The sequence below is a fragment of the Panthera tigris genome, chromosome C2 (assembly GCF_018350195.1).
Source record: "Panthera tigris isolate Pti1 chromosome C2, P.tigris_Pti1_mat1.1, whole genome shotgun sequence".
NCBI classification, from domain to species: domain Eukaryota; kingdom Metazoa; phylum Chordata; class Mammalia; order Carnivora; family Felidae; genus Panthera; species Panthera tigris.
The window spans coordinates 116,591,302-116,663,390 of record NC_056668.1 but is presented as its reverse complement, the minus strand read 5'-3'; the positions used below and the strand labels follow the sequence as shown (position 1 = coordinate 116,663,390).

At 38.8% G+C, this 72,089-nt stretch overlaps 1 protein-coding gene across 6 annotated transcripts; it reads right to left on the bottom strand.

The window, feature by feature from the left end:
* Positions 1-19,792: 19,792 nt before the first annotated feature.
* On the bottom strand, positions 19,793-70,724 carry PLSCR4 (phospholipid scramblase 4). Of its 6 annotated transcripts, XM_042956271.1 has the most exons (10): positions 70,619-70,724; positions 53,237-53,292; positions 42,029-42,056; positions 40,833-40,943; positions 31,584-31,819; positions 27,743-27,785; positions 26,606-26,832; positions 24,772-24,933; positions 22,764-22,922; positions 19,793-21,867 (listed from the first exon to the last, which is right to left on the bottom strand). In XM_042956271.1, exons 3-10 carry the CDS (start codon positions 42,033-42,035, stop codon positions 21,823-21,825), a joined length of 990 nt encoding a protein of 329 aa, XP_042812205.1. In that variant the 5' UTR covers positions 42,036-42,056; positions 53,237-53,292; positions 70,619-70,724; the 3' UTR covers positions 19,793-21,822. The 6 variants fall into 6 exon arrangements, with proteins under 6 accessions (XP_042812205.1, XP_042812204.1, XP_042812209.1 ...); XM_042956270.1 differs by lacking the exon at positions 53,237-53,292; XM_042956275.1 differs by lacking the exons at positions 42,029-42,056; positions 53,237-53,292 and adding an exon at positions 35,442-35,565.
* Between the last annotated feature and the right edge of the window lie 1,365 nt (positions 70,725-72,089).

Genomic DNA, 72,089 nt, shown 5'->3' with positions numbered 1-72,089 from the left:
GGTAAACTGTGAAGAAAAGAAATAAGCTACCTTAAGATCTGGGAAGAATGATCTAAAGCCCTGAGAGGAAACCAAGTTTAGTTTATAACATATGGGTAAATGGAAAGTTACTGGAGGATTTTCAGAAGGGTGTAACTTAATTTGGTTAATCTTTGAGAATGGATTTGAGATAAGTGGGTGAATGCGGTGAGCGATTCAACTGAGTCATAGAATTTATGGTACAGACTAACTTTTGTAGTTTGGAGAGTCATTTTTAAAAGACGATTTCCCAAACTGTTTTAGCAACAGAGACCTTAGAAGATTCTCCACAGTGGCCTTGCCCTAAGTCTTAATGAAGAGTAAATATCTTATTAACAATGGACTTATATGAGGGAAATTAAGTTTGTAATGAATTGAATGTGTCTAATAATTAAACATATGAATTATATACAGGTAGATACTATGGTTTCTTATGTTGCTTTTCTTTTTCAGGGGGGTTAAATATGCTGTCTGATTTTTAATTTTTCATGAATACTGTAATAATACACTTGAATCTAGAGCTTGTCTGAATGAACACACATTCAAACTTAGAGGAGCCCAACACAATGCAGTTTCCCTGAACCCTAAAAACAGAAATGTGTAATGTTTTATAAGGGGAACTTAAACTAGCTAATCTATGTAGACATATGGAAACATGGCATCCATACACATTGTTTCCATTTAATTTACTTTACCACTCAGACTCTTGGAACCTTCCCGTAAGTTTGTCTATGACTCACCCTTGGGTCAGATGACTTAATACTTCCATCTAACCGAGGGAAGGGAACATGATTATTTAAGAAATCCACGATCCCCACTCAGGATGCCAGGAGCCTCTAAGGGGGTTAATCTTGTGGCTTGGCACTCTCCATCTTTTCTTTTTCCTTAGAAAAATCAGTGCTTACAGTTGGCCTGCTAACTGGCATTTCTTTTATCCCTTGAGGGTATTTCTGGGTCAGTATGCTTTGATAGTGCCTAAAAGACTATACAAGAGCCCAGCTAAGTTTCTTTGTACAGAGCAAAACAAACCTTGTTCCTACTCTTCCTTCTTCCTTTCACTTCGTAAAAATGCTAACATTTGGAAGAGTCCAGCCCTATCCACGTAATTATCTCACTGGAATTCCCCCAATAACACTTATCAAGACAAGTCAGGCATTATGGTTGTAGGTTTACAGATGCAAAAGTGGAGAAACACAAGAGCTTCATTTCTCACCTAAGGTCACCTAATGAGCAAGGGCAGCAGCTGGACTCAAAGCAAAGTCTGGGCCCCAAAAAGTCTTGTACAGTCTTTCTGATACATCACTTGTCTCTCCAGAAAACATCCAATACTTACCAGATACGTGCTTCCCCACCCTCAACTGAATAGTAGACACTTACAGTATAAGAATTCGTTGTTCTCTTACCATACATTTGTTACCTGTAGTGGTGATTTGTGTGGTTAATAAAGAATTCTAGGCAATAGTTTTCAAGTTGGCACAGATGCTGGTACTTCTATCTTTTTGATAGACCATTTACTGAAGGAGACTCTGTGGTTTATGTTTGAAACTGACACAGAAAGCAGCAGTTAGGAGATCAATTTATCTAAATTCCTAGTTTAATAGTGACATGCTATTCCCTGAACGTTACATATCCACATGAATAAAAGCAGGATGTTACCAAAAGATGGCAGAGTAGTAGAGGGACCCAATGCTTGCCTCATCCCTCAAACCCACAGCTAGATGAATATCACATCATTCTGAACACCCAATAAATTGATCTGAGGATTGAGAAGACAAACTGCACAACGATAGCAAGAAAAGAGGGCACATCATGGAAGGTAGGAGGTGAGGAAATGTGATTTGGGGAGAAAGGAATCACAAGCGTGCGGGAGGGGAGGGGAAACTCGGTCACGGAGAGAAGAGAGAGAGGGAGACAGAGCATTGTGCAGAGGATTGCACACGAAAACCCCTCTCCAAACCATTGACTACAAAACCAGAGGGGCTGATTATCACAAGTTTTTATAAGCAGCAGTGCGCACAGTCTGAAGTTTTAGAAGTCTGCGCCATCACTGGGGTGGAGCTTGGCAGGCATAGCAGTGCTCCTGTGAAGAACGAGTGTACAGGACGCTCTGAGGATCCCCTGGGTCACACTGGGAGAGACAGTTCCCTTTCCAGGAGTGCATTTGGGAGATATAGCACTGGTTCTTGGGACAAAAAAGCTCGTGGGTGCCACTAAGCTGCCTGGTTCATTCGCACAGGGGCAGAGGCATGTGCTGAGGGAACTTACCCAGGACACTGGCTTTTTGCTGCATTTTACTCCAAACTCCAAGCGCTTGTGCATTCATGCAACTGCCCTTCTGGGACAAAGCAGCACCAGCCACAGTGCAACAAGACCCTCCCCCAAAGGATCACCATAGATCTTCTCTGTGCCGGGTCCCTAAAATTTGGAGTTTTGATACCAGATGGTACTCCTGAAATTAAAACACAGGAGCACTGTGCAGCTGGGTGGGCAGATGGTTCAGATAGACAGGGTGAGGGCGGGGAACCGAGGGATCCCTGGAATACACAAGCGGAGATTGGTCGCTTTTCTGTGAGGGCTTCCTGAACAGTGGCAAGTGCAAACTTCCCTCTCTAGGGACAAGAGTGGGCTGACACCATTTTTCCTCCCATCCATCAACATGGAGGGGCTTCAGTGGGCATCGCAGAGCCCAGAGTGGAAATCTGAGCTGCTTACACGAAGCCCCACCCCACTGCATTCTGCAGGTGCTTCTGCACCAAAGCAAGTTGCCTGAGAGCCAGAGCAGTAGTGGGTCACTCCCCCAGAGACCAGTACAAACCTCCCACCCCCGCACACACCAAGTCCACTGACCATAGAGTGCTGCAAAAGTTCAACTCTAGTGTAAATTGGGTCTAGCCTCTTTTAACAAGCAGATAAAACACAGCAAGTTACAACTTGTCTCACACTGGACAAGGTCAAAATACTCCCCACTGCAGTGAAGGAGAAACTCTGAAGAGGACTGACCTGAGGGAAAAAGCGGTCCAACACAACAGCAGAGTGCACACAACATACACCAGAGACACTTACTAAACTGTCAGGCCTGGTCAGCATATGACCTCTTCTTAATATAGCCATTACTCTCAGAAGCAGGCAACATAATAGGCTCTTAACACAAAGAAGAGAGAGACCTAGGCAAAATGCCAAAATGGAGGAATTCATCCCAAAAGAAAGAACAAGAAAAGGTCATGGCCAGGGATCTATTCAAAATAGATACAAGTAATAGGCCTGTACCACAATTTAAAACAGCAAACATAAGGATACTAGCTGGGTTTCAGAGAAGCATAGATGACACCAGGGAGTCCCTTAATGTGGAGATAAAAAACCTAAAAGTAGCCAGGCCATAAAAATATGCTATAACTGAGATGCAAAACCACTTAGATGTAATGACCACAGGGATGGAAGAAGCAGAAGAATAAGTGCTATAGAAGATAAAATATAGAAAATAATGAAGCTGAAAAGAATGGGAAAGAAAAATATTGGATCACAAGGGTAGACTTAGGAACTGAGCAACTCCATAAAGTATAATAGCATTCATATCATAGGAGTCTCACAAAAAGAAGAGAGGGAAAAGGAGGCAGAAGATTTATTTGAGCAAATTATAGCTGAAAGCATCCCTAAACTGGGAAAGGAAACAAATATCCAAATCCAGGAGGCACAGAGAACTCCAATAATCAACAAAAGGAGTCCAACCGAGTCATATTGTAGTAAAACTTGCCAAATACAGAGATAAGGAAAACATCCTGAGAGCAGCAAGGTAAAAGAAATTCCTAACTTACAAGGGAAGACAAATCAGGTGAGCAGCAGACTTATCAACAGAAACTTGGCAGGCCAGAAGGGAGTGGTATGATATATTCAACTTGATGAAGGGAAACATATGCAACCAAGAATACTTTATCTAGTAAGGCTGTCATTCAGAATAGAAAGAGATAAAGAGTTTCCCAGATCAACAAAAATGAAAGGAGTTCTGATTACTAAACTAGCCCTGCAAGAAATACTAAAGGGGACTCTTTGAGTGGGAAAGTAAGGCCAAAAGCAACAAAGAGGAGAAAGGAACAGAGAAAATCTTCAGAAACAACAACTTTACAGGTAATACAATGGCATTAAATTCATATCTTTCAATAATCACTCTGAATGTCAATGGACTAAATGCTCCAATCAAAATAAATAGAGTATCAAGATGGGTAAAAAAGAAGACCCATCTATATGCTGCCTACAAGAGACTTTAAACCTAAAGGCACTTACAGAATGAAAGTGAAGGGATGGGGAAACTTTATCATGCTAATAATGGACATCAAATGAAAGCTGGAGTAGCCATACTTATATCAGACAAACTGGATTTTAAACCAAAGTCTGTAAAAAGAGATGAAGAAGGGCATTATATCAATATAAAGGAGTCTATCAAACAAGATCTAACAACTGCAAATATTTATGGCCCCAACTTGAAATACCCAAATATATAAATCAATAGATAACACACATAAAGAAACTCATTGATAATAATACAATAAATAGTAGGGGACTTTAACACCGCACTTACATAAATGAACAGATAATCTAAACAGAAAATCAACAAAGAAGTAATGACTTCGAATGACACACTGGATCAGATGGACTTAACAGATATATTCAAAACGTTTCATCCTAAAGCAGCAAAATACACATTCTTTTTGAGTGCACACAGAACATTCTCCAGAATAGATCACATACAGGGTCACAAATCAGCCCTCAACAGGTACAAAAAGATTGAGATCATATCATGCATATTTTCAGATTACGATGCTATGAAATTTGAAGTCAACCACAAGAAAAAAATTGAAAAGACCACAAATACATGGAGGTTAAAGAACATCCTACTAAGTAATGAATGGATTAACAAGGAAAGTAATGGATAAATGAAGAAATACATGGAAACAAATGAAAAGGAAAACACAACAGTCCAAAACTTTTGGGATGCAGCAAAAGCAGTCATAAAAAGGAACCATATACAATTACAGGCCTACCTCAAGAAGCAAAAAAAGTCTCAAATACACAACCTAACCTTACACCTAAGGGACCTAGAAAAGGAACAGCAAAAAACCTAAAGTCAGCAGCAGAAGGGAAATAATAAAGATTAGAGGAGAAATAAATGATATAGAAACAAAACAAAACAAACAAAACAAAAAAACCGGCAGAATAGATCAATAAAACCAGGAGCTGAGTTTTCAAAAAAATTAATAAAATTGATAAACCTCTAGCCAGACTTATCAAAAAGAAAAGAGAAAGGACCCAAATAAATAAAATCACGAATGAAAGAGGAGAGATCACAACCAACACCACAGAAATACAAACAATTATAAGAGAATACTATGAAAAGTTATATTCCAACTAACTGAGCAATCTGGAAGAAAGGGATAAATTCCTAGAAACATATAAACTACCAAAACTGAAACAGGTACAAATGAAAAATTTTAACAGACCCATAACCAGCCAAGAAATTGAATCAGAGTCCATGGCCAGATGGCTTCCAAGGGGAATTCTACCAGATATTCAGAGAAGAGTCAATACCTATTCTTTTGAAACAATTCCAAAAATAGATATGGATGGAAAACTTCCAAACTCCTTCTATGAGGCCAGCATTACCTTGATTCCAAAATAAGACTAACACCCCACTAAAAAGGAGAATCACAGGCCAATATCCCTGACGAAAATGGATGCAAAAGTTCTCAACAAATTACTAGCAGATCTGATCCAATAGTACATCAAAAGACTTATTCACCTTAATCAAGTGGGATTTATTCTTGGGCTGCACGGGTGATTCAATTTTGCAACTCAATCGAGATTGACAACATTAATAAAAGAAAGTGTAAGAACCATATGATCCTGTCAATAGATGTAGAAAAAGCATTTGACAAAACACAGCATTCATTCTGGATAAAAATCAAAGTAGGTATAGGAGGAACATAGCACAACATCATAAAGGGATCCATAGCTAATATCATCCTCAATGGGGAAAAACTGGGAGCTTTCCTCCTAAGGTCAGGAACACAACAGGGATGTCCACTCTCACCACTGTTGTTCAGTGCAGTAAGTTCTAGCCTTAGCAATCAGACAACAAAAAGAAATAAAAGCCAACCAAATCAGCAAAGAAGTCAAACTTTCACTATTTGTAGATGACATGATGCTTTATGTAGAAAACCTGGAGGACTCCACCAAAAAAACTGCTAGAACTGATACACAAATTCAGCGAAGTCACAGGATACAAAATCAATGTACAGAAATCTGTTGCATTTATACACATCAATAATGAAGCAGCAGAAAGAGAAATCAAGGAATTGATCCCATTTACAATTTCATCAAAACCCATAAGATACCTGGGAATAAATCTAACCAAAAAGATAAAAGATCTGTACTCTGAAAACTATAGAATACCTATGAAAGAAATTGAAGAAGACACAAAGAAATGGAAAAACATTCCATGCTCATGGATTAGAAGAACAAATATTGTTAAAATGCCTATGCTATCTAAAACAATCTGCACATTTAATGCAACCTCTACCAAAATACCACCAGAATTTTTCACAGAGCTAGGACAAACAATTCTAAAATTTGTATGGAACCAGAAAAGACCCCAGATAGCCAAAGCAATCTTGAAAAAGAAAACCAAAGCAGGAGGCATCACAATCGCAGACTTCAAGCTATACTACAAACCTGTAATCATGAAGACAGTATGGTACTGGCACAAAAACAGACACATAGATCAATGGAACAGCATAGAAAACCCAGAAATGAACCCACAACTAGATGGCCAACCAATCTTCAACAAAGCAGGAAGAATATCCTATGGAAAAAAGACAGTCTCTTCAACAAATGGTGTTGGGAAAACTGGACAGCAACATGTAGAAGAATGAAACTGGACAATTCTCTTGCACCATACCCAAAAATAAATTCAAAATGGGTAAAAGACCTAAATGTGATACAGGAAACAATCAAAATCTTAGAGAAAAACACAGGCAGAAACCTCTCTGACCTCAACTGGAGCCACTTCTTACCAGATACACCGCCAGGGGCAAGGGAAATAAAAGCAAAAACTGAACTGTTGGAACCTCATCAAGATTAAAACCTTCTGCACAGTGAAGGAAACAATCAACAAATCTAAAAGGCAACCTATGGAATGGGAGAAGATATTTGTAAGTGAAATATCTGGTAAAGGTTAGTATCCAAAATCTATAAAGAACTCATCAAACTCCACACCCATAAAACAAATAATCCAGTAAAGAAATGGGCAAAAGATATGAATAGACATTTTTCCAAAAAAGACATCCAGATGGCTAACAGACACATGAAAAGATTATCAATATCATTCATCATCAGGGAAATACATATCAAAACCATGATGAAATATGACCTCACACCTATCCAAACAGCTAAAATTAACAACACAAGAAACAATAGATGTTGGCAAGGATGCGGAGAAAGGGGGACCCTCTTACACTTTGGTGACAATGCAAAGTGGTGCAGCGACTCCAGAAAAGAGTATGGAGATTCCTCAGAAAGTTAAAAATAGTACTGAGCAATTGCACTACTAGGTATTTATCCAAAGGATACAAAAATGCTGATTCAAGGGGGCACATGCACCCCAATATTTATAGCAGCGCTATTAACAATAGCTAAATTATGGAAAGAGCCTAAATGTCCATCTATGGATGAATGGATAAAGAAGATCTGGTGTATATATACAATGGAACATCACTAGGCCATTAAAAGAATGAAATCTTGCCATTCGTGAGGATGTGGATGGAGCTAGAGTGTATTATACTGAGCAAAATAAGTCACTCAGAGAAAGACAAATACCATAGGATTTCACTCATACGTGCAATTTAAGAAACAAAATATGAACATAGGTAAAGGACAAAAAAAAGAGAGGGAGGCCAACCATAAGAGACTCTTAACTATAGTAAACATGCAGCAGGGTACGTTGGTGGGGGCTTGGGCCAAAAGGTGATGGGTAGTCAGGAGGGCACTTGTTGTGATGAGCACTGGATGTTTATGCATATGATAAATCACTAAATAATACTCCTGAAACTAATATTACACTATATGTTAACTACACTAAAATTTAAATAAAAACTTGAAATACTAAAAAAAGAGCAGGATGATACCTTAACAAAAAAGTCTTAAAAGTGCACACACACACACACACACACACACACAAGCCAATACAACTGCACATTTTCTTTGTTTAGAATCTTTTCTGTGTAGTTCAGAAAAAAAAAAGATAAGCAAATCTTAAAGTAAGTTGGTTTAGTTGGCTGAAGGGAGGAAGGATTAAGGGTGGAGAGGGGTGGAGGAGTTATGTGCTTATTGAGTTGGGTAGGGGAAATCAGCAAAGGAATTGAGCCAGTTGTTATAAAATTTAGGAATATTGGGGAAGAGAGATAAATACTACAAACTTTTAGATCCATTTCCTGAGCATTAGCAAGGTGATCTCTCTTCGCTTCTTCCTCAAGTATTCAACCTTTTTAAAACTCCTTTACATACAGAGAAGATCTATATTGCTCAGTGAGTTCTGGAGTACCATTTTGGAGTATTTTGTTTCACAAATGAAAATACAGGAAGCCCAGTTAAATGTGCTTTTCATACAAGCAATGAAAAAAATTTTTTTTCTGTGTGTAAGTGTCAGATATTGCCTGGGACAATCTTTTACTAAAAATGGATGTCCTCAATTTGAATTTAACCAGGCATCCTGTATTTCTTCTAGCAACCATATCCATCTGGCTAAGACATAGATAAAACAAAAAGTTTATTTTCTCGGATTACTTGCAAATTGGAGGAAAGTTTTCCAGAGGTTTTCGGGAAGTAACAGCTGTTCCCAAACTTGGCTGTCCGTTGGAACCATCTGAGGAACTCCAGATTCTGGTGGTGTTGCTCTGAGATTCAGCCAGGACATGGAATTTTTCCAAGCATTCCAGGGGACACTAATGTGCCACAGTGAGGAGCTGGTGACTGATGTCCATGGTTCTCATCCTGCACAACACAAAACAGACCTAAGGATTTTTTTAAAAGTACCCATAGCCAGATCCCACCCCAGAGCAAATAAATCAGTGTGTGTATGGGAGGGGGGGAGGAGCAGGCCCCTTACACTGCAATTTAGGAAAAGCTCCCAATAAATGCTAATGTTCCTTTAAAAGCTGGAAGCCCTAAATTATAGCTTAAACTATGGCATCCTAAGGAGGGCTATCTATAGGAAACTTTTAAAAGTTTATCTTTTGGGGCACCTGGCTGGTTCAGTCAGCTAAGTGTCCATCTTTGGCCTAGATCATGATCTCACCGTTCCCAGGTTCAAGCCCCGCTTCAGGCTCTGTGCTGACAGCTCAGAGCCTAGAGACTGTTTCAGATTCTGTGTCTCCCTCCGTCTCTCTCTCTCTCTCTCTCTCTCTCTCTGCCCCTCCCCCACTCACACTTTGCCTCTCTCTCTCTCAAAAATAAACATTTAAAAAATTTTTTAAAAATAAAATAAAAAACGTTTATCATTAATATTTTAAACTAAGAAATTAATATTTATTATAATCAATTCAAGCCATAGAAAAGTACCTAGGGGCACCTGGGTGGCTCAGTTGGCTAAGTGTCCGACTTCGGCTTAGGTCATGATCTTGTGGTTTGTGAGTTTGAGCCCTGCGTCGGGCTCTGTGCTGACAGCTCAGAGCCTGGAGCCTGTTTCTGTTCTGTGTTTCCCTCTATCTCTGCCCTTCCCCCACGTGTGCTCTGTCTATCAAAAATAAATAAATCTAAACTATGAAATATTTATTGTAATCAATTCAAGCCATAAAAAAGTATCTAAAATAAAGATGAGTCTCCCAATTCTACTTTCCAGGGGTATCCACCCTCAAAATCTTGATCTGTTTTTCTTACGCCAGGCATATAGGGAAGAGGAGAGAATCAATGAGAGGCCATGATATGTGTTAGTTATCTTTTGAAGAAGTTGCCACACTTCATTTTTTTAACTTTTTAAATGTTTATTTTTAAGAGAGAGAAAGAGTGTGAGCAGGGGAGGGGCAGAGAGAGAGGGAGATACAGAATCTGAAGCAGGCTCTAGGCTCCCAGCAGTCAGCACAGAGCCTGATGCGGGGCTTGAACTCATGAACCCCGAGACCATGACCTGAGCCAAAATTGGATGCTCAGCCGACTGAGCCACCCGGGAGCCCCCCAAAGTTGCCACACTTCACTTTTAATGTACCAGAACTTTGTCGTGTCACCACTTCAAGGAAATAGTGTGTTTATTCCAGGCTTCACTGTGAACCAGTGAAATCAGGAGCTATAGAAGGGGAGAGGGAGGGGAGTCTTGAGGAGACAAAACAACCTCTGCCACAATCATTTTCCACTCCTGATATTTGGGAGCATTCCTGGCCATCCTCTGCCCCTTCATGTACTTGCCTCGGGGAGCGGGGATGAGTTACCCAGCTAGCAAGTTTGGAAAAGGAACTGGGCATAAGTGGCTCAATCCATCTTTTTTGTGTCCCTGTGGGGGGGCAGCTTGTCTGCAGAAAGCACACATTCCTCGCTCCTCTGTGGGTAAGTTTATAGGGGCAAGCCTCCACCAGGGGGCCTTCTGGTTTTCCAGCTCTACCTGAGACAGAGAGGGCAATTGTGATTCTACACCTTTTTGTAAACGTATTGCTGCCAGAGAACATCACGTGTCCTTAAAACAGCCTTATCAGAATAAAAGTAATTTGTTTCCTTCCTGTATCCACCTCACAAATGAATTCATTCACAAAGTAATCTCTCAAAACACCAGTAATATAAATATAGTTTCCCTTTGAAAGTTATAGAGCTATCAGTGAACAAAATAGCGTAAGTTTTCCCTGATTTCCATGTCAAGGCAGGTCCTGTGAGCAAATCTCAAACAAGTGGCATGAATATGTCATAAACAGAAAATCACAAAGCCATATAGAATGGGGAGAGATACACAAAGACACGAAACACGGAGGAAAATAGAATTTTTTTTTTTTCTGGTAGAGAAAATAATAGCGAAGCAATTGAAGGGGATAAAATAGACACTGAGCACTACCAGGAATACAGCTGACTGTCATCCCATAAGCCTGATTCTTGAATAAAATATTCCCCATCCAGCTATGTCTTCTGTATGTCACCTGCCAGGCCAATGGGCAGACTAGGTCACATCTAGGCAAGAGTGTGTTCAGTTGCTTATTAGCTTTATTACCTTTCCTGACTTAAGGTAATGGCCTGATTGTCTTTACTCGACTGACATTCCTTTTGAACCAACAATTACATTGTTGGTTTGTAACAAACAACAAAAGGCATATATTTATATATAATGTGTAAAAATATATAAGTATATATAAACTATATATATACACACTATATATATATACACACACTATATATATATACACTATATATATGTAAGTATAGTGTATATATATATAAAGAAACTGAACTCAGGTGTAATTGGTGACTACAGAAGATATTGTATCAGTGGATGAATGGATGACTATAAAAACTTTTATGGGACTCATGAGATAAACATTTTAAATGTTTTTGCTGTTGTAACATACTAATCCAGTTTCTTCTTTCTAGTTAGGAGACCTCTGAGAAATTACTCTGCTTTCCTGAGGTAGACTGTAAGTATGCGCTTAAAATGATTTAAAACATTGGAACACAGAAGGCAGCACCGCCAGACACGGACCACAACTCGGAGTCCGCCGCTCCCCCTGCTGCCAGGGCTCCTGGCGCTGGGCCTGGGGCGCGTCTGCTGGGCGCCGGGAGCAGGTGCAAGGCACCAGCCTCGCTCTCGGGGACGCTCCTGCGATGTGGACCTCGACAAGTGCAGGGACTGCACGTTGTGCCCCCAGCGACTTCACAGTGGCTTCTGCGTGGGCTGCTCCCCAGATCCTCCAGCCTCCTGCCCCTTGCTGCGGCCCATCCTGAGGGGCGCCCTGAGCCGAGCCCTTGTGCTGGGACTGCTTTCTGGCTTCCTGGACTGGAGCCCGTGCTGCAGGGTAGAGAAGTTGACGACTCCCGTCGAGGAGTCTGGAGGGAAGTGCTGTCCTGAAATGACGCTGATCTAGGGACAGCCCACTCACCTGCCAGCAGGAGGCCCCACCCAATCATCATTCATTCATTCATTCATTCATTCATCCATTCATCTGGAGCCAGCCCCTGTTCCCCGAACTCACCACCCCCACAGGTAGCCCCACAGACAGCCAGAGCCAGATGCTACCAAACACAGAGGTGTGGACGGAGAGGGGAGGAGCGAAGCACCTCTCCAGGCCTGGGCCTCGGCCTCAGAGGAGCCTCACAAGGTGTCTGATCGCCCCGACTCTGGCGCCGGGATAGAAAAGGAGACCCGTGCTGGCTCACACCAGACAGGTGACACTAAGGAACCTCAGCATTTACACAGGCCGCCCACTCTAACTCTCCCCTCCTCTCCCGTGGCCCCGGGGACCAGGCTGACCTAAGGGACAGACACAACACCAGGTCCCACCCGCCAGATGTACTCAGCCTGGGAGGTTAGGAACCTGTTCCTAACACAAGGGGGCTGGCGCCAAGACACTGCTCCCCGACCCTCAAACGAGCGGATATTTCTTTATTTTGGGGAGAAAGTGTGAAGGGAAGAGAAAATTTATTAATAAAACAGTCTTTAACTTAAAAAAAAAAAAAGACTAGATTTAGAACATTAGAAAAATTTGAAGCAGCGTGTTTTTTTGTTCTGTTTTTTGTTGCTCACAATTCCAATGTTATGAAAGATGTTGCATCACAATGTTTTAACTCGCTGTTAAATTTTGGGGGTGGTGGAAGGACACTGGAATAACAAATGGAGATGTGTGCTTTCACTTCTGGTTCTACTCCTAATTCCTGATGTGACTGTGGGAACTACATGGGCCTCTCTCTGTTCCCTCATTTCTATAGTAGGATGTGGAGCACATAGTCCTTAGTGCCCCTTCTAACTCTAGCAGCCTTGGATTCTTTCATTAAAACTTCTAGATTAGTACCAATATTCTCTTGGCTGAAGAAAAAAAAAACATGAGCCTAGTTTACTGAGAAGCCCATGGGCCAGTGCTGCCCCCTGCAGTGGACTGACAAGGGGGTGGGGGGCTGCTAGCTAGATCAGCATTTCATCATTCCAATTGCTCTCTCAGTCACTCTCCATGGGCGTATTCTTGCATAATCAAGAGTTTTAAAAACGAATTTGTTTGTTTTTATCAGTTATAATGAAAACAATTAAAACCCACATAAGGTATGTTTAATAGCTATTAGCTAAGATAATTTGAGTAAACGTGTCATTAAAACTACTCAAGGAACGGACTGTTTCCATAATTTTCCAAAATTCATATATCTAAGCCTGGGTTACAGAAGAGCTGGTTCCATTTTAGACGAACCTTTTTGATCTAACAGTATTAGAGACATTCGTGAAGAGAATGTTAAGAGAATCTGGAATGCAATCCTATGATGATAGATAATACACTTCAAATAGAAAATAAAAAAATTAGTTGTAAATTAAGTCTAACAAAGAGTAGTAATATAAAAGTTCAAAATTAAGTTTTGTCTTTGTGATAAAGCATTATCCCATGAGTACTTTATAATAAAATTGTGTGTTGTTAAAAAAGAAAAATAGATCACTGGGGCGCCTGAGTGGCTCAGTTGGTTATGCGACCACCTCTCAACTGAGGCTCAGGCCACGATCTCGGGGTTGGTTAGATGGAGCCCCAAGTAGAGCTCTGCACTGACAGCACAGATTCTCTCTCCCCCTCTCTGCCCCTCCCTTGCTTGTGCATATACACACGCACACTCCACTCTCTCTCAAAAATAAATAAGCTTCAGAAAAAAGGCAAAAAACAAAAAAGAAAAATAGATCAGTTCCATTGCTGCCAATGTTGCAAAGATCATCTTAAAACCCTTTTGCCATAGAATGCCTAGAAAGCCTAAAGTATAACCCAAAGCTATGTCAATGCGAAGTGTAACTCCTAAGAGAGTAAGAGGATTTAGTAGAGGTCAAAATCATGAACAATCTGAAATATCTGACTACTAAACACAGACTGATACTTTCTCTGTAGCCCAGAGAAAAGAGTTACCAGTCTTTATTGGCCAGACACTTAGATTTCATCTATCAAGATGAGACAGGAGATGAGCCATGGGCTTAAAGCGAAGGTGTGGCAGAAAACAGAGACTACCACTAAAATGGGAACTTTCAAAGAGACACAGTACATTGTAAAGGAACTAGAAAAAAATTCACCTACTGGCAAACAGAGATCAGGGAAAGCTTGGCTGTTTTGGCTTGTACACCATAGGTATAGAAAAAATTGTTCCCTAAGAATTTGTAACCAAGATTTATGCTCACTGTTTTGGTTTTCATATTTAAAATAAATACATGAGTTGGGAAGCACTAAACTAACAGAATAACATAAAAGTGGTCTTTGGTTGGACGCACCACCGGCATACAAGCAGAATCAAAAGCACATCTCTAGGAGAGAACCAGACAAAACCCCTCAGAGCCTCATGGGCTTTCCCTCCATCATCCTAAACTTGGGAGAACCATTTTTCTCTATTTCTGTTTCCCCGTATTTCTGAATTAACATATAAAGAAACCACATATCGCACAACAGAGGAAAGAAGCATCGGGGATGGTATATTGCATGTAGCCTCTGGAGTCACCTGCAAATAATCGTTCTACGGACATAAGCTAGCTGGGTCACCTTATGCAAGATACCCAAATCTCCATTTTCTGGTCTGTAAAATGGGGATTATTATAGTACCCTATTTTACAGGGTTTGAATTGAATGAGTTAGTATATAGAAAGTCCGTACAACCAGAATGCTGTCTGGAATATAGGAAGAACTAGAAAGAGATCCGATTATCATCACCATCAGTCATTAGTTGGTTACATTACACCCCCTGTCTCATGATTGGGCTGGTTTTCCTCTGTGTGTGCCCAGATGCATATTCGTCTACCCTGCGATTATATCTTGAGGTGAACCCAGCAACTACACATCTCAACAGTATATGAGTTCATATGACTGGCTCTCTTATTGAGAAGCAGCAGAACTAAGAATTGCAAGAAAATTTAATGGGCCATCATGAAGCTAGCTGATTACAGAATGTTTGTAGAATACACTATTTACTTTGTTTAAATTTTTTTTAAATGTTTATTTTTGAGAAAGAGAGAGACAGAACGGGAGCAGAAGAGGGGCAAGACAGAGGGAGACACAAAATCCAAAGCAGGCTCCAGGCTCCGAGCTGCCAGCACACAGCCTGATGTGGGGCTTGAACCCACGAACCATGATATCATGACCTGAGCTGAAGTCTGATGCTTAACTGACTGAGCCACCCAGGTGCCCCTACTTTTTTAGTTATTACGTGAAGAGGCACCACCACCACCCCAACCTTAGCACTCACCCCACCTCTGTCACCACCACCACCCCAACCCCCCCAGTGAACACTCACCACCCACCCATTCTGGACAACGGGGAAGGAGGAGAGGAGAGAAGGCTGCCTGACCAAATTTCTAGTTGGACCTCAAGACTGGGCAGCTCTACAAGCCCTTGCATTGAATACCACCTGCTGTGCTCTCCCCCTTCCAGGGGCTGTTATGTTTCTCACCTTTTATACATTCAATTTTCCTTCATTACAATTACAACTGGAGAGCATGGAGATTCATTGGCGTCCAATCTCTTTCTATTACCTCTTGACGAAGTTTGTTTCTTCCTCTGAAAAAGGGGTATCGGATGTTTATCTCATGATGCGGTTGTGAGAATCAAGTAATATACATTTTCAGAAAAAATTTATTTTATGCAATAATTCTTTAAACGTGTGCTGCAAATGCACACTTCCGTGCTTTATCCTTGCTGAGGGATAGAGGACTACCTTTGCATTTCTGTCTCCTTGAACGCCTAACAGTGCCATACACACAGAACTATTTTCACTCACTCAACAAATATTTGTTGAGCATCACAGAGGTACCACTCTCTTGGGCTCTGTGTTTACTGTAATAAGAAAAATCAACCCTGGTTTTGTGTGATGAAAATGTGCTAGATTGACCTTTTCGATTGCATTTACCGTGTAGTCAGCTGGCAGACGAGACCGTAAAATGTAAAATCTTACCTCTAGCAGGGCCAGGAAGTGTACTTTGGCAAATGACACAACCTGCCCATCTAAACTATCTGATTAAATGGGACAGAAAGAATTAAATAGCACCTGAGATGTTACCAGTGACATGGCCTCTACTGAATGTGCCAACATCCCATTGAACACAGGTCCATGGTCCTCAAAGATGTGCATGTAGTTTTTAAAAGTCTGTCTCCTCAGTTAGCCTGTGACCCCTGAGGATGGTAATTATGTATTTTTTATCTTTGCATTTCCCTCTGCCTTCAGGAATAACCCAGTGCCTGGATTTAGTAGATGCTCACTAAGGTTAAGTATTAGTGCAATGAAATACTGGAGAGGAGGGTATACATTTTGAATGGTCAACCTTTTTACTGGCTACTATAGTAAATATTCCAAAAATAAATCCACTGGTTGTGTTGTTATTCATTAGGCAGATCCTGAGTGAATGCCTATCACGTGCTATTATTAACCACGCTAAATGTTATCACGTAGCATTCTATGCTGCCTCACTTGACTACACTTGAAATGTATCATTTTGTTTTTCTCTATTCTGGGATTTACAATTTAAGATGCCTAGAGGCAAGGAAATGGGAAACAGACTCTGAAGGTCAACCAAATTATGGGAAAAGATCCATGTTCAATATTGGTTATCACTAGCCGAAGAGTTGAATTTGGTATTAGTTTATTGAATCCAGACCTATGGGTTTTCCGAGTTTGCATCTTTCAATATAAGTTAAATTAAACTTATATGGCAGGTACTGAAAAGTAGCCAATTGTCCCAGCACCAAGATGCCATTCTCTGAAATCACTGTTTATTCTAGACTTGAACTTAATTTAACATCTAGTTGTTTGAAAAATTCAGCTAGTAAATTAGTCTGGTAACCAGTTTTTGTGTAATTTCTGGTAAATCTGATTGTTAAAATTGTTTTAAAATGCATCCTTCACTGACAGTGATAAATTCTAGCAGCTTTCCTGCATGATATATTCCTATTGATATCATACTTAAAATTTAAATATGCCTTGAGTAAGGTATAAGAAATAAGCATTTATAAATAACTTCGTTATATCACAAAGCTAGTTACTACTATAAAACATTACAAAAATGACTTTATTAGAATTAAACCTATACAAGAAAACAAGGACTCTGAATGCAAACCTGACTGATAATTAATAAGAAATTACTTCACAAATCCCTTTGAAGTATTAAAAACCTGTTTTAGTCCATTTTGACTGCTGTAACAAAAATCCCATAGAGTGGGTGGCTCATAAACCACAGAAATTTATTTCTTGCAGTTCTAAAAGTCCAAGCTCAAGGGCCCAGCAGATGCTGTATCTGGTAAGAGTCCACTTCCCAGTTCATGATGGTGGTCTTTTCACTGTGCCCCCACGTGGCCCCACTGTGCCCCCACGAGGGGCAAAGGAGCTCCTTGCCTTTCTTTTATAAAGGTACTAATCCATGGGGCACCTGGGTGGACCTGTTGGTTAGGCTTCTGACTCTTGATTTCAGCTTAGGTCATGATCCCAGGGTCGTGGAATCAAGCCCCTTGTTAGGCTCCATGTTGAATGTGGAGACTGCTTTTGAGATTCTCTCTCTCTCTCCTATTGCCCCCTCCCCTGCTCACACACACTCTCTCAAATAAACTTTTTAAAAAGTATATAAAGGTACTAGTCCATTCATAAGGGTTCCACCCTCCACCCTCACGTTCTAATCATCCCCCAAAGTCTCACCTCCAAATACATCTCATTAGGGGATTAAATTTCAACATATGAATTTTGGGGGACACAAACATTCAGTCTATAGGATTCCATCCAGGTCAGGACAAAATTTCATGTCCTTCTCACATGCAAAATACATTCATTTCATCTAAACAGCCAAAAAGTCTTAACTTGCTCCAGCATCAACTCAAAACTCTGAAAGTCCAAAGTCGCATCTGAATAAGATATGGATGAGACTCAAGTATGACTTATCCTGAGGCAAAGTCGTCTTCTTCTGTGAACCTGCAAAAACAAACAATTATGTGCTTCCAAGATACAATGGTGGGACAGGCATAGGATAGACATTCTCATTCCCAAAGAGAAAAATAGGAAAGAAGAAAGGAGTGACAGGCCCCAGGTAAGTCTGAGACCAAACAGCACAAACAACATTAAACCTTAAGGCTCAAGAATAATCTTTGACTCAGTGCTTTGTCTTCTGGGCCCTTTGGGGTGGCCGTGTTACCCACAGGGCTCGGCAGAATGGCCTTCCCTGCAGAGACTCACTGCCTGGGCCCTGTGGGTCTCCAGGGCTGGGGTGCCAAGCCCAAGGCTCTCCCAGATGGTCCTGTCCCTAGAAATCTAGGTGAAGGTAGCCATGCTCCCTTGGCTTCTACACTATGAGCATAAACAGAAATGGGGCCATATGGGCCCGCACCTTCTGCCTACACCCTCTGGACACGTGGCCACTGAATCTCATGCCATACCGGGGCCCAGCAGAGCCACATCTGGGGTGGCGGAGAAGCATGGTGAGAGAGTGCGGAGAGCAGAGCCCCCCGTGTAAGGTAGTGTCACGTAGTGTGCAGAAAGGTCCCACAGGTGCTGAAGGCCCCTCCTTTGGATCACTCAGCCTCCTCAGCCCTTGTCATCGGGGCCTGTAATGACAGCAGCAGCTCTGTGGATCACTGAATCGCCTTCAGGGTCATTCTTACATTGTCTTGGAGAATAGTTTTCTAGCTTCTGTTCAGAAGGCTCAACCATATTAATTTCTTTATCAGTACCTTGGCCACATCCTCAATGTTCTCATTTTTTGCTATATGGATAGGCTGCAAATCTTCTAAGTCTTTAAGTTCTGCTTCCTTTTGTTTAACAATTCTGCTTTTAGGTCACTTCTCTCTGCTTGCATTTGACTGTAAGAAGTCAGGGGGACCCTAACTGCACCTTCAACACTCTGCTTAGAACTCTCTTCAGCTAAACCTCTAGTTTTATCACTTGCAAATTCTATGTTCCACAAAACACTAGAACATGAACACAATTCTGCCAAGTTCTTTGCCCCTTTGTAATAAACAGGGCCTCTCCTCAAGTTTCCAACAACATGTTCCTCATTTCCATCTGAGACCTCATCAGAATGCTCTTTACCAATTCATGTTTCTACCAACATTCTGTTCAGGATTAGTTAGCTATTCTCTAAGAATACTGAGGCTTTCTCTATGTCTATCTTTTCTTTCCAAGCTCCCAACAGCATCGCCTTTAAAGTTCTGTTAAAATATCTAGGCTTTTTCTAGAATGCATCTCAAAATCCAGCTTCTGCCTATTACCCAGTTCCAATGCTGCTTCCACATTTGTGTGTTATAGCAGCACGCTCACTTCTCAGTACCAATTTCCGTCATAATCCATTTGGGCAACTGTACAGTACTATAGACCAGGTGGCTTACAAAACAAATATTTATCTTTCACATTCTGGAAGCTGGGAAACCCAAGATCAAGGGACTGACAGATTACAAGGACACTAATCCCATTCATGAGGGCTCCACCAGCATGTCCTATCACCTCCTAAAGTCTCCATCTCCAAACACCATCACATTGGGGTAATTCATAAATCTGGGGGGAAATACAAGCATTCAGTCTATAGCAAAGACTCAATCACAAGTCAAAAAATAAAACAGTATTTCACTATAAACCATATTATATTTATTTAAAAGCCAAAAACAATATGATGAAGCATTAAAATACAAAGAGAGTAGCTTTTTTTTAGTGACTCTGATCAATTTTACACAATGAAATACCATTAAGAAATATGAAACTATAATATGAACCATAGTATAAAAAAATAAGACACATAGTATTACTTTTAAAGAAAGAGGGATAATAACTGTAAGAGACAACTTAATGCCATGAAAACTTTGAACAGAAACTTAAAATGTCATATGTTAAATAATCTTTTCTTAGCATTATGCAGCAGGTCTTGGGATGTAGGGATGCGGGCAAGTAAAAAGGAAGTTTGTACAGATCAACTTTCTCAATATTATTGTCTCATTTCCTATATAAAATGTCAGATATTATTATAAGAAATAATATATATGTCTAAGACTGCAATCGTATTTTCAAATATAAGGTAATTGTACTTTTTAGAAAAGCAGCAGTTTAACATTTAAAAAAAAAGCTAGCAGTAGCACCTAAATATAGAAATTACAAGAAGCTGAATAAAACAACTTTACCATGAAGAGATAAATATAATTGTAAAATGAAGCACCTTTCTTTGACTTCAACAGGAATTGTGGGCAAAGGCTGTCATCTCCGAGTAATCCCATCAGAGAACACTTAGAGTTGCTTTATTTAACAAGGAGAAGAATACATTTCATTCTACATACTGGCTGTGTTGAAAAAACACAGTCCATGTCCAGATAGGAAGGTAGAGTACAAAAGACACAGGTTGATTCATCAGCAACTATTCACCAATACACTGTGCTCTTAACTAGCTAATAACAAGTACGCTTATACTGGAACCAAGTCGATCCTACAGAATTTTACTGTTAAGCTCTAGTTCACAGAGAAGTTTTATTATCTTCTTTGCACAGGCAGATTTATCTATCATCTAAATAAAAAGCAGCTAAGAAATATTTAAAAACGTCAAAATTCGTAGTTTTGCTTTTACAAAGTGCTACACAGAATGCCACATTTCAAAATTTAGAAACCCAACTTCAACTCCTGCAGTTAGAAAAACATGGTGATTATCAGTGATCCTGAAAGAAAGAAAAATAAAAACTATCTCCTCTGTGTCACACCCCATGAGATACGAAAGTTCAATAGGCAATCTTTGAGATTTGGCCAAAATATTTCATATGTAAGGCATCTGTGGCCAAGAGAGATTAAATAGATTAAACGCAAGCTCCTCATAAGGACACTGATGTCTCTGAGTTGCTCAGAGATCTAGACAAGCTGTGGCCCTTGTCACCTCTTTTCCTGATAGGATGACCCTGACTCCATGTCCAGGCAGGCCCTGATAGACCACGCTAGTGAATGAGGGAATAGGTGTGGAAAATAGAACCTTACGATTTTTAAAAAAATGTTTTGTTTGGTAATAAAATCAAATTTTCCAATGAAACTTATAAACTTTCAGAACAAGGTTTGATACATATGCACAAGTAAATTTTTCCTTGTACAATAACACACAGTATTTCTGCCTACCTTCCTTTTTGTTTTAAAGGTCAAGAGTATTATTCTTTTCACTTAGAATCAAATTTATCTTCAGTAACAGGACAAGTTGATGGAGAGGACAGGTTGGAGAGGGTTGGGGATAAAAGCTGTTTTATTCTATCTCAAAGACTGCTCTAAAAAGCTTGCCATTTCATGACCCATTAATGTGAGAGCCCTGGGATTCATTTTCCCTTATCTCAGGGTAAGTAAAGTGTTTTCAAGCTCATTGTATTATGTTTACTTGGTTAATGAGTTATAGCTTTTTCAAGGTGAACTCCTAGTCTACCATGTAGACAGAGAGACAATCAATTAAAACACATGGTTCAATCAATTAAAACACGTGTTCTTGCCCTTACACTCAGCCTACCTGTCAGAGCTAATACCCAGTAAAAATAATCTGCAAAAGCAGATACATATATTTACAAATAATTCAGGGGATTATAAGCCCAATCCAACTTCTCTTTTTTTAATTAACCATAATTGTTGATTTGCTGTGTCCATCTATCTTGATGAACGTCGTGGTGATCTTTCAAAATACATGAAGTCCTGAAATTAGAAAAAAAAATATACATATATATATATAATATATACATATATATATTAGAAAAAAAGAGACAACTGTATGTATACAGATGGATACATAATTAGATGCAATGCATAAAATATTATCCTTTATAATTTATCAGGCAATCCTCTTTCTAGTTAAAAATAAATAAATCTAATGAAATCTTTATGAAGAGGACCTAATATGAAGAGCAGCAATTAAAAAGTTGGAACTATTGGTAGCCAACAACCTTTCCATTTGGGGGTACCAGTTAACTAAATTTTCATTGTTAAAAAGACGAAAAACTTGACAATCAAAATTAAATGTTAAATATACCAATTGCAGTACGTTAACTACATTTTTAGGGTAAATATTTTCCATTTCATTTCTATGCTTTACTTATGAATATTAGCCATTAATCAGCCAGTAATACAGCAAGGGAACTGTGCCTACTAAATCTAAGGAAGATACAACACCAAGGAGTACAATGACAGAGAGGCAATAAGGTGGAGGGAAAGGAAATCAGCTCTAGAGTTATTTTATTTTCTCAAGAAGTCAAAGGACAGGCATCTTTAAGTAATGAGAAAGACAAATAACATGCTGTGATGACAATCACACCCACTGGATGTCTAATATTCTCCAAGCACTCTTCTGGCCCCTGTACTCAGATGATAGCTAATGTTCATCACCCTGAAAAAATCTAAGTATTTTTGTCTCCATTTTACAGATAAAAAGAATGAGGGCGGGAAGTGTTCGACACTTTGCAAAACATGTCACTAGTAAGTGGTAGAGACAGACACTGGCCTAGTTGCAAATGTTATTGCCTTTCTATTATACTACACTGCATCTCATTGGAAAGAATAACTCACTCAAGACAAGTCAAAAGGAAAAGGCTTACAATGAGGAAGCAGGCTCCAAAAATCATGGCTTTCATCTTCACATCCATATCTAATGGGAAGTGAATTTCAAACTGGTCAGCATCCCCCATTGCTGATAACAGACCGTTCCACTTCCTAATAATACTGCCGATGTTGGATACACCATCAAGGGATTTGACCTAGAAAGAGAAGCATGTGACTTAATGATGATTAAAAAGTACTATACATTTCTTTCTTCTACTTAGAAGCACTTTACACTGAGATAAGCATAAATACAGTACAGGAAATTAATAACAGTAATAACATAATTTCAAATAGGGAATTATGGCCAACATGGGTTAGGTGCCTTGCAACTGGTTAATAACTGAGCTGGGATCAACAATAGCCAGGTTAGCCAGGGAGCCCACCTGTCCATCAACTGATGAAAGGATAAAGATGTGGTACGTACACACACACACACACACACACACACACACACACACACACACTGGAATACTACTCAGCAACGAAAAAGAATGAAATGTTGCCATTTGCAACAACATGGATGGAACTAGATGGTATTATGCTAAGTGAAACAAGTCAGTTAGAGAAAGACAGATATCATATGATTTCACTCATATGTAGAATTTGAGAAACTCAACAGATGAATATAGGGGAAGGGAAGGAAAAATAAGATAAAAACAGAGAGGGAGGCAAACCATAAGAAACTTTTAAAGACAGAGAACTGAGGGTTGCTGGAGGGGAGGTGGGTCAGGGATGGATTAAATGGGTGATAGGCATTAAGGAGCATACTTTTTGGGATGAGCACTGAACATCGTATGTAAGAGAGAACTCACTGGGTTCTACTCCTGAAACCAAGCCTACACTGTATGTTAAATGACTTGAATTAAAACAAACAAACAAAAAACCCAAAAAACAGAACTGGGGCCTATCTGACAGTTCTCAGGCCAATGCTCTTGTTTTCAAGAGCATATGAGGTATAATTTGAGGGAGATATGATTTGAATTGATTTTGAAAATCTTCTTCATATAGTAAAGGGTGGGAATTGGGGATTGGGAGGGAGTCTCTACAGTCTAGAGAAACACATGAACAAAAGTAAGGAAGCATAATTCTACATATTTCACAAACTTCATATAATCAGTCAAGTTTTTGTGGGTCAAATCCACCCTGTTGTATGTCAGAATTCCGAAGAGCTTTGCCTTCTCAAAGGGGGACTCAGGCACTTGCTAACTTTTGGCGGTCAGAATGATCCTATATACTCTGCCCCTGAAATATGGCTACATTTTCTATTTCTCTACAGTGGTCTTTTAACAAATAAGCAATGCCTGGAGAACTAAAAAGGTTTATTGGGTGTCATAGAAAATACTTGAATGAGCAACTTTAGATAAAGAGCCTTGCTGAATTGCAAGACATCTTCTAAGAAGCTAAGGAAATATTTCTAAGAATCTCCTTTGTCAAATTCATAGGATAATAAGCAATCATTTTGTAGTCAGTGAAATAAAGGCAAAACAGGAGGATTTTTCATTTTTCTGAGAAAATGTTATAATCTATTATGAGTTTTAACTATGTTATCAGTGTTATCCTGTCCCTTGAGGACACAGACTTCCACCATGCAGATAGACGATTTGCACAATCTCGGGGTGATCCGTATGTTCTGTGATCTGTTGGGCACTTTCATTGCTCAGGACCTGTATCCCAATCCTGCAAATCTTTGGTAAAAATGGTTAATTAAATTCAACCGAGAACAAAATAAACGGAATCTATTGGGCTATTTTCTTTCAGGTTTAGTGTTTTACATGGGTCCTTCTCATCTTCATCAAACACTGAAATCATAAACAAAGTAGCTCACATTTTGGGAAACATTAAGCAATCCACCAACAATAATTTGCAAATGATTTGATGCCAACCGATAACTCTTTCCTCCTTCTACTTTATTCATTCATGTGAAAAAATAATCTAAAACCAAACAATTCTAAGGTCTGTCTGTACATGTTGAAAAAATAATAATAATGTTATTTTTACATTTACCTCAAAAACAGAATCTGAACCACAGCCGTAGGTTGAACATGGCCCACGTACTCGCATCACATTTTCTTTCTTCTCATTCTGGATGCTGTAAACTGCCCTGCACAGGTTCCAGTGTTCTGCAACAAAGCCAATGGTGACACCAGGAGGACACTGCACCTCCAGCTGCAAAGAAGCAGTGACAGAGGGAAGGAGGCCACATATATACCCGTACGCACACACACCGTACGTTCTTCCCTCATGCAAGGACTGGAAAAAATGTTAATGGTACAGACTCTTCCATTGTACCCCAGGCTATTTCTTAGGGGTGTATGTCAGTGAAAGGCCTTGAGAGGTGAGGTCACATTTCCCTTTGGGACAGACTTACTGCCTGTTATACAATGATCGTTTCTCCAAGCTCAGTGTTTCTCAGCTGTATGCACACCCGCCCGCTCCTCTGAGTTAACCCCAGAGAACTTGGGGGCAAGGGGTCTATACCAACATGCGGCTCCTGACGCTGGTACTGCTTCCTGTGCTGTAATAAGGTTCTCTGTCTCTGCTCTAGGTGCCTCATGTCTTCTGGCACAGTCCATGACAAAGTAACAAGGTAACTTCCTAGACTTAAATCTCAGACATGACAATTGTAATAGAAAAGAGAAAGAGAAAAGAGGCATTCTGTAAACGGTATACTGTGGAAACAAAGGATGTATGTATGAATATATAAAGCCATTTTTCCAAGTTTTAAAATTGTCCACTACCCTGTTTTAACTAATCATCTTTAATAATATTCCTTTGTGAAGAACTAAGATCTTCATATTTAATAATAACATGAGCCATAAAATTAAATTATTTAGTAAAAGCTCAGAGTCGATGGCTCTTCTGGTGTCATTTATACTTTTCTAACAGTTTTGAGTCCACTGGGTCTCAAGGGCAGGACTACATAGCTTCACAAACTGCCAAATCAAGGCATTATTTAAAAAAAATAGTGTTCACATATATACATTCAAACATATACATAAGCATATAAATTTGATAACTTCCTAGGATTAAGATCTCATATAAGTTTAAGCCTAAGGGGGAAAAAACTGTAAACAGGTAAATTACTTTAAAAAAAAATTCATTTGAGAAGAAAAAACCCAACTCATCAATACAAAGAATTCCTTGTATCGTCAAAAGGGTTGAGGATTAAAGGTGAAGATTCAACTCAAATTTAAGGCTGTTATTATAGGGCACCTGGGTGGCTCAGTCGGTTAAGCAGCCGACTTCAGCTCAGGTCATGATCTCGCGGTCCGTGAGTTCGAGCCCCGCGTCGGGCTCTGTGCTGACAGCTCAGAGCCTGGAGCCTGCTTTGGATTCTGTGTCTCCCTTTCTCTCAGCCCACCCCTGCTCACACTCAGTCTCTCTCTCTCTCAAAAATAAACATTAAAAAAAGAAGTTTTTAAGTCTCTTCTAATTCTGAAAGTATACAATTATGTCTAGGGACAACTTATCTGGGGATAGGTAGGTGCATTTAGACAAATGTGTGTGACTTCTGTTCTAGGTAACAGATACATTTGTAACTCAGTAGACACAACCGACAGAACTGTGGTCACCAAATAAACAATCCTGATTTGAACCTGAGCCCCAACTAGCAGGAGAAGACAAGAACCCACAAGAAAAAAACCCTCTGTGATTTTCTTCAGGTGAGACAATTTGGCGGCCCTCCTCCCCATCCCCCTTCACCCCCTCGGCTCTCTTCTTTCAGTCTGACCAGCAGAGCTAGTGAAAACCGCCTCATGTGTCATTCTGGAAGGAGCACAGCGATGCTGTCAAGAGTTGGATCAGGAAGAGACAAGGAATTAGACTTGTGTTCTCTGACCTCTTGCCTGGTGGAGGGACAACAGAAGCAACAGCAGGTGCATCTGAAAGGCCTCTGCATGGTCATGATTTCTCGGCCCATACAGTCAGTGACCCGGAGGACAAAGGGCCTTAGTGTCCGATAAGCATTTCTGGTAAAGTCGTCTGTGTCTTCATTTACAATGTAAACCATCTGGTCCAGGTTGTTTTTAATATCATATCCATTATTAGTTTCAAAAGATGTGATCACTAAAAAATAAAATGAGAAAGCCACTTTAAATTAGAAGCAGTTAAAATGGGCCTCAAGAAGTCCTTTTGTAGTATTCCTTAGGTGCTTAAAGCAAAATAGCTTTTTAAAATTTTGAAGTGAACTATATTCAATTGATTAGGACACCAAATAATTCACTTGCCCAAAAAGTATTCAGTAATTTTGAAAATTTTAAATGAAGGTCAGTATAAAACGATTTAAAAAATTTTTCCACATAAAAACAAAGACTGAAACTATATTCCTGGTGTATCTGAATTCAGAAAGCTCTCATTAAAAAGGCATTTAAATAAAAGTATACGTTTTACCATAAATGAATCAGCTCATGAAATATACTGAGATGACCAGGGTCATTACCAATTGCAATGAAGAAAGTCAGAGACTGTATGTGGTGGTCAAATGAATGTGTGGAACTGGGGATAAAGTGAAGGTTAATAATCAAGTGAGGATGAACTGAGACCAGGCATTATGTTGACCGTGATTCCTTTTTACTTCCAAAGCAAGGGCACTGGACTAAAACTTCGTAGATTTAGATTCTATGTCCAGCGCTACCACTCATTAGCTGACTGTGGTGCCTCTGGCAAACTCATTTAGTGTCCTGGCTCCTTCTTTTCCTCTTCCATTAAAGATGAATATGTAGAATATGGTATGGGGGTTGACCAGATAAAGTGTAAGTCTTTTTCAAGTCTACGAATGTATGTATCATGTATAAACAGATAAAATTATACAAAATAATTCCCTTTCTTACTTTCTTGAAAGGGTAAAAGAAGACAGTCTTTTCACTTCGAACCACTAAGAAATGACCAATATAAATAAAGAACAAGATATTGGGTAATGTCAATTTCCACCTGATTCAAATTTCCACCTGCTGAACACTAACAAAATTATACATACTTTCCAGAGGCTCAAAATGCTGAAGGACGTGAATGGTGTCCAGCTGTTGGGATAGAACAAAGCAATTAGGAAAAAATAATCACAGAATTAAATCAATGTTAGAAAAGGAACTGATGAGATGGGTATGAAAAGGTTATCAATTGATACCAAAATATCTTTTCAGCATTGAATGGAATAAAAAAATAATTAGTGAAAGTAGCCTGTCTGCACCTGTTCCGCAGAGGAACACAGGAAAACCAGTGTTGTCCAGTTCTATGTTAAAAGACAAACAGTTGCCTGGTAGATCAGAAAATAATTTTCCTGCTGCAGTAACAGCATCCAGAAGAAGCTGTGTGGATGTAGATTGTTTCTAGCTCAGTCCCAACTCACTGGTCTTATCGACACGTCACTCACAGACTGGAGTTGCTGGGGAAGTTCAAGACAGTTTAACGTGGACCAACCACACAGTAGGCTATTTTCTCAGTGGCTTACAGAGAGCAACTCAGCCAGGGACCTCACACAGGAGTATCTAGTTTTATCTTATTTTCACAGGTACCTCTGGCAGATGTTCACACACTGACTTCCAATCATTTGAGCTACTAATGCCAGGGTCTTCACTAGGGGCAGGCTTTAATTAAAGGAGAGGGTCCACAAGGGCTGGAAGCATGTGATTGTATTAGGGCAAAGGGGAGGAAACATTCTGGGATGGGATCTCTTGAAAAGGGAGCTGGGAAAACAACTAGATAAACTTCTACCTTAATATCACTTAGGAATCACCCTAAAGTCAGACAGTTTGTTGGGCTCATTACCTGATAGAGTTGAGAATATTCTAGCAGAAAAGAAGAAACTTCTTTGAGGACAGAGTAATCACATCTATATAATTTTATTTTTAATTTTTTAATGTTTATTTATTTTTGAGAGAGAGAGAGAGAGAGAGAGAGAGAGAGAGAGAGAGCATGTGTGTGTGTGCACGAGCGAGCTGGGGAGGGGAAGAGAGAGGGAGACAGAGGATCCGAAGCATTTTTAATGCAGAGCCCAATGCAGGGCTTGAACTCACTGTGAGATCATGACCTGAGCCAAAGTTGGGACACTTGACTGAGCCACCCAGACCCCCTCTATATAATTTTAGATATATAGATCATTCCTAATCCCCGAGACCAGAGTATTGCCTGAAATGTCATATTTCACCGAATATTCATTGAATACAATGGCTAATAAAAGAATATGTGAATGTGGTAATAAAGAAAGTTAAAAATAACCAGACATAAATGTTTTGTGGTGTTTAACTGATTACAGAGGGTATGGAGAGGATACAACCCTTCCTTCGTTAAAAAATTTTTCTGATATAAAAACACAATCTGGTGAGGGGGTGTAAACACATCTTATAAAATATCAAAAGTGGTCACTAAGATGGTTTATAGTTCCTTTAAAAATCCAGAATTAAAAGTCAAAATACTGTTGATAAAAAGCATCCACTGATGAGTACAATATTCTAAAGAAATAATGCCTGTTAATATAAAAGAAGTTTGTCCAGAAGACACTATGGCTGTTAAGGAGCAGTTCTCTAACAAACTGGTGGAGTCACTGGCCACGCCGACCCTCTAGAAAGAATATAATCCTGCTACTTTGGATGCTCCAGAGTATTGAGAGCCCCGATAATGATTCATGGAATCTGCACAGGAGACTGCAAAAAGGATAGGATAAGGAAAATGATAAAGCAATGAAGGGCTGTTTGCATAAAAGTGTTTCCACTAATAACATCCACACAGCTACCACCTGTTGGATGGACCCTGTGTGCCAAAAATAATAAGCACAGTATAAAGCTTTCCTTCTTAAAAATTCTCCTAACAACCCAATAAGGTATGTATTGCTAGTACTATTTTATTGATGATGAAATTCAAGCACCAACAGGTTATAGAAGTTATTGAAGGCTGCAGAGTGAGGAGGAACGACAGCTAGAATTTAAAACCAGGTTGGTCTGTCTCTAAACCTGTTTTGTTTCCTTTCTCACTTATTTTATTCAAAACAAACCTGAAGAAACAGAATTCATAAAATGTGTTAACTTCTGTCAGAATAGAAGAAATTAAGAAACTGTTTTTTAATATTTAGATGAACAAAATTAAAGTTATACATTTAAAAAAGAGAAATGACTCCAGATCTTGGATTTCTAAGGACAATTTCTATACTTATCATCTAGTATAAAAAAGGAACTTTTAAAACGTGATTAACTATAAAGCATTTTTTAAGCTTCTGAAATAACGTAGGGGTTTACTCTACCACTGTACTTGAATGACTGGTGCTGTAGTTTGTCAATATTTTGCCAAAACAAAAACGGAGTAAAATTTTTGGCTCATGTGAAATCTGTTTCTGTGATCCCAACTGTTTTGACTTTGAAATATCAACACTATAACACTGTACCTATGGTTCTCAATGCACAGGATTCAGAAGGTCCCTATCAATATTTAAATGGAAAAGAGAAACACATCAACTCCAAGGAATATTTGGTTGGCTATGTGGGGAGACATGTGTTGAACTGGCAAGTCCCTTGCTTATAATGTATTTCAAAATGTCTTTATTTACTTATTTATTTTTAATTTACATCCAAGTTAGTTAGCACATAGTGTATTAATGATTTCAGGAGTAGATTCCAGGGATTCATCCCCTACATATAACACCCAGTTCTCATCCCAACAAGTGTCTTCCTTAATGCCCCCTCCCCATTTAGCGCATCTTCCCACCCACAGCCCCTCCAGCAACCCTGTTTGTTCTCTGTGTTTAAGAGTCTCTTCTGTTTTGTTCCCCTCCCTCTTTTTGGATTATTTTTGCTTCCCTTATGTTCATCTTTTTTGTATCTTAAATTCCACATATGAGTGAAGTCATATGATATGTCTTTTTTTTTAAGTTTATTTATTTATTTTTGAGAGACAGAGAGAGAGGGAGAGAGTGCACAAGTGAGGGAAGGGCAGAGAGAGACAGAGAGAGAGAGAATCCCAAGCAGGTTCCGCACTGTCAGTGCAGAACCTGATGTGGGGCTCAAACCCATATACCATGAGACCATGACCTAAGCTGAGATGAAGAGTCAGATGCTTAACAGACTGAGCGGCCAGGCGCCCTTCCTTTTTCTAAAATCAAACATGATTCAATAGGTTCTAAGTTATTTCCAATACTAGCTTTATCTTATTTTCACTAAGCAATATTTTTGAGTTTCTGACATGTGGTTTTAAAAACACCATTTGGAACACTGATTTGACGTACTGCCCCAGTTTCTGATCTGGATACCCTGGTGCCTCCAGAATGTGCATAGAGGTGGAAAATAAGAATTCACTGTGTTGTGGGAAGAGATTCTCTGGCACTTGGCCTGAAGCAAAACCCTTGGTAGGTCTCCTCTTTTGACTTACATTTTATGTTTGGAAGGTGGCAGGGAGTGGCTAATGAAAATCAGGGGTAATGAGAAGAAAAGGATGGACAGAGACCCCCAGTGATTCACTCACGGTCTGTTCTGTTCTCTTTGATGTTGTTTTTCCTGGTGTTAACTCTTCACTTCTATGCAAATGAGAATTGGCGTCTTTGATAGTTTTTCCTCTAGTCCTGTTTTTGAAACCGCCTTCAACAGGACACCTTGCAAATCTTAAAATTCAACATACATCCTTCAGAAAACCGTGCCGATCCCACCAAATACATTCCTGTATTCCTCATTTCCCCTTCATATTTCTGAAACGAGTACAACTCCCATGGACTCACAAACTGGACCTCTGTCATCACTGACCTGTCACTTTCATCTACTCTATCTAGCTTTGTATCTCTTCTTGTCGGATCCCCGGTCATACTTCATAAGAAGATCATTTGGATTTGTGAGGACTACCTGGGTTAAGTATTCCAGACCAGGAGGACAGTTTGGTATAGGAGGAGGCCCTGGCATCCATGTTACTGAAACAGGCTGATTTGACATATGGTATTTGCCAGGCTGGTACTGGATAGGATGGGCACCACCAGCTGGCTGGTATGAGAAGAAGGTACCGGGCTGCTGTGGACTGTTGTATCCCATAGGCAAGCCTCCTGCGTAGCCTGCAGGTGCAGGGACAGCTGGTCCAGGGGGTCCTGTATCCAAAAACAAATGAAGTGTTATACACTATTAACACTGTAACACAGCAGAAGTTAGAATGACCTTTTCCATAACAAAGACAGGTATCCCACAACATCCACTTAAGAATAAAACATGATCCATTTTCTGAATGTGTACCATGTACCAACAATGTACTCAGGGGCTTCACATATTACCTCATTTAATCCTCTTAAACCTTAGAAGACAATTATGCTACACAAAGGTACAGAAACAAGATCTGAAACACCAAGTAATGTGCTGGCCTCTCTCTGTATTAGGTTCCTCCTTTGGAGATATCAATAATATACCTACTTCATTAGGTTATAGTGGGCTTAGCCCAAGACCTAGCACATAACTGGCACTGTACACTGATGTTCTTAAGGTCATTGAGATAGTAACTCAAAGGGGTGCTTTTAATGATGGCTCGATCATTCCAGAACAGTTTCATCACCCCACAAAGAAAATCTATACCCATTAGCAGTCATTCCCTATCTTCTGCCCCAGCCCGCAGAAACCACTGTCACCACAGATTTGCCTAATCTGGACATGTCATATAAATGAAATAATGTAACATACAGCCTGTGTGTCAGGTCTCCTTCACTTTGCATAATGTTTTCAAGGTTCAAGTGACCATGTGGTAGCATGTACTAGTACTTGATTCCTTTTATCGCCGAGTAATATTCTGTTGCATGGACATAGCACATTTTACGTATCCATTAATCAGCCAATGGACATTTGGGTCATTTCTACTTTTTGGCTTTTGTAAATAATGCTGCTGTGAAATTAGTGTACAAGTTTTGGTGTGAACCTAAGTTTTCAATTCTTGAGTATATACCTAGGAGTGAGAAACTAGCCTTAACTTTTGGAAGAAACGGCCACCCTGTTTTCCAAAGTGGAAATTCACTGGTTAATACTCCTACTGCTGAACTCATTTATTAGTGCTAATTGTGTGTGCGTGTGTACGTGTGTGTGTGTATTCCTTAAGATTTTCTATATATAAGATCATGTCATCTGCAAACAGAAATAGGTTTGCTTCTTCCTTTCCAATGTGCATGACTTTTATTACTTTTCCTTGCCAAACTGTCCTGGCTAAAACCTCCATACAATGTTGAATAGAAGTGGCATGAAGAGATATCGTCTTGCTCTTGAGACGTCTTGCTCCTTTCTTAGGAGAAACACTTTCAGCTTTTGCTATTAAGCATGATGTTAAGCTGTGGGTTTTTCATAGATGACTTTTATTAGGTTGAGGAAGTTCCCTCCTATCCCTAGTTTGTTGAGTGTTTTTTATCATGTGGGATGTTTAATTTTGTCAAATGCTTTTTCTCTATCTACCGATATGATCATATGATTTTTGTAGTAATATTCCATTAATATGGTACATACATGGGTACATACATATGATTTTCATATGACAAACCAACTTTATCTCATATTTGGGATAAACTGCACTTGGTCATGGTAATAATTCCTACCACATATTGTTAGATTTGGTTACTACATTGTTAGTATTTTGTGGAGCATTTTTACATCTATATTTATAAGGAATATTAGTCTATGGTTTTCTATACTCTTCTTCTGATTTTGCTAATAGGGCAATACTGTCCTCACAGAATGAATTGGGAAGTGTTCACTGTTCTGTTTCTTGTAAAGGACTGGTATTAAAATCTTCATTAAGCATTTGGTAGAATTCACTAACGAAGCTGTCCAGGCCTAGGCTTTGTCAGAATTTTTTTTTAAATACTTATTTTGAGAGAGAGAGGGTGTACATGCGTGCACATGTGCAAGGGGGAGGAGGGGCACAGAGAGCAGGAGAGAGAAAGAGAGTCCCAAGCAGGCTCCACACTGTCAGCAGAGAACCCTATGTGGGGCTTGAACTCATGAACAGTAAGATCATGACCTGAGCTGTGATCAAGAGTCTGTTGCTTAACTGACAGAGCCACCCAGGCGCCCCTATCAGAAATTTTTAAATGACTAATTCAATCTCTTTACTTGCTATATAGCTCCATTCAGGTTTTCTATTCTTCTTGGAGCCACTTTCAGTTGTTCGTATATTTCTAGCAATCTATTTCTTCAGGTTTTCTAGTTTGTTGGTATACAATTGTTCATAGTATTCTTTTACAATACATTTACATTTCTGTAAGCTTTTTAGTAATGTCTCCATTTTCATTCTTGATTTTAATATTTTGAATCTATGTTTTTTCTTGGTCAGTCTGGCTTAAGATTTCTATTTGTTGATATTTTCAAAGATCCAACTTTTGGTTGTGTCCATGTGGCCCACTGCTTTTCTTTTTCACCATTTTATTTACCTCTACTTTAAATTCTATTATTACCTCCTACTTAAGGTTTGGCTTCTTTCTAAGATGGAAAGTTGGGTTGGTGATTTGAGATCTTTTTTTAAAAAAAAGTTTTCTAATGTTTATTGATTTTTGAAAGAGAAAGAGATAAAGTATGAGTGGGTAAGAGGCAGAGAGAGAGGAAGACATAGAATCTGAAGCAGGATCCAGGCTCTGAGCTGTCAGCACAGAGCCCGATGCAGGGCTGGAACTCACGAACTGTGAGATCATGACCCGAGCCAAAGTCAAACGCTCAACCAAGTGAGCCACCTAGGTGCCCCTCCTCCTTTTTAATGTAGATGTTGATAGCTACAAATTTCTAAGCTGTTTTAGTTATATCCCATAAGCTTTGGTATATTGTGGTTTCATTTATCTCAAAGTATCTTCCAATTTCTCCTGTGATTTTTTTTTTTTTTTTTTTGCCCTTGGTCATTTAAGGGTGTGTCAATTTCCTCAGATTTCCCAAATTTCCTTCTATTTTTATTGATTACTAACTTTAGTCCATTGTGAAATCTATATGATTTCAGTTGTTTTAAATTTATTGGGATTGTTTTATGGCTTAATCAGTAGCTCTAGCCTAGAGAATGTCCTATGTGCACTTGAGAAGAATGTATATTCTATTGCTGTTGGGTAGACAGTTGTATATATGTCTATGTTTAGTTCGCTTTATAATATTGTTTACAGCCTCTAGTTCCTCTTTCATCTGCTGCTTAGTTGTTCTATCCATGACTGTAAGTGGGGTACTGCAGTCTCCAACTGGTATTTATTGAATTGTCTATTTTGCCATTTAATTATGTCAATTTTTGCTTCATATATTCTGGAGCTCTGTTTTTAGATGTATACACTCGTTATGTCTTCCTGATGGACTGACACTTCTGTTATAAGATGTTCTTAAACTCTATTAACAATTATTGCCTTAAGGTATATTTTCTCTTATGTAGGTATAGCTATTTCATTAATTCTTAACAACTGAGAAACATTGTTTTAATACAGCATTTTACAATCTGTACGTACATTAGTGGGCTGTAAAATCAATTTAATGATTCACAATTGCAATTTTTAAAATAAGATTTACTACATTAGAATAAAGTAAAATAGAAAAAAATCAAACTGTATTGCCTGTATGCTGTATACTCACTGAACTGAGTGCTGCTTGGTGAAATGTTACATATAGCATATATATAATAAATATTATATAAATATTGTTACATATATACATATATGTGTGTGTATACTTATTTATATATATATTTATATATTTATATATACATTTATATATATTTACTGTGGGTCATAGTAGGTTGTCATCCAGAATGCTTGAGGGGGCACTTGGATGATTCAGTCAGTACAGCATAGGACTCTTGATCTTGGGGTTGTGAGTTTGAGCCCCACATTGGGTGTAGACATTACTTTAAAAAGAAAGAAAAGAAATTTAAAAAAAAGAATGTTCGAAAGCCAGTGATTTAAAGACCCTTTTGTTTAACCAATGTAAAGAAAGAAAAGGTTCTATTCTAGAATGGAAAAGATGGGGACAACGTTACAAAACTACGATGCATAGAAGTTTGTTTTCACCATGGTTGGAAATAGTTTTGTGGATACTCTCCTCAAAGGCAAAAAACAAATCTTATCTAAATATAGGTTAAACTAAGTGTCTCTCTGAAAATTGCTATTTATTAAATTACTGCTTATAATGTGCATATATGCATGTATCTGTGTTTTCTTATACATGTGCTCAAAAATTACTACATGTTGGTACAAAAGACAGCAAGGAGTGTTAGAAGGCAGGATTCACCTCATGTCTAAGTAAGTATGCTAAAGGGAACAAGACGAAGATAGTTAAGCTTGGACTGTGATGTTGAAGCCCCACTGATGGCGTCCTATTTCCCAAAGTAACCCAGGCGTTGGGCACTGTGGGTCTACAGACTGGGGAATCGGTTTTTGTTATCAAAAAGCAATGCCACACAGCTGTGTAGGGCAGGGACTGATATTTCCTGAAAAATGGAAACAGTCCCTTAGTAGCTGTTCTTTGAAAAGGTCACTCTTACGGAATTAAAAGATTTGAAAGAGCAGGTTAAGGTGGAGAGTACTCTCTCTCAGAGAGCCCAGAGAACCAGGTACTGAACACCATGCACCCTAGGAAGGAACTCCTGTTAGAGGAAACTATGTTTACTATTTTTATAAGAGGGAGAATAGTTAATACTTACTGAGCTTTATTATGTTCCAGGCACTGTTCTAACTACTTGACATCACCCTTCTATGGTAGGGACTATTATGATCCTGAATTTACAGAGCAAGAAATTGAGGCATAAGGAGGTTAAGTAACTTCCTAAAGAATCAATGGTGTCAATATGTGACAGAGTCAGAATTAAAACTCAAGCATTCTGACTGCAGATGCCCCTTAATTAAAATACTCCCTTTAGATCAAAGGCTAGGTAGAGGCTAGGAACACCCAAAACAGGACTCTATGGATGGCCTTGGCACTATAGACTGGAAGAGCCACTCTAGCTGGCGGCTGTTTTTTTTTAGGCCTTAAGTTTTGTACACACACACACACACACACACACACACACACCCCTCCTGTGGGATGTCATGGTACAGGAAAAAACAGCTTAGCTAGCAGAAAGCTGGCTTCAGAAAGAGTAAGAGGTGACCAGCATAGAGGCAAAGCAGTGGTCTGGGGTCCGCCAATGCTGACGAGACCAAACACCACCAGGAAGGGACACTCCCCCAAACTTCCAGAAGTTGTTTGGGATGAGAAATAAAGAAAGATGACACTTTTTGAGCAAGGCAAATTGGACAGAGGGTCAGATTCTGGTGAGCTGGGCATTAAAGGGGAGAGTGGCTTTTGAAGCTCATGAGGTCTGGGACATTTTGGTTACTCACAAAAACCCCACTCATGAGCATCATGAATTGTAGAACTATTTCTTCAATACTCACTGAGAACAAGGCTATGAAATGAATCAAGCATTCCTTTATTTGGGAAACATCCCACAAGCCCATTTCAAGGACGTGCTGCTGTGCCTGCTGCTAGAGACAGAAAGAGGTAGAAAGACACATCTGTCTTCAAGGACGTTCAGTTCTGCGTTAAATACACAGATTAAAAAATAAAAAGTGAATGGTTATCATGAAGCAAGTAACTTGTGCGATCAGATGTGGATTCACGGTGTGCGAAGAGATTAGAGAGGAGCAGTACAGGGTACCTAGGCAGAGGAGGTACCCTGTGGGTCTAGTGCTGACAGGTTAGACCCAGCCGGCACCTCCACAATGGGCAAAGGTTTTATGCGGGGGAGTAGGTGCGAAATGAACAGCTGCACAGGGGAAACCCATAATTGCAGGGGGGCAAGGTTATGTATGGAGACTGAGCAGACAAGGCTAGAAAGGAAGGAGGGAGTGATGATTATGAAGGATCTATACACTGTTCAAAGAACCTAAACCGTACGCCAATAAAAGAGAAAGTGAAGTGATCAGACTTACACTTGGACCCTTTGTAGATGAGGTTAGGTTAGGCAGGAGGTGCCTGCTGTGGGAGGGTCGACAGAAGGCAATGTAGGAAGTCTAATAAGTAACACTGAAGGGACAGTCCCATCTCAGTAACAGACTGGATATGAGGAAAGATTCTCACATTCTGACATGGGTCCCTGTGGCCTCCAGAAGAGAGAAAGAATAGAGGGAATGTGTTCCGGAGCAAGATGCCCAAGCTTTATTGCAGACCACTTAGCTTGAGATCTGGGGTCCTTCCAGGGGAAGTGGTCTACAGGCAGGTGGAAATGCAAGTTCAGACCACAGGAGACCGATATGGGTGGGGGCTAAGGGAGGCTTAAAGTCAAAGGAATTAAGGGCGTTAAAGACAAATACTTTATAGTAGTTCAAGTTCCTTCATGTTAATTACAGGGATCTAATTTGCATCTGTCATCATAGATAAGTACATAATTCAGCCACTAGGTGGCGATCACAATGAATTTTTGTTACTATATTTCATAACTGAAAATTCAGTTGTATGCTCTACTAGATAATGTTTTTTCAATTTATCTAGTCATTTGATTTAAATGACATACCCTACTCTCTTGTTAATTTTTTTTTGATACAGAGGAAAAGACACTTTCCCAGATGAGCAGAACATGGTTACAATCAATGTTACTTAAAAATGGTAGAGGGATACCTGGGTGGCTCAGTCGGTTAAGCGTCCAAATTTTGGTTTCAGCTCAAGTCATGGTATCACAGTTTGTGGATTCCAGCCCCACATCAGGCTCTGAGCTGACAATGCAGAGCCTGCTTGGGATTTTCTCTCTCCCTCTCTCTGTCTGCCTCTCCCCTGCTCAAGCTCTCTCAAAGACAGATTATGTAGATCATGTTGACAGTCACTGAAGTCAATTTAGAGAAATGGTCAGATATAGCATGATTATAATTTAGGACTGTCAACATTGTGGACTTAGTAGGAGTTGAGCTAGTAATGAGGGGTTATATTGGACCAGATCTATACAACATGCATATTTATGAGGGAAAGGGGAAAAGGAAACCCTGCTGTTTTCAGAAAACACCTCAAGGGCACAGGTTAACTGAGCTCCATGGATCTTGTGTCTAGAGCCAAAACAACATTTTTACCATGATCCTGTGGGTACTGAAGTTTCTTCTCCTCTCTCACAGACTAACTCAATGGTTTCCACCTCTAAATATACACTTAAATATATATTTAGAGAAATATTGCAGGGTGCCTGGGTGGCTCTGTCGGTTAAGGGTCCTACTTCATCTCAGGTCATGATCTCACAGTCTATGAGTTCGAACCCCGCATCGGGCTCCCTGCCGACAGCTCAGAGCCTAGAGCCTGCTTCAGATTCTGTGTCTCCCTCTCTCTCTGCCTCTCCCCTTCTCTCTCTTTCTCAAAAATAAAGATTTAAAAAAATTTAAAAAAAGAAATATTGCTACACTTCATCATTTTCTAAGTCATTAAAATGTATTTATGTAGAATCCTATTTCCTTCCTTACTTCAAAAGTAAGTGTATTTCTAATTTTAAAAATTTTAGACATTGCCCAATTACTTTCTTTCTTTTTTAAAGTTTATTTATTTTTGAGACAGACAGATAGCAAGCAGGGGAGGGGAAGAGAGAGAGAATCCCAAGCAGGCCCCATGCTGTTAGCACAGAGCCTGGTGCACGGCTTGAACTCACAAACCACGAGACCAAGACCTGAGCTGAAACCAGTTAGTTTGATGCTTAACCAAATGAGCCACCCAGGTGCCCCACTTTCTAAAAAGACTATAATAACTCAAATTTCTACTAACATCATGAGCATCCATTTCACTGAGTCACCAACAAGTAAATTCAGACTTCTAAAGATATTAGTGTAACTCCTTAGTCAGCACCCAAGGCCATTCACCTCCATTTCTCTTGCATTTGTCCCATGCATGTCTCATACCGGACCTTCATAACCTCATGCTTTTGTACAGATAGTTCTTTTTTTTTTTTTTTTTAATTTACATCCAAGTTACTTAGCTTAGTTAGCATATAATACAATAATGTTTTCAGGAGTAGATTTTAGTGATTCATCCCCTATGTATAACACCCAGTGCTCATCCCAACAAGTGTCTTCCTTAATGCCCCTTGCCCATTTAGCCCACCCCCCCATAGCCCCTCCAGCAACCCTGTTTGTTCTCTGTATTTAAGAGTCTCTTATGTTTTTGTCCCCCGCCCTGTTTTTATATTATTTTTGCTTCCCTTCCCTTATGTTCATCTGTTTTGTATCTTAAAGTCCTTGTATGAGTGAAGTCATATATTTGTTTTCCTCTGACTTATTTCACTTAGCATAATACCCTCCAGTTCCATCCACGTAGTTGCCAATGGCAAGATTTAATTCTTTTTGATTGCCGAGTAATACTCCATTGTATATATACATCACATCTTCTTTATCCATTCATCCATCAATGGACATTTGGGCTCTTTCCATACTTGGGCTATTGTTGATAGTGCTGCTATAAACATGGGGGTGCATGTGTCCCTTCGAAACAGCACAGCTGTATCCCTGGGATATATACCTAGTAGTGCAATTGCTGGGTCGTTCTATTTTTACCTTTTTGAGGAACCTCCATACTGTTTTCCAGAGTGGCTGCACCAGTCTGCATTCCCACCAGCAGTGCAAAAGAGATCCCCTTTCTCCACATCCTCGCCAACATCTATAATTGCCTGAGTTGTCCGTGTTAGCCATTCTGATAGGTGTGAGGTGGTATCACCTTGTGGTTTTGATTTGTATTTCCCTGATGATGAGTGATGTGGAGCATTTTTTCATGTGCCTGTTAGCCATGTACAGATAATTCTTTCTGCCAGGCATGGTTCCTTCCTCCTTTTCTTTGAGTGAGAAACTCCTCAGCAAGCCAGAAAAATTTGACTTCCTCAGTTAGGTCTTCCCTCAAATCCTTGTTAGAGCCAGTTACTGTCATCTTGGCCCTACAACATCTTCTTCATGTTTTCATAACGGAGCAAAGAGAATGCCATCAGGATTTGTACAACCTCCTTCCTCAGTAGCCTACAAATATATTCTAATTGACATCTGGTAAACTACTTGGCACTCTGGAAGCTTTCAATACTTATTTACTGAATCACTCAATTAATTACTCTTAAAAGCAATCTTAACTATTATCGTTTTCTGGAGAGGTGAAAAGAACCTTTCTGAATATTTAACCCACCTGGTACAAAATGGGAATTGTAGTCAGGAGGTGCATCAGGCCTTTGATCAGGAGACTTTATCTGATTGTCCTTCTCATCTGCAGGTTGTTCAGGGGCTGTGGGGATCACACCTTGGGAAAGGGAGAGGGGACATGATTTACAATGGAAGTGATAATGTAGTAACAGAATATATTCATTTTTTCTTATCCATGAATCTAACTATGAAACACACTACTATATTTTAAAGACACATGACTCTTTATGTATATTAGCTTTTAACCTCTTAATATGTATTGATGAATTTTCAGGCTGACTATAGATTTAAAAAAAAAAAAACTAAGCGATTATTCACATTGTGCTATGATCAAAGCGACACACTTTTACGTTAGTGGTCTGGCTGACTTCATGCTGATTCCTACCTACTTGAACTCCTTGCACATTTGCAAAAACTGTTTTCCCCACTGTGTGTTATGGATAACACAGTCATATATAGAGTGAATCTTATTTTTTCCCTAACCTCTTTTGGAAAATGACTGTGTTTAAATAAATTCAAAACATAACATGATAAATACGTAATGGCTTACAATGCAGTGGTACCACACACAACACATTTAGAGGTGGTTTAATCTACCTCTCCAGTAAAAGCAACCTTGCTTGCTGTAAATACTGCAAGGGAGGAACTGAACTCACTTTCCATGACGCTATCTTGTCCTCTTGTTGCAATCAGAGAAATGTCTCCTTGTATTCCCTACAAGGAAAAATTCTGAATCTCTTCACTAACTCACTTTTATTGCAAGAAAAGCCCAAGTCCCATAAATGTGGTGTTTCTTGCCTTCTGTCATCTCCTGCATTGCTGGGAAATGCAGGCCTGCTTTTGAGCCCTCCTCTATGCGGGCAGACTGTCATCACAGGTTAATTAAGATTATACTCCTCTTTGCAGACTTACTTTCTTACTTTTGTTTCCTTTATTTTCCCCACATATTTGAGAGATCTTTCAGTACATACGTGCCCACATAACTCCCTTTTAATCCTTTTCTGCCAAAGGTAGATAGAAATGTTCACATGTATAAATGAACATATACATGTTTTCTCCAAATGCTAAAAATAAGTAAATAAATAAACCTCAAAAGGAAATAAACTCCAATTTTTTAGGAAAAAAATCACACAATTCACATTTGAAAATAAAGCGTATTAAAATTTATTCATAAAAATTTACCTGACATTTTGAAGAATTCCAATTAGTCCTGAAAAATAAAACATTTTTTTAAGTTTATTTATTTTGAGAGAGAGAGAGAGAGAATGAGCAGGGGAGAGGCAGAGAGAAGGGGACAGAGGATCTGAAGCAGGCTCTGAAGCAGGCTCGGTGCTGACAGCAGAGAGCCCGAAGTGGGGCTCGAACTCACGAACTATGAGATCAAGACCTGAGCCAAAGTTGTACGTTTAACCGACTGAGCCAACCCAGGCACCCCCAAAATAAAACATTTTAATACTTTAAGATCTATGTATGGTTACTATTATGACTTAGTGATACATGTAAAGATCTGTAATTTTTTTAGCTGTCAGTTACCTTTCATTCATTCCTTCATCAATTTAACAAATACTTACTGAGCACCTATTATGTACCAGGCACTATTATGGATGTTGAAAATATAGCAGTATGAAACTAATATAACACTGTATGTGAACTATACTGGAATTAAAATAGAGGAAAATAAAGAAAGTATAGCGGCAAACCAGATGGGCACTCCTGAAGCTTATATTCTAGTGGAGTGAGACCTAAAAACATGTCAAATACATAAGTTTAAATTTAGATACAGATAGTAAATTTAAATTTAGTTTTAGATAGTCACATAATTTCCATTTGAGATAAATCATAATAATGTGTTCACAAAAGACCTATATACCTGGCTGACATTTTTGAAGAGTTCTAATGAGTACTAAAAATAAAATGTTTTAAAGCTCTAATATATTTACACCAACTTATACATTATTACTTAGTAATACAAGTAACAGGTTTTGTGGGGTTTTTTTAAGTTTATTTATTTCATTTGAGAGAGCACACACATGTGAGCAAGCGAGGGAGGGGCAGAGAGAGTCCCAAGCAGACTTCATGCTCAATGTGGAGCTTGATGCAGGTCTCAGTCTCACAACCGTGAGATCATCAGATACTTAACCAACTGAGCCACCCGGATGCTTGATTTTGTGATTCTTGTCTACAAAAATTACATTTTGTAATTTGAATTACATTTGTAATTCATTTGTATTTTTCAATTACAAATTCAATTACATTTGTAATTACATTTGTAAAGTGAATTACATTTCACTAAGTTTTGTATTAATTCAACAAATATTTACTGGGCACCTATTGTGTAGGCACTACTATAGATGTTGAAAATACAGTAATAAACCAGAGAAACAGTTGCCCATCATGCCGGAGATCCTAATATAGTGCCATGAGATTAAAAACACATTAACAAATATTTCAGACTAAATTGAGGTAGTACAGTTATAAAGAAACAAAGTAAACAGTTCAGGAAAAACATGGATGGCAGTCCTAGGAGGGAACTTTGAGCTATTTGAACCACAAAAGGCGGCATTACACTAAAAATGTAGGAAGAGAGTTGTAGGACAACAGGAAATATGTGCAAAGGCCCTGAGGTGGCACTGAGTTCGGAATACTCAGGGGTGACAAAGAGGTCAGGTATGACTGGGACACAAGGAATGAGGAGAACGGAGGGAAGAGATGGAGACAAGCCTGATCACACCTGAAGGCTGAGGCAAAACATTTGCGATTTGCTGTAACTGCAGCTGGGAAATCTTCGGAGGACTTTCAGTCAGTGGAGTGATGAGATCTGATTATACTCTATCTTGAGGGGGCAACAGTGGAAGTACGCAGTGAAGACGGGATGGCAGCAGCAATCCAGGTGAGCCCGATGCTGGCTTAGACAAGCAGGTAACACGGACAGGGTGAAATGTGGTCAGAAGCAGAACCTGCAGGAGTTTCTGATGCACTAAGAGGAGTCAAGATTGGGTGTCAGTGTTCAGGCCAGGGTACCCGAGTTGATGACAATGCCATTAACTGAACTAGAAAGGAAGATGGTAGGGGAAATGGCGGGGGCTGGGGAGGGTAGGAATCAAAAGTTCAGGGGCGCCTGGGTGGCTCAGTCAGTTGAGCGTCCGACTTCGGCTCAGGTCATGACCTCATGCTCGTGAGTTCCAGCCCCGTGTTGGGCTCTGTGCTGACAGCTCCGAGCCTAGAGCCTGCTTCAGATTCTGTGTCTCCCTCTCTCTACCCCTCCTCCGCTCATGCTCTGTCTCAAAAATAAATAAACATTAAAAAAAATTTTTTTTAAAGTTCAAACTAGGCATGTTTTAAGAGACCAAAATAAGTTTATTTCATTTAAATAAACAGTAGATATATGTAAACATTATGAGAATAACTCAAGAGAAATAAACCAGAAGTTGAGATGGGATTTGAAACAAGGGGTGGGGAGAGATTTCAGGAATTCATTCAAGATAATAAAAAAAAAAAGTTATTATCAGGGAAAGGAATTTTAAGATTTTTGAGTTCTGGACGGTAACAATTAACAAGGAGAACATCAACAAAGGCTATTATTTACTGAATACTTATCTAATGTCAGACAACAGGTTGAACACTTTCCATATATTATTTTTAATCATATTATCTCGCTCATACATAAATGGTCAACCCTGCTAAAATCAAGTACTTCTTAATTCAAAGTTTCTTTTGGATTTTCATTCCAACGTTTCGACCTATTCATTAGATCACAAAATGTGGTCATTTGTGTAGTTCGAACTGAGTAGCAAGTTATCAATGCAGAGTAGGTATGTCGAAGAAACATCAGATCACCATATAAGACAGTAGTCAATATGGATACTGAGTCGACTCACTGAATACCACCATGGCATAAGCCAGTGTGTAGATTTCCAGCTCACGTGACTGTCTTGCCAAGCATGGGTCAAATACCATCAACCTTGTACAATTTCCACTCACATCTGGAACTTCAGCTAGTTGTACAAAGTCCTATGTGTCTTAAAGGCTAAAAAAGTATTCTGGGGCACATCAAAAAGCCAGACCCAATTGCAGACCAACCAAGGAGGACACGGAATGGATCCTATACCTTCAGTGATGGTAACTTCTGGTATTTAGAAAATGACCACACCTTTCTAGAATCTTAAATTCTGGACACTCCTAGGAATATACCCTCAAGTGACTCTTACACATTTACAGAGAAGGTATATACAAAAATGTTGACAACACTGTTCATATTAAAATAAATTCAAAACATCCCTAATGTCCATCAATGGTACATTGAATAAATAAATTCTGCTACATTCATATGATACAAGAGCCTACTGTAGTGAAAACAAACTATAGCCATACACATCAAGAGAGATGAATCTCAACACTACTACGACACTAACCAAAAAAAAAAAAAAAAAAAAGCCATTGGAGAACACATATATATCATTTAAGAATGTTCAACAGTGGAAAAATGATATTTTTTCTCTGATACATATATGGGGGAAACTTTAAGGAAATGTTAAGGAATACACAAAATTCAGGAAAATGGTTTCACACGGAGATCCGGTGTGGGGCAAGTGCTCAGTAGTGGCCTACAGGGGCTTGATATTCCTCCTAATCTAATTCTAACAGGGTGGTGGAAACAGGAGTGATGGGTTCTTACTAGTCTTTAGAAGGTACATATTTGTTTAAATAGGCATGTGTCTGACATGATTTCACAATAAAAAAGAACTATTTGACAGTTATATGTGGGAATAACCTTCTAACTAAACATATGCTTTTCCTTTCTACCTTAATCCTGGGAACTGTACACCATGAAGAAACAGTGATGGAGACAAATTAGAACAGATTAAGTGCCTTAATGAAAAGGAGTAAATTATCCATCCATCCAAACTATCTATAGTGGCAAACGGTAGAATGCAAAAGCAGAAAATTTTAACAACTGCTGAATTTAAGTCAAGATAGAGATTTGAATATTTTTTATGTTCAAGATAAAAACTTGAAAGAAGAAACACAGAATTCTGGACCCCAAACATGAAGCAGTACCTCTGGGGTCCAGGTCGGGAAATCTGTACTTTTAATACAGCCCCAAGGGATCCTTGTGTTCAGGCTTGTTTGAGGCTGATCTTGTGCAAAGAAAAATAATAGCTCTCAACCATGCCAGGCAGAACTTAGAATTCAAATCTGATTTAAGTGATTGAGTAGCAACTTGAAAAAAAAATACCAATCTTTAAATTTTAAAAAATTTATTAAAATCTTTTACAAAGCAGCAAACATCAAAATCAAATGTATGTACATACTACCTCACAAGCTGCAGGTGTTCACAGAATTCGTTTACCTCTCCTCTCCTTTCAGATGCTCATTTCTTTTCCTTTTTCACCCCAAATTCTCTTCCCGCTGTTATAAAATTTTACTATATGGCTTTATCCAGAATGTTACATAAGGCAGGATAATTTCCAGTTGGTACGAGCATGAATGTTGTAACTTAATCCTCCCTTAACATTCAATGGATTGTTTTCAGATTTCCCAATCACCGAGCAAGGACAAAAAGTGCCATAGGTTGACAGGAGGCTGAGTTTTGGCTTTACATCAGATGGAATTCAGATTAAAAAACTGAACTGTGTCTCCATAACAAGTCAGCGTGACGTGGCCCCAAGAGTTATGAATTCCAAAGGTCTTTTGCATTTTCAGGGCTTAGGCTGCATACGGGGGAATCTAAGCCAACTGGCACGTAATAAAGAGGGAAAGGAGACGTGGGCTGGATAGGACGAGGTGGTTTGCTGTTTTGCAAGGCAGCAAACCTGATAGCGTAAATGGAATCCTACAGCAAGAGAGCATTTACATGGGTTCCTCTTGCTGTGTAGAACACTGCAGCTGTGCTGTATCTTGCTCGTCAGTTCCACCTTTGTGAACAGTGACATACTAGGAAAGCTCAATGAAACCACAAGCTCCGGAGCCATAACATGGTTATTTGAAACTTCAATCATAAAACTGAGAATAATGAGAATAATGGTCAGCTTTTTACAGTTGAATGTTTACTGGAATCTGTCCTGGCATCTTGGCAAGGGAGCCTCTGGACATGTGATAATCTTGCAATTTTCTAGGCAGAAGTCTTGGAAATTTGCTAATGCAGACTAAGACCTCGGGCTCTGCCCGTTTCCAGTGCCTTCAACCGTGAGAGGAGAGAAACGCAAAGCAGGAGGTCACTGTCTGTACAATTCCTGTTTCTTCCTGGAAGGGCAGGAAAAACAGCTGGTTCCTGCAAAGTCGTAGTCCATCTACCACAATTGTCCATTTGGGTTTAACATGGAACTTCTAGATGACATCCTTTGTATTCAAGGTAGGAATACTTGAAGGAGAGACTGGTGCACACCAGCACACTTCACATAGTATGAACAGTGGTTCAGATAGAGACAGATCCCAGGTATCCCTAACGGCTACGTGACTTTGAATGACTACTCTGCTGTTGGGTTATCTGTTGTGTCATGGGCAGCATGGCAGTTGGATCCACCTCCAAGAATGAAATGGTACACTCAGCACTTAAAACAGTGCCTGGTACATAGCAAATCCTCAACAAACATGCATTATTACTATAATTTCACTAGGTAAAATAAACCAGCTGGTGAAGAGACCAAGAATAAGTTTCAGCATTCAAATGTAGTATAAAAAAAGACCTGTCTGCCATTCAGCCACTTAATATGCATTACTAAGCATCCCTGGTGAAGACTTTATACTGGGTTTCAAACTGACACCAATAACTCCCCATCTTCTGCCACCAGTGAGTATGGTTCTAGCAGACATGATTTTACGAGCACTGTAATGAGTTTCAAATTGGAAAGGACTAGGAGAAAATGGAGGCATTGCTAGAGGGCTTTTTCTATTTGTAGCTAAATGAAAGACAAATGAGTTAGAGTACATCTTACATGTTCCACAGGATTTGCTTTTACCTTTTAGTAAGGTAGTGACATTAATTATATTATTCAGATAAATGGATTTGTCCAGTAATTGACTTTAAAAATAGAAGACAAAGTTATGTTAAAGACATCTTCTAAAAATTACAATATTCATTACAGTTCCAAGATATAAGTATTGAAGTTATTTTTTTTAATTATCCTGCATTATGAAAAACTGAGTATTTTATGTCTATATTAGTGTAATACTTCATGGCATATATTTGAGATAATATATGTGTACATGGTTAGAAGTAATATTACATTTGATTTATTTGAAAGTCTTGATAAAACTTAAGAAATGTAAATGTTGGTTTTTGGGGTTTTTTTCAAACATTCATACTTTGTAAACCTCTTATTTCACAATAATCCATGTTGGGTAGATATAAAATAATATGCTAATAATCCTAGGAATGTATATATGGTTTGCTTTAAAAAGAAATATCTATTAGGCTTTGATTAATCTCTCATGTATTAACCATTTTTTTTCCATTTCCACAGGAAGTGATGACTACTCACTTTCGGTTGTTACATATAACTTAGTGATATATATGAAAGATTTTGTCTGGCTTTTGACCCAGGATCTGGGAGAAACTTCCAAACCCTTGGGATCTCCTGCGTGATAGGAGTGTCTTTTTTTTTTTTTTTTTTTTAATGTTTATTTACTTTTGCAATAGAGAGACAGAGTGCCAGCAGGGGAGGGGCAGAGAAAGGGAGACACAGAATCCGAAGCAGGATCCGGGGTCTTAACTGTCAGCACAGAGCCCGATGCGGGGCTCAAACTCACGGAACTGCGATCATGACCTGAGCCAAAGTCTGATGCCTAACAGGCTGAGCCATCCAGGCACCCTAGGAAATATCTTTATTATTCATGGTAGGCCCTTGGATCACACTTAGGATTATGCTAAGGAGATGTCACTGAATGGGGACTGATCATACCAGAAAGATCACCATGTGATTAAGAGGGTGGTATTTTATTGATCTCATGACCTCTGGGGAGATGGACGAGGCTCTAGATTTAGTTCAATCACTTGCCAATGATTCAAGTAACCATGGCTATGTAATGAAACCCCAATAAAAACTCTAGCCATCGAGGCTTGAGCAAGCTTCTGGTTGGTAAACACAACTGTATGTTGGGAGGGGACGCATTCTGACTCCACAAGAAAGAGGCATGAAAATTTCAATTTGAAACCCTAAAAGACCTCACCCTATGTGTCTCTTCATTTGACTGGTCTTGATTTTTACGCTTCATAATAAAACCCACATTGTAAATGTAACACTTAGAATTCTGTGAGTCATTATAGTGAATGATCAAACCTGAGGTGCTGAGAACCCCTAAATTTGTAGCCAGTTGTTCAGAAGTGTGGGTGACCTGGGGATCTCTGAACTAACGGGTATCTTATGGGGTGGCAGTTTTATTGGGTATTGTACCTTTATATTCATGCAGTCTGTGTTAACTCTGGGTGGTTAGTTTCAGAACGGACCTATACTTAAAAGAGTTTTTGAAAAGTTGCTAAACTATTACAAATAGAAGCACACATATATATATATATATATATATATATACACATATATACATATATATATATTTCTGATTACAAAAATAAAACATCATCATTTGTAAAACATCAGTAAGTATAAAGAAATGAACAGAACTCTTAAGGCAACCTTCCAAAAATAACTATTCTTAAAATGTGGGGAACGTCTTGTGTGTGTATGCATGCATGTATGTCTTTGTTTCTGTGTGTATGCATGGGAGGGGTTTTATAATAAATATTATTAGAAATACTGTGAACAAATATGTGTTTAAGTAGAAGGTACCAATAAACTACCTTAACTTATTCAAACTATTCAATTTTTATTGTTCACACTTTTCTGGTATTATGACTAATGTTACATGATTTCCATTTGCATAAATATTGGCACAAACTTCTGACTATTCCCTTATAATTCCCTTGTAATTAAATAATTTAAGAAGGATGTGTATTCTACAGGTCAATGTTTTTACAACTTAGGAAACATTTTGCCAAGTTATCTTCTTTTTAGCAAGGCTCCTTCAGTTTAAACCCAAATCATGTGAGTGACCATCTCAGTGTTAATAAATATCATTTTCCTTTAAATTTTACCAATTTGGTAAGTGAAAAATTTATTTTGTATTACCATGCCATTAAACATAATTCTTAATTCAATAAATTTTAAAAATAATTTGTTTCCTGAATTTCTTGAGAGACAGAGAGAGAGAGAGAGAGAGAGAGAGAGAGAGAGAGAGAGAGAGAGAGAGAGAGAGAGAGAGGGAGAGAGAGAATCTTAACCCAGCTCTGCCCTCAGGTGGAGCCTGACACGTGGCTCGATCTCACAACCTTGAGATCATGACCTGAGACAAACTCAAGAGTCGATACTTAACCCACTGAGCCACACAGGCACCCTTTGAAAGAGAAATTTTAACTGGTATGGTGTCTTATAGATTTTAAATAATCACTAATGCAAAAATATTACAAAATAGCAGGTACTCAAGTACTGTATGGAAGGAACTTTTATTTACACATTCAAAAGGACTGTTCATTCTTCCTTTTTAAGTGACCCTTTATATACCTATTGCTAATTAAACATATAAAGTTTGTATTCACTTCTTTGAAGAAGCAAGACAAAGACAAACGGACATTTAATGCACGCCTACAGAAAGAGCTCCCAAAATTGGAGGTTTAAAAGCAACAGATGCATTGTTTCTATTTAGCTTGCCAATGGATTCTGGATTGAATATTAATATAACTAATGCAATTACCTTTCTGAAAGAGAGAAAATCCAAATTAACACCTGTTAAAGGTACCCTCTGTGAAATCACCGCTAAAGAAGAAATTACTTCCAATCAGATTTGACAGGAATACCCAAAAATATGGCCTCTGAGCCTCCTTAAATCTTATACATTTAGGGTTTAACTAGGTTTTCTACAGTAAATGCACTAGACTTGTTATCTGTTCTTTTGCCCAGTGCCTTTTTTTTTTTTTTTTTTTTTTTTTTTTTTACATTTTTTTATCTTACATTAAGAGATTAAAAAGGTTGGGCTGCCCAAGAACTGATCATGTTTTTTTTGCTTCTCTTCCCTTATTTTCATCTGTTTTGTCTCTTAAAGTCCTCATATGAGTGAAGTCATGTGATTTTTGTCTTCCTCTAATTTCGCTTAGCATAATACCCTCCAGTTCCATCTACGTTGTTGCAAATGGCAAGATTTCATTCTTTTTGATTGCCGAGTAATGCTCTGTTGTGTGTGTGTATATATATATATATACACACACCACCTCTTCTCTATCTATTCATCCATCGATGGACATTTGGGCTCTTACCATACTTTGGCTATTGTTGACAGCGCTGTTATAAACATTGGGGGGCATATGTCCCTTTGAAACAGCATATCTGCGTCCCTTGGAGAAATACCTAGTAGTGCAATTGCTGGGTTGTAGGGTAGTTCTAGTTTTAACTTTTTGAGGAACCTCCATACTATTTTCCAGAGTGGCTGCACCAGCATGCATTCCCACCAACAATGCAAAAGAGACCCTCTTTCTCCACATCCTCACCAATGTCTGTTGTTGCCTGAGTTGTTAATGTTAGCCATTCTGACAGGTGTAAGGTGGTATCTCATTGTGGTTTTGATTTGTATTTCCCTGATGATGAGTTAAGTTGAGCATTTTTTCATGTGTCAGTGGGCCATCTGGATGTCTTCTTTGGAGAAGTGTCTATTCCTGTCTTTTCCCCATTTCTTCACTGGATTATTTGGTTTTTAGGTGTTGAGTTTGACCGGTTCTTTGTAGGTTTTGGATACTAACCCTTTATCTGATAAATCGTTTGCAAATATCTTCTCCCATTCTGTCGGCTGCCTTTTAGTTTTGCTGATTGTTTCCTTCGCTGTGCAGAAGCTTTTTATTTTGATGAGGTCCCAGTAGTTCATTTTTGCTTTTGTTTCCCTTGCCTCCACAGACGTGTTGAGTAAGAAGTTGCTGCGGGCAAGATCAAAGACATTTGTGCCTGCTTTCTCCTCGAGGATTATGATGGCTCCCTGTCTTACACTGAGGTCTTTCAGAACTGATCATCATTTTTACAGCCAATGTTTCAAATCAGAATCTGATCTATTAATAATGATCCTTTTTTATCTTTAAATTGTATTCAGTAGGCAGTACACAGATAGTAATTTCATAAAAAGCTTTGGATACTATGACAGAGGTGGAAACAGAGGCCCAGAGAAGTTATTTAAAGACTTTTCCCCAAGGATGTACAGCCACTGAAGTACTGCCAGCATGTGACCAACAATCCAGTCCCCCCACTGCCAGACTACAATGTGTTGCTATCCACCTGTGCCTTCCTCTTATCTACCGCAGCCACACCAGAACTCTTCCGTATTTACCTCTGAGGTAGGGTGGAGTGGAAAAATAATAAAAAAAAAAATACAATTTAACAAGCCACTTTTCCTTGTTCTGGTGATAACCTTGGTAGAATCAAAAGGCAGACACAACTAGTTCAAGTATGCTTCTTTTTGAATATGAAATTCATTTCATAACCAAGTAGGTCTGGTCTTTGAATCATTCCTACGGTAATGGGGATACATTTATATTAATCCATCTATTTTGGCTCAGGACAAGTTTTGTGGATTACAAATACACTAATTCATATGTGATATTACCATGGATAATGTTAGCTGTAAATGTTAAACTCAGTCAGTTTACTTATTTTACTGAATGCAATGAGTATGTGAAGAATTCATTCCTTTAAATACTACTTTTTAAATACTTTTTTTTTAATTGTAGAGAGAGAGCACAAGCTGGGGAGAGGGGCACAGGGGGAGGGAGGGAGGAAGAGAGAGAGAGAGGGAGGGAATCCATCTTAAGCAGGCTCCATGATGAGCATGGAGCCTGACGTGGGGCTTGATCCCACAATCCTGGGATCATGACCTGAGCTGAAATCAAGAGTCAGATGCTCAACCAACCGAGTCACCCAATTGCCCCTGAAGAATTCATTTCACAAAAAAATTCTACAGTAAGATTTCTCATGATATAAACAGAGCTCAGGAAGAAAGTGCTTTTCAAGGGCCTCCTCAACCTTCCTCCCTGGGAAAATGGTCCAAGAGGAGATCATGTTTATAAAAGGGAGTACTAGGGTCTCACCTACTCTACTATTGCCCAACAGATCTGCTGGACCAAAATGAAAACACTTTTCTGTCTTGGAGGTGGTATCATGTGGTGGAGAGAGTGTAGAGGAGTGAAGAGTGGCCTCCTGGTAAGGAATCTTAAAGGGAATGGGGGAAAGAAAATTAGCAGCAGCTACAAGCAGAAACAGTTTTGAAAAAGTAGGGGCTTTAAAGGGGATTAAATTTTGGTGGAAGCCCTACTAGAACGTAAGTCTCCTAAAGGAAGAGATTTTTACTTATATAACTCCTTACACATTCTGGATCACGACAGAGCACAGGATTTATGCATTTTACAGGCATCCGTTTCCCTGCATTAAAAAAAAAAAAAAAGGTGTTGTATATTCTAAATAAATTTAGAATTAAATTTCCTTTTTTTAAAAATTCTTTTTTAATATTTACTTGAGAGAGAGAGAGAGAGAGAGAGAGAGAGAGAGAGAGAGAGAAAGCACAAGCAGGGGAGGGACAGAGAGAGGGAAACACAGAATCCAAGGCAGGCTCTGAACTGTCAGCACAGAGCCCAATGTGGGGCTCAAATTTGAGCTGTGAGATCATGACCTGAGCCAAAGTCAGACGCTTAACCGACTGAGCCACCCAGGTGCCCCAAACTAAATTTCTTTATGTGAAGGCTTTTTTGAATGTTAGTTGACTCACATGGAGATATTTTCCCTAATTTGCTCATTTTTGTCACTTTTGCACTAGTCTACATTATTACATTGTTCTGCTCACAGTATAAATTATAAAATGAAATTCTCTTGACCACATATGACTTCTACAACCCTGCTATGTAGAAGCTACTGAAAATGTTAATCTATTTATACACAACATACTACTTACCTATATTTTATATATTGCACACTTACCTATATTTATATACTATTTATATGTTACATATTGAAATACACCAGAATACTAAGCCACAGTGCTGAAAAGAGTAAGCAAACCAGTCATGTTTTTAAATTCTCAAACAGAAATCATCATTACATTCCTATTTAAAACTAACTGGAATGAGGCCAAACAGAAAACATGATTCTTTTCAAGTAAAAAATTTTAACACTTTTTAGAGAAAATTTAAAGTACTCTTTAAATTAGCAGTTAGCTATAAAGAATTGTGAAGTTATGTACTGATTAAGACCCCTAATAAACTGGCATAATATGTTTAAAACACTCAGTTTCACCGGGTTTCAATTTTAGATATCAGTTACTAATTATCTAGGAGGTGCCAGGAACTTTGTATATTTTGAGTGAGGTGGGTATTATGGTTTTCATTACATAGATAAGGAAAGAGAAGCTCAGAGTTTAACCTGTTCAAGGTCAGTTTTACAAACTGGGGAAACTATGGTTTAAAACACCCTCATCAGAGGCCAGACTACTATTCTAAACACCACTGAAAATTGCCTTCTGTCTCCTTCTTGCCCCCTCTCTCCTATGCCACCCCCGTCACATTGCTTTCAAATTATCCAGCTCTCCTACTATCCCCTATAATATGAAAATTAGGCCCTTCTACTGAGATCCCTGTCGACTTCCATTTTGTAAGGTTGTTGAAATATATTTTGAAAAATATTTGAAATGTATTTTGAATATATTTAAAATATATTTTGAAAAAAAAATGATAGGTTACATGTTCCAGTTCTGGGTAAGATCTAGTAAACCTACATCACCCTCTCTCTCCCACTGAATACAATTAACTAACCTAGACAGAATGATTTGGCAGCTATTTGAAGACTCTGGAAACCAAATGCGAGAAGAAGGCCAGAATTGGAAGTACCATAAACTGGAATCAGGCTCCTGATCTGTCTCTGGTATCCCTAACCTGATGTATTTCAAGGCAGCCCAAAGCACGGCAGGGGGCACCAGGCGCAGAGACAGCTCCAGGACAAGCCCTCTGCTCCTGGCTTGAGCAGCAGGAAGGGGAACTCCTAAAGCTCAGAAAGAGTTGGATAGTTTACCAATACTTTTTCTTTTTCTCCACTTGCTCATGCCCCAGATCCTGACAATCCTACTGTGGAGAAAGGTGTGATTGCATCCAAGGAGGCTCACAGGTGCCTGGAATACTAAGAGAGGGAAATCTTCCCCTGGATATAAGGACCTGGGGTCCCAAGAGGATGCGGTGAAACTTCTCCCTTGGTTTCTTTTCTCTCTGTACCCTTTAACTTGGCCTTGTACGCAAGTTAATTTGTGGGAAGTACACAGCAGAGAAAGGTAAATAAAATCTCATTTTTCTGGTTCAATAACTGAAAAGGAGGCTGAGAAAACCGGTAAGGAGATGGTAGAGGAGAAGCTTCAGAAAGTGTCCCAGTAAAGTTATTTATAAACTTCTGCATTCATCCCTGAGTGATGCACACATGGATCTGATCCTAACAAAAACTTTGAGAACTGAAGGGAGACCACAGCCCAGGTCTCAGGCTGGCCACTGCACTGCAGAAGAAATCTAAATGGCAGGGCCAAGACTCTGAATATCAAAACCGACACTCACATCGCAATGCACAGAAGGTTGGTAGAACCTGTGGCCTGAACCCAAACGGGTCAACAGCCTGCCAGAACAAGAAGAAAATCGATTTCCTCCACAGCATCTAAATCAGACTCAGAACTTTTTTAAACATAATATTCAAAACACAGTATCCAGGATAGAGTACATGTGTACATAGAACCAGGAAAGTCTGAATTCATGTGGGTTGAGAGCCACCACTAAAAACACTAGTCACAAGATATAGTCCAGAACGCAGTAACAGATTAAATACTACAAAAAGATGGAAATAATGCTGAAAAAGACAGGAAATGAGACATAGAGGAATGAAAAAGAAAACAAGCAGGTATAAATTATAAATATGTCAATAGTTACATTAAATATAATGTACTAAGCCTATCAATGAAGAGACATAGATTATCAAAATAAATGGATGTGTTCTTATAATGATCCAATTACACGCTTTCTGAAAGAATTCACTTCACATGTAATGATAAAGTAGACTAAAGGAAAGAAGATAGAAGAGATATACCAAGCAAACATGTACAAGAAAGATGGAACATAAATCAAAAACAAGTAGCAGCTGAGTGTCATCAACAGATGAATGGATAAAGACGTGATATACATATAAACCGTATGTGTGCACGTGCGTGTTGGAATATTATGCAGCCATAAAAAAAGATGAGATCTTGCTATTTGCAACATGGACAGACCTAGAAGACATTATGCTAAGTGAAATGAGTGAGACTGAAGGACAAATACCATATGATTTCACTCATATGTGGAATCTAAAAAAAACAAATGAACTAACAAAAGGCAGAAACAGACCCATAAGTACAGAGAACTGGTAGCTGCCAGAGGGAAGGGGGGGGGGCAGAAGATGGGCAAAATGGGTGAAGGGAGTGGAAGATAGAGGTTTTCAGTTATGGAATACGTAAGTCACAGAAATAAAAGGCACAGCATAGGAAATATACAGTCAATGATACGGTAATAGCAGTATATGGTGATAAATGGTAAGTACGCTTGTGGTGAGCATAGCAAAACGTATAGAGATGCTGAATCACTATGTCGTACACCTGAAACTAATGTAACATTGTGTGTTTACTCAAAGTAAAAATTTAAAGAAAATATTGGACATAAATCCTACCTTAATGGGCATGTATTGAACAATCCAATCAAAGGCAGAGATTAGCAAAATGGGTATCAAAGAAAAAAAAAAAACATGATCCAACTACACACTGCATGCAAGAGACATCATTTAGATTTAAAAACAAATAGGTTGAAAGTAAAAAAAAATCAAAAGTACATACCATGCAAGCAAGTGCTAACCAAAAAGGGCAGTGGCTATATACTTTAAGACAAAAACTATTTTAGGAGATAAGGAAGGATATCTTATAATAATAAAAGGGTCAATCCACCAGGAAAATAGAACAATCATACACATAACAAGAAAGTCACAAAATACATACAAGCAAAACTAGACAGAATTCAGAGAAGAAACAGGCAATTCAACAGCAACAGTTTGAGACTGCAATACTCTATTTTCAATAATAAATAGACCAACCAGGCAGAAGATCAATGAGAAAATAAAGGACTGGAACACTTTTATGAACCAACTAAACCTACTAGTCATTTACACAACACTGCACCCAACTATAACAGACTAGATTTTTCTCAATGTATATATGGAACATACTCCAAGATAGATCACTCATCAGTCCATGAAACAAACCTCAATAAGCCTTAAAAGATTGAAATCATATAAATAAAAAGTGCTCTGAAAATAACAGAATTAAATTTAGAAATCAAAAACAGAACAGAATTTTGGAAATTTATAATATGTGGAAATTAAACAATACGCTTCTACATAAGCAACAAATTAGCAAGAAATTCACAAGGAAAATTAGAAAATGCTTTGAAATGAATGAAAATAAAAAGACAAAATGCCAAAAAACATGAAATGCAGCTAGCACCATGCTTAGAAGCAAATTTATACTAGTCAATGCACATGTTTTTAAAAAGATGGCTCTCAAATCAATAACCCAAGCTTCCACCTTAAGAGCAGATTAAAACCAAAGCAAGCAGAAGGAAAGAAACAGTAAAGATTAAAGTAGAAAGAAATAAAATACAAAACAGAAAAAGAATTAACAAAACCAAAAGTTTTTGCTTTGAGAAGATCAACAAAAGTGACAAGCTTTCAGCTGAACTAATGAATAAAGAGAGAAGACTCAAATTACTAAAAGCATGAACAAAAGGAGGCATACTAGTATTGCCCTTACAATGAAAAACAAAAAAAATTATGAATATGAGCTACTATATATCAACAAATTAGATACACTAGATAAAATAGCCAAATTACTAGAAAGATATACTCTACCAAAACTAACTGAAGAAGAAAAAGAAAATCTGAATAGAATCATAACAAAAAATTGAATTAGTAATCAAAAAACTTCCCACAGAGAGCCCAGGCACAGATGACTTCTTTGGTGAATTCTACCAAATGCTTAATAATAAATACTAATCCTTCATAAACTCTTCTAAAAAATAAAAGTGAACATACCCCACCTAATTCTAAGAGTCACTGTGACCATGATATAAAAACAAAAGACATCACAGAAAAGAAAGCTACACTAATACCCCTTATGAATATAGACACAAAAACCCTCAACACTAAGAAACCGAATCCAGCAACACATAAAAAGGTTTATACACCATGACCAAGTAGGATATATACCAGTGATAAGATACTGGTCTAATCCAGATGGCAAAAAGACACATGAAACCATGCTCAACGTCACTCATCATCAGAGAAATACAAATCAAAGCCACACTGAGATACCACCTCACACCGGTCAGAGTGGCTAAAATGACCATATCAGGAAAATATAGATGCTGGTGAGGATGTAGAAAAGCGGGAGCCCTCTTGCCCTGTTGGTGGGAATGCAAACTGGTACAGCCGCTCAGGAAAACAGTATGCAGGTTTCTCAAAAAAAATAAAAATAGAACTACCCTATGATCCAGCAATAGCACTGCTAGGAATTTACCTAAGGAATACAGGAGCGCTGATGCATAGGGGCACATGTACCCCAGTGTTTATAGCAGCACTTTCAACAAGAGCCAAATTATGGAAAGAGCCTAAATGTCTATCAACTAACAAATGGATAAAGAAGATGTGGTTTATATATACAATAGAATACTACTTGGCAATGAGAAAGAATGAATCTGGCCATTTGCAGCAACATGGATGGAGCTGGAAGGTATTAGAAGTGAAATAAGTCAGGCAGAGAAAGACAGATACCATATGTTTTCACTCAGAGGTGGATCCTGAGAAACAGAAGACCATTAGGGAAGGGAAGGGGGGAAAAAGTTAGAGAGAGGGAGGGAGGCAAGCCACAAGAGACTCTTGGATACTGAGAACAAACTAAAAGTTGATGGGGGGTGGGGAAGAGGGGAAAGTGGATGGTGGGCATTGAGGAGGGCACTTGTTGGGATGAGCACTGGGTGTTGTATGGAAGCCGATTTGACAATAAATTATATTTAAAAAAGATACTGGTCTAACACACAAAAATCGAGGAATGATTTAATAAGAAAAGTCAAAAGCACCACAGTCAGCTCAATATATGAAGAAATGTATCTGACAGAATTCAAAACCTTACCTGATTTAAAAAAAAGTCCAGTCAACAACCTAGAAATGAGATGAAACTTCTTTAATCTGATAAAAAGCATCTACACAGTGCCCCACTGCTAACATTACGCTCAATGGAGAAAGACTGAATGCTTTCCCAAGACCAAAGAACAAGACTAGAACATCCACTTTCACCACTTTTATTCGATTGTACTACAACTTGTATACAGGGCAATTAGGCTAGAAAAAATATAATAATGAAAGGTATCCATCCAGACTGGGAATGAAGAAATGTGACAAATCTTGCATTAAGATGCTCCTAGGAAATCTGCTAAAAACTATTAGAACTAATAAATAAGTTCAACAATGTGGCAGAACATAAAATCAATACACAAAAGTCAAACAAAAAAGTGTTCTATACACTGGCAATGAACGATATAAAAAAACCAATTCCATTTAAAATAGCATCAAAACGAATAAAATACATTGAATAAATCTGACAAAAAAAGTGCACGACTTGTGCACTGAAAGCTAAAAAATAATGTTGAAATAAATCAAATAAGATTTTTTTTTAATTAAAAAAAATTTTTTTTTAACGTTTATTTATTTTTGACACAGAGAGAGACAAAGCATGAACGGGGGAGGGGCAGAGAGAGAGGGAGACACAGAATCCGAAGCGGGCCCCAGGCTCTGAGCTGTGAGCACAGAGCCCGACGCGGGCTCGAACTCACGGACTGCGAGATCATGACCTGAGCCGAAGTCGGATACTTAACCGACTGAGCCACCCAGGCGCCCTGCAAATAAGATTTAAATAAAAATGCAGATATCCCAAGCTCATGGATCAGTCAACATGATACAGTTAAGGTGGCAATACTCCCCAAATTGATCTATAGATTTAACATAATCTCATTCAAAATTCAAGTTGCCTTTTTTTAGGAACTGACAAGCTAAACATAAAGTTCACATGGAAACAAAAGAAAACCGTAACAGCCAAAATAATCTTGAAAACGAAGAACTAAGATGGAGGCCTCATACTTCCTGATTTTAACCCTTACTACAAGGCCACAGTAATCCAAGTAGTGTGGTACTGGCCAATGATGGGCAAAGACAGAACAAACAGAACTGGGTGCCAAGACCATACAATGAGGAAGGAATAGTCTGTTCAACAAATAGTGTTGTAAAAACTGTACATCTATATCCAAAAGAATGAATATAGACCCCTACAACATCTGATACAAAATACTTAATTCAAAATGGACCATAAACGTAAATGTAAAAGGTAAAACTAAGAAATTTTAGGGGGCACCTGGGTGGCTCAGTCGGTTAAGCATCCAACTTTGGCTCAGGTCATGATCTCACAGTTCGAGTCCTGCGTCGGGCTCTATGCTGACCGCTGGGAGCCTTGAGCCTACTTCAAATTCTGTGTCTCCCTCTCTCTCTGCTCCTCCCCCACTCATGCTCTGTCTCTTTGTGTCTCTCAAAAATAAATAAATGTTAAAAAAAAATTTTTTTAAAAAGACAAAAATGGGAGTAAATTGTGATCACCTTGGGTTAGGCAATGGTTTCATAGATATGACACCAACAGAATAAGCGACCACAAAAGAGAAAGAAAGAAATTGGACTTTATCAAAATTGTAAAAGTTTGTAGTTTAAAGAATACCATCAAGAAAATAAAAAAATAATCCACACAATGAGGTAAAATATTTATATATCATATATGTGGTGAAGGACTTTCATCCAGAATACAGAAAGAACTCTCATAACTCAATAATAAAGACAAATACCCCAACTGAAAAACAGCCAAAAGGATTTGGACACTTCTCCAAGGAAGATATATGAATGCTAATAAGGATGTAAAAAAATTTTCAACATCATTAGTCATCAGAGGCATGCAAATCAAAATCACAATTACTTTTCACATCTACTAAGATAGCTATAATCAAAAAGAGACAATAACAAGTGTTAGCAATTATATGAAGATACTGGAAACCCTTATTCACTGCTGGTGGAAATGTAAAATGGTGCAGCCACTCTAGAAACAAGTCTGGCAGTTCCTTGAAAAATTAAACACAGAGATGAATACAGTTAATACAGTAAACATATGACCCAGCAATTTTATTCCTAGGTACATACTAAAATAAAAATAAAAAACACTTTCACAAAAACATGTTCATAGCAGTATTATTAAAAATAGCCAAAGAAGAGAAAAATCTCAAATGTCTACCAACTGATAAATGGATAAATTCATGGCTGCAAAAATCTGTGAATACAATAAAAATCAATAAACTTCAGATGCATGAATTTTATGTGAATTATATCTCAACAAAGTTATTAAAAGAAAGCTGGATATTAATATTCCACTAGATTTCATAGCAAAAAAAAAATTATCAGAGATAGAGGACCATCACTCACAAGTAGAAGTCAATATACCAACAACACACAGCAATCCTAAATGTGACTGTGCCTAAAAAAAGGACTTCAAAATCCATGAAGCTAAAACTGACAGCACTGAAAGGAGAAACAAAGTCCCAACTGTAGTTGGCAGACTTGAACACTTCCTGCTCAGGTAATCTACAGCACCAAGTGGGGAGAAAGTCAATAATGATACTAAAGAACTAGAGCATCATCCTCAACCTACACTGACATTTGTAGGGCACTCCACTCAACATCAGAATGCCCACTCTTTTCAACACATGGGACCTTCACCCACACAGACCATTCTCTCTGGGTCATAAAACAAACCTTTAAAAGGTACAAAGAATTTTTTTCTTAATTACCAAGGATTAAAATCAAGCAAAGTGTGTTTTCTGATCATACTGTAATGTAGCTGGAAATCACTGAAGAGTAACAGGAAAATCTCTAACCACGTAGAAATAAAAACAACTCACTTCTAAATAATCCAGAGTCAAAAAGGATGTCTCAAGGGAAATAATATTTTGAACTGAATGAAAACAATAGTTCATGAATGTGAACTCTTGAGAAGTATGTATATTTTTTAAGGATTTTAAAAACTTAGTTATTCATAGAGCAACTTCCCCCAAGACTGACCTCGTGTGGATTCCAACTACAGTTAACGTAACTTCCTAGTATAGCTCCAGTATACTACTATTTTTTATTCTCTACTTGTAAACTAATTGATTTATGCTGTCCATTTAAATTTGGAGAACCACTTTAAAACATTAATAGACAATTTCCTTCTCCCCTTAAAAATGTGATTGTACCATGGCAAGTTTATCAAGGTCAATCGCTTTCTGAGATTTAGCTATTGCAATGATTATATATTAGAGTCCAACTGTGTGGGGTCAATTCTCACAATAAAATATTCTGCAAAAACAGTGCATACCTAGTTTAGGTTAAGGACTTTTCACATATATCACAAAGCAAATAGCACCATGAACCCAGCAAAATCCACCTCATCATGCCTCAATAAAGTTATCACCTGTTTAAATATATCTAACTATCCTTCCTTGGATAAGGACCTAACACTTACCATTTGGGAAAGGAAAGAAAAAAAAATTAAAACAATGAAATACTTTTCTACTGTGAATATTTAATTATTCAAATACAGAAACATGTGTATGTACATATTATAAACAACGAAGAAAATGATACCAAAAATCTGGGACATAATCAAATTTGCAGGTCCTTTATTCTTTTTTACTTTGGGAAAACTTTTCAAAACTTTTATAAGTATATAAGCCTCCAAAATTATAATACAAATACAACTGAGAAAATAAAATTGAAATAAAAATTAACACTTTCTCCAACCAGATGTAATAGAGGTGTTTTGTGTAGATTATTTAGCTGGATCTAGTTACTAAGGATATTTTTAAAGTAAATATTCTTCGATTACAACATTAAATCAAATAGGTTTTAAAAAACTTGTATTAACATGCTATCAAAGCACTTGATGTAGAAATTTTTAAAAGATTTATTAATAGAATATGCAACTTTCCTACAAGAATTTTCAAAATATTAACTCACCAGATGTTAACATTTCCAAAGTAAATGTAGACATTTATCTGCCTTCTTAAACCAATACTGTTAAGGTTATTTAAGAAAGTCAAATTGGCTAAACATGTTCTTAACTAATATGGTCCAGTTTGTTCTTGTGACTTAAAATTAGGCAGTTTTCATCACAATGAAATGAAAAAAAAATGCAAAAATTTCATAAAGAGAACTTTAGTCACACACAGAACACACACAGACAAGTATGAAAGTTTGAACAAATTGATTTCCAAAGTTCCTCCCCACACAAAAATTCTGTACCTCAGCAATCAAGTACAATAATTCTCAAGGAAGAGGGAGTGGGTGTATAAAAGAAATCCGAAACTATTCCAAATATGCCATAGAGCATATCAGACCAGGTGATGCTGATGCTGCTGATTCAGGATCATACTTGAGAACCACCAATCTAGGGGACTTCTTCCAGTGTATGAGGTTTGAAACCATTTCCCAAGTGATTTTGATATACCCCTCACCACACACCCACCCACTCAAAGTTACAGATCTACGACATCTCTTTCATCAGTAAAAATTCATCTTCAAAGGGAATTATTATCTTAATACTCAATTAAATCTTCAATTTACTAATGTAATACCTATCTAAATTTTTCCTCAAACCTCATTTGTACACCCAAGTAAATTTCTTCTAAAGTTCAAAAGAAATCCAAAATATGCTATAAAATTTTTTTAGGTTTATTTATTTTGTGAAGGGGGGTGGGGGGCAGAAAGAGAGGGAGGGAGGATCCCAGCAGGCTCTGCAGTGTCAATGTGAAGCCCAGTGTGGGGCTCAAACTCATGAACCACGAGCCCATGACCTGAGCCAAAGTCAGATGCTTAACTGACAGACCCAGGCGTCCCTTGCTGTAAAATTTTTAAGTGATACATTTCACTCTCATAGAAGGAATATAATCTAATAGATTTTATAATCCAAATTGAAAAGAAAATAAAAAGAAATAGAACTGAAATAGAAAATACTCTCTTGTAGCGTATCTATAACTATAGAGATCTCAGGTTCACCAAAGATGAAATGTTTTACTCACCCTTCCAAGTTACAATTCTCTTTGTAGACTTTCAGCCAAAATTTTGGCTCTTGTAAGTATGTATAATTATGTGGATTCGTTTTATGGGTTTCTTGGTTACTAGGGAACTGGACAGATGAGTGGGTTCAATATGAGTAGATTAAAGTCCAATGATTATGAAGATTTCAGTCATTTCCTGTTCCACACCTTGGCAACTCAATAAGCTGCTGTCACATAGCTAGAATTAAGAAAACTATCCTACTCGCAAAGCAATTACAGAGGCTTGCACTAACAAGATAAACCAAGGTCTGTTATTTGGGAATAAAATATGCAGTAGAAATTTTTGTATTTGGCGCCTGGGTGGCTCAGTCGGTTAAACGTCCAACTTCAGCTCAGGTCACGATCTCGCGGTCCGCGAGTTCGAGCCCCGCGTCAGGCTCTGGGCTGATGGCTCAGAGCCTAGAGCCTGCTTCCGATTCTGTGTCTCCCTCTCTCTCTGCCCCTCCCCCGTTCATGCTGTGTCTCTCTCTGTCTCAAAAATAAATAAACGTTAAAAAAATTTTTTTAAAGGAATTTTTGTATTTGTCCCCAGTAGAAATGTCCCAAAGGTGCACAGAATCCCTCATTAAGACTATTTGTAGAACATCTATTTATTTAATTAAATCAGCCCTACGGAGAAAATGTGATTAATTTCCACTGGGAACAAATACAAATGGTGGCAAAATCTATTTATATTATGTTTTGAGAACTTATATAAACATATTTCTTATTTCAGCCACATGGTCCCTCCTAAACAAAGGGTTTATGGTGGGATATTTCCTTCTTTTTAGCAGATAAGAATCTTGGAGGCTGGTTATTTGGCTTTATTTTAAAATAAAAGAATGAGATTAAATGGAAGCAAAGTGATAGCCACAGTTCATAAATATCTTTAATTAAACATATTAAATTAGTTTAAATCATTTAAAATAATATTAGGCCTCTCCATTTTGGCTTTCAAGGGTAAAATGTTTTTTTAGAGTACAAAAAATATCAGAAGAGTAATATTAGCATACTATTTATACAACGCATTTAAGAAAACATTACCATGCCAGTTACGATACCTGAAAGATTACCAGAGAATGCCTTATTGCCTCATTTTCTGGCTAGTCTTCTAGTATTAAAAACTAACAAAACAGGATAGCATGTGACCTACAATGAAATCATTTCGATAAGAAACCTTACATTTATAAAAACATATTTGAAAATAGGTATTATCTGCAAACACTGGAATTGGAATTAATCAAGCACCAAGGGGTACATGTATTTATACCACAAAAAAGTAAAAATCCCTCGTACCTAGATCCCCATTTTCCATTTCAAAAGGCAACGAGTTTGTCTTCCAATAGATTATCTAAGTATACACAAACTAATAATATGCCTTTTAATACAAATGAGCCTTCTATATACCTTTCTGTATTTTGTTTCTTCATTTGTTAAAGTGTCTTGATGTTGACTACAGTTCATATAACCTTATATTTTTCAATAGCTAGACAACAGTTTATTTATTTTTGAGAGAGAGAGAGAGACCCAGAACCTGAAGGAGGCTCCAGGCTCTGAGCTGTCAGCAGACAGCCCAATGCGGGGCTCAAAGTCACGAACGATGACATCATGACCTGAGCTGAAGTCAGATGCTTAACCGACTGAGCTACCCAGGCGCCCAACAACAGTTTACTTAATTGGCCCATTTTTTTCAAGTTTTTGTTTAAATTCCATGGGGCGCCTGGGTGGCTCAGTCGGGAAGCATCCGACTTCAGCTCAGGTCATGATCTCATCCAACTTCAGCTCAGGTCATGATCTCACGGTTCGTGGGTTTGAGCCCTGCGTCAGGCTCTGTGCTGACAGCTCACAGCTTGGAGTCTACTACAGATTCTGTGTCTCCCTCTCTCTCTGCCCCTCCTCTGCTTGCTCTCTCTCTCCCAATAATAAATAAATGTAAAAAAAAAAAATTTTTAAGATACTCCTAGAAAATGTACTAATAAGCGTAATTTCCTCTGCATTCATTGCATATGTGACAAAATCTAGGGAAAAGAAAAACTCACTGTGCGTTCTTATGCGAGAAACCAATACGATATAAATATTTGTACCTTCATTGTAAGTAATACCATCTAGTAGCAATCCCCCCAATCAAGACACAGCAGATGAATCAAGAATGGTAATAGGCTAACTCAGTGACAGTCTGAGATTTTTGTATAGTTGAAGCTAGAGAGGACTGATGTTCAGTAGTGCACTACTTTATTAAAATTTTAGATTATAGGGGCGCCTGGGTGGCTCAGTCGGTTGAGTGTCCAACTTCAGCTCAGGTCATGATCTCACGGTCCATGAGTTCGAGCCCCGCATTGGGCTCTGTGCTGACAGCTCAGAGCCTGGAGCCTGCTTCAGATTCTGTGTCTCCCTCTCTCTCTGCTCCTCCCCCACTCACACTCTGTCTCTCTTTACAAAATAAATAAACATTAAAAAAATAAATACAATAAATTCCAGTTAGTTAACATACAGTGTTATATCAGTTTCAGACATACAATACAGTGATTCAACACTTCCAAACAGCACCCAGTGCTCATCATAAGTGGACTCCTTAATCCCCATTATCTGTTTCATGCCCCACCCCCATTCGCTTCCATTCTGGTAACCATTTTAATTGGCCTATTAATGATGAAAATTTAAATTGTTTCCAAATACATGTGATTAAAAACATGCTAATATACACTTCTTTGTATACCTGTGTATTAAATTCCTGGAAGCACAGCTGCCGGCTCAAATTCTGTGCATTTTATTTTGACATGCATTGTCAAACAGTACTCCAAAGAATTTGAATCCATTCATATGCGAGACAAAAATGTGTTAGATTCCTACTATGATATTTTTTTTTTTTAATGTTTATTTATTCTTGAGACAGAGACAGAGTGTGAACAAGGGAGGGGCAGAGACAGAGGGAGACACAGAATCCGAAACAGGCTCCAGGCTCTGAGAGGTCAGCACAGAGCCCGACACGGGGCTCAAACGCACGAACTGTGAGATCATGACCTGAGCCAAAGTCGGACGCTTAACAAACTGAGCCACCCAGGCACCCCCCTAGTATGATGTTTTAACAATATTTTTGTTATTGTCAATGTGAAAGGTAAAAACATTTTATTTTACAAATCTTATGAGGAAGTTGAGAAGTTTTTATGTTTAAAAGTAATTTTCATCTCCATTTCTGTGAACTGTCCAATGGTCATTTGTCCATTTTTCTGTTTGCTATTTTTTAAAGATCTTTTTGCTATTTATATGAATAGTATTAGAACTTTAAGAATTTTCTTCCCAAATTTGTCATTTGTTTTTTCTGTATTTTTGCCATACGTTTTTACTTTTTATACTCCAATTTTATTTTTCTTTTTAAGCATCTCTCTCATCCTGAAGAACTATAAAGGATAATTTTAATTTTAATACAATGCTGACATAGATAGAACAGGAACATTTCTGCATTTTTGTTTATAAAGAAGTTAACAGGCTGTGAAATCCCTCGGGCAAAAGTTTTTAGTTATATGCCTCTAGGAAACATCATAGCACTCAACATTAAGGATGGAGATAAAGGAAGGCACTTTCAAAGGAAGAAGCTGAAAAGGGGCATTCAAAAATGAAGTAAATGAAGAGAACAATATAGAAAACTCTGTGAAGGAAAATATGTTTTTTCTACATTGAATAACAACTAATATATCCAGAAAGGTATGATTCTATATAAATTACTAATTACACTTTCAGGATCTTTATTATTTTGTAATTTTTCCTACTATAATATCATTTTTCTTTAGACATGTATACATTATAGAACTAAAAGGGGGCACCTGGGTGGCTCAGTCGGTTAAGTGGCCCGCCTCTTGATTTTGGCTCAGGTCTTGAAATCATGGTCCTGAGATCTAGCCTGGGTATGGAGCCTGCTTAAAAACTCTCTCTCCCTCTCCCTCTGCTCCTCCCTCTTCCCTCTTCTTCTCTCCCCACCCCACCCCACACAAGCAGGGGCACACGCACCTGCAGGGTCTCTCTCTCTCTCAAAAAAAAAAAAATAAAAAGAAAGAAAAAGAAAACATGAATATGCAAAATATAATTACTTAGAAAAATGTTACTGTATATGTATTCTATATATATATGTGTATACACACACACACACACACACACACACACACAAATATATACACACACATACATACTGTGTTTCCAATTGTTTTTTGTGTTCCAAAGTATAATATACTTTGGACATATTTCTACTTTACACATTATCCCACCTTTGGATATACCATAAACTATGTAACCAAATCCCAATCAACAGTTATGAAATTGTTTCCAGGCTTTCTGTTATTAGAAACACTACTCTGAGCATCTTTGACACATTTATTTGTACACTGAACAGCATGATAAATTCCAAGAAGTGAATGAATATTTGAAAAATTTAATAGGGGCACCCGGGTGGCTCAGTCAGTAAAGTGTCCAACGTCGGCTCAGGTAAGGATCTCACAATCCGTGAGTTCAAGCTCCACGTCAGGCTCTGGGCTGATAGCTCGGAGCCTGGAGCCTGCTTCAGATTCTGTGTCTCCCTTTCTCTCTGACCCCCCTCCCCACACTCATGCTCTGTCTGTCTCTATCAAAAATAAACAAACATTAAAAACAATTTTAATAAAAAAAAGAAAAATTTAATAGCTATCACCATTAAAAAGTTTTATCAATATATTTCCACTAAGAGTTTGTTAGAGTGTATTTCTCTCAGCACATTATCAACAATACTGAGTATTATCAGACTTTCAAAATCAGTAAAATGTGCAAAAACTGTCTTACTTAATTGCATTTTTTTCTGATAATTAGCCTGGCTGAGTCTTCATATAGCTTCTCATTTGCATTTCTCTTGCTTTGAAGGACTCTGTAGAGTCAAATTGGGTTGTTGATTTTAAAAGTCATTAATGAGAGTTCTAGGCATATTAGCATAATTAGTTCTTTTTCTGTTAACAACGCCCCAATTTGTATGTTTTCTGCGTGCAAATGTTCGTAAAAAGAATCATGTTCCTAAACAGGCTGTAGGTTTATGTATCAACCTCAAAAAATGTTTTCCCCAAATGCTCTGCTTACAAATATTCATTCAGGTTTTCTTCTTTTACTTTCAGGTTTCACACATTCAGATTCAATTTAGTGAGTCTTCTAGATTACATTTGTGTGCAAAGAATGAGAGAATGTTCCAGTTTTATTATTAGTTTTCCCCAATACCTGATTATTTAAGCATGATCAATTAATTACATGTCATTTCTTCCCCACTACCAGATTTAAAATGTATGTTTTATAAAATGGCAGCACTCCTTTATGCTTAAATTTGTCTCTGTAGTTTCAGCGATTTTTCTGGTCTATTCCCTATTCCATTGCAATATACCTTTGATTATACCTTTTATCATATAGTAAGGTATACATACTGTTTTTCCACATGAACTGAACAGTTGATTTAGAAACCAAAAAAAAAAAAATCAGGAATCTATTTAATTTATATATTCTCTTAGAGAAATTATACCTTTTTTAAATGTTTATTTTTGAGAGAGAAAGAGAGACAGAGAGAGACAGAGAACGAGCAGGGGAGGAACAGAGAGAGGAAGACACAATCCTAAGCAGGCTCCAGGCTCCGAGCTGTCAGCACAGAGCCCGACGCAGGGCTGGAACTCACTCAGCAACTGCCAGATCACGACCTGAGCCACCCAGGCTCCCCATGGCAGCTACATTTTTAAACATGCAATATAAAATTAAAAACTCAAGTTGTTGATTCTAAGAGAAGATAAAAAGACCAGAAAATAAATGAAAGAAAATTCTGTCTTAAAACATAAACGTTTCACTTTACAGAAACAATGCAAGTACACCCCGAAATAAATTACATCTCCCCAGTGAGCCCGCATTTTTAGAATGAGAGAAGGGTCCTCTTTTGCAACCCCCGCCACTCTGCCCGCCAAGCGTGCGAAGTTACTACAAAACCCTTCACCTGCGAACCAGCCTAGCCTCCGCGAGTGGTGCGCCAAGGGAATGCCTGCGAGAGCGGCAACGGGAGCCTGATCAGGCAGGACCCGGCCTGAGGTACAGAGACCCGCGGGTGGCGAGAGCGACCCGGGCAACGCACCTTCTTCCCGCAGGAGCAGCTAGAAAGGGGCCAGGGAGGGCCGGGAAGCGCAGCCAGCTCTCCCAGAGCGCGTTATTGCTGCGGCACAACGGTCTCCCCACTCGAAAGCTTTCACCCCGGGACCAATGCGGCAGACGTTAAGGTCCAGGGGTCCCGACCCCCAACTCAGGGTTGGAAAGAGGTCTCTGCTTGTCCCGCCTCCTCTCGCGGCGGCAGAGGCGCTTCGCAATCCCGCGCCACCTGCAGGAGCAGCGCGCCGCCGAGGGCCAGCCCAGGACGCCCGCAGGCCCCGACTACCCCCGCCACGCAGCTCGGCGCCCACCGCCGGGACCCCGCTCTTCGCCCGCCCTGCAGGCCCACTCACCGCCGGGCCCGCCGTCCGCTCGGCACCCGCGACGCCGGGCCGGGGTCTAACTTTCCTAGCGGAGCCGAGGAAAGAGGAGGAGCGGAGGAAGGGGGCAGGAAGAGGAGGGCTTTCCAAATTAAAAACAAACTAAAGCCTGGAGGGGAGGGGGCGGCGCGGGGCTCGGGGGCGTGGCCCCGGCTCGCCCGGACCCTCCCCCGGGGCGCGCGGCCGCGCGGGCCTCCGACCCCGCCCCCCGCCCCCCGCGCTCCGCGCTCCGGCGCCTCGGGTCTGTGGTCCCGGGAGGCGTGGGCTTCCGAATGAGAAAGGAGCGGGGGGAGGAAGGTTGTCGCAGCTCTAGAGTAAGGGGAAGAGAAAGGTAAGGGCAAGTCGACGGTTGCATCTAATCAGAGACGCAGGTTCCACAGCCTGTGAGGAAGAGTTTTGCTGACCGAGGTTACAGAGCATGGAAAGGCTCTTTCGCAAGAGCCTGTTAATTTGCATCTGCTCCCACCCCCAGACCCTTGGCTTGGAGAATTGGTCTTGGCAATGCAATGCTAGCTGGAAACACAGTGCAGTCCCAGGCATTTTGTTTTCTTTTCCACAGGTTTGGAGGAGGCCAACTTGATGTTGGAGGGAGGGAGTCCGGGAATGAGGGGAGGGGAGCAGGGTTGCCTAGTTTTCTGACCTTTGGAGAAAAATGCCATTTGTTAATTACCATTGTTAGGCACAATGCTTTTTTTTTTTTTTTTTTTTTTTGAAACTCCTAGGGTTCAGGTTTGTGGTGGTCCCTGGGGAGAACAAGTCACTGACTGGAGCTAGGGGAGTCTAAAGGCCCCTAACGTTATAAAAAAAAATTCAGAACTGGGCAGAAGTAAATTAGATTAAGCACTGAGAAGTACTTGGCAGTGCTCCACTATGGGAAAAGTTTGGAAAGGGGAAGGCATATGGGAGGGGAGTTCTGGAATTTTCCATTTTCTTTTGTATGTATGCTATTTTGTTACTATGCATGTAAGAATAGGTTTTAAAAGTTCATATTGTATTTCTCAGTAATCATTGCACAAGGCATTACATAAATACAGAAAGAAAGCCACATGGAAAGCATAAAAGAAACTAGTGCCAAAACTACAGCAAAATATAACACTATTTATTAGCTTTGTTCTAAATTCACAAGAGTGGTCAAGAAATTGAGCTTATGAATGCAAATATCTACAATGGCCACATGAAAGATAACAAACAATTCAAAAGCAAGACACGTCTTGTGAAACACACTGATTTGAGGTGGAGGGAGGGAGAAATAATGGAAAGTGTGTCTTGTGGCCAAATCAGAAGTTTTGAGGGGAGTAAAAATGATTTAAACCCTTGTCTTTCTGAAATTCCTAATCTGATGATATCTCTACTTGAATACTTCGAGGGATGACAAATTCATTATTCTTTTGTACTAATCCTATTATAGTTGCTCTGCTCCTTTGCTACACCTCTTTGTATTATT

Coding starts and splice junctions, on each gene's coding strand:
- PLSCR4 (XM_042956271.1), bottom strand. Junction 27,786..31,583: donor GTCTGGAATACTTAACCCAG/GTAGTCCTCACA, acceptor CTATCCCAACAG/CTGGACACCATTCACGTCCT. Junction 26,833..27,742: donor GCATTTTGAGCCTCTGGAAA/GTATGTATAATT, acceptor TTTATTTTTTAG/TGATCACATCTTTTGAAACT.